Here is a 72,089-nt window from a genome sequence, read left to right as displayed (position 1 = left end):
CCTCCGTGGCATAGGGCTGCGATTGAGGCAGAGTTGTCCGGGGTGAGCCAGGTTTCAGTTAGGGCGAGCAGGTGAAGGGAATGGGAGATGAAGAGATCGTGGGTGAAGGGAAGTTTGTTGCAGATTGAGTGGGCGTTCCATAGGGCACACGAGAAAGGGAGGGAGGAGGGGGGGAGGAGGGGAATAGGGATGAGATTGGAGATATCGCGGGATCGTTTGCATAAATGAGATGAGGATGAGGATGAGGACAGGTGTGGGGGACCTGGGTTGGGATTGATGTCACCCGCAGATAGCAGGAGAAGGAGCAAGAGAGTGCGGAGAAGGGTGGGTGATGAAGGGTGACGAAGGCGGCGAAGACGGGATGCACTTAGGAGGAAAGGGGAAGGGTTCATGGCAGGAAGGTGTTGAAGGTTGAGAGCTAGGAAGGAGGAGGAAGACAGTAGGGATGGTGAGGTGGTGGGGGACAGGTAGGTGGGCTGGGAAACAGGCAGGTGAGGCAGGTGAGGGTAAGCAGTCGGGCAGGAGAGTGATGAGCTGGTAGGAAGATGGGCTGGGAGGCAGGGGGGTGGTAGACAGTCAGGTGATTGGTGGAAAGTCAATGATTGGCTAGTAGTCAGGCTGGAGTGGTTTGGAGCAGGATCTGGCGGACTAGGACAAGCTGATGCAGACAGACTGGAGTAGGCTGGGACAGGCTGAAGCAGACGGACTGGAACAGGCTGTATAAGGCAGACTGGAGTAAGCTGGCTGGAGCAGAGGGCCTGGATTAGGCGGGCTGGAACAGCAGGAGCAGAAGGCTGGAGAGCTGAGAAAATCTACATCATATTTATATTTACATTATTATTACATGTTTCCACACCAGCAACAATTAAACAGATAAATAATTGCACAAAAAAAGGATGAAGAACAATGTATCCCTAACAAATCCATAACTGAGGGAGAAGAATAACTAAACAGGAATGAACAAACATATATTCAGAGAAAAGCAGGAGAACCTCTCCCCTTACATATTGTGCTGAGTTAAGTTCTAATTACCTCATTAGTTCATATCTATCATATAATGGCTAAATAAAGTGGCACAGAAAAGAATTAAATACAACTTTTCTTTAAAATGTGAAGGCTCACTAAACATATACTCTCTCTCTCTCTCTTAATATTAAACAAAACCCTTCATAGGATATTTCAGAAAGAAATACAACGCCAAGGCAACTGCTTGGGAACGCAGAACAAAGAATTTCCTTTGAGCCACCTGAGTAACAGGAGAGACATCAGGAAATACATTTTAAAACCATCTATCAGAAATCAATAGAAAGAAAGCCACTAAGTTGGCCCAATCAGTGGATTCTCGTATGGAGGATATCTGTCACGTTCAGCCTCTCATTAAGGCAGAGTCTGGTGAAAGATGTAAGTAGGAGTTGCTATTCCCCACCCCTTTCTCCCTTAGTTTTCCCTGTGGTATATTAGCTAAAATTCCTGGGTGTAGGTAGCAGCCTGTCTCCCCAAGGGGAGGGGTGTGCCAAAATAACAGCTGACCCCCCCCCCCCCCGTAGAATATGCATGCTAGAAGGAATATGGTATGTGACACATTTAAAGAGAGGGTGTTGCAGTGATGTAACAAAGAGGCATATAACCCCTAATAAGGAGGGATTCAAGTGTCTCCTCGTTTCTTTCCATCCTATTGAGAGGCAGACAAAAGCCATGGAGGAGTACCTGGACCCTGTAATGAGGGGTAACTGGGTTTGTGTGTGCTTTGAACAGGAGAAGGAAATCCTGAGTCCTCACCCTGCTGGTGGGCAGGGCCAAAGGAGAGTGCTTGAAACTAATGGTGTGGGGTTGCTGGGCTGGAAGTTGTTTGAGATACAGGAAAACGAGTATTATGGAGGGTCTGTGTCCTGCAGCTACAAGGAATAAAAGTGGAAAAAAATCTGTATAAGAAGAGGAAGACCACATTCCACAGACGTATAACCTTGAGAGTTAGCTTTCCCCCTCTTGAACATATGCCCTAGGGTCAGGAGCATGGAGTTTTGCCCTTACTCTAGACTGTACACCTAGGGGGGAATTCTGTACAAGTCATCTAAAGTTAGGCACCTAAACTTTGTGCACTGTGTGAATTATATAATGGTAATTACAGGGCTTTTTTGAGGGGGTACCGAGTACCGGCATCTTTTCCGTTGTCTGCTAAAATTGACCCCTGGGCTCCAAGTTTTAATGAAAGAGCTCAGGCCCTATACACCAATTCCACCTTGTCATAGAGGTGAGTCCCTCAAAAATCACCCCACCCCTGAAGGATGGCCAGGCATTTGAGTATGTCACCTTTTTTGCTAGAAAAAACGCACTGGGTAATTATACACATAGATGCTGTTATAAAATACTAGTGTAAGTCTGCATTTACACACTTAACTTTAAGCATGACCACTTACGCCATGTCAAAGACCTAAATACTGCAATTACATGTGCAACTGACAGCACTCTCTAACCTTAGCATGCAAGTATTGGGTACACCCCTGACCCACCCATGCCCCTCCCTTTCAGTTGCACACTATAGAGTTTGCGTGTTAAGATTAGGGAACATTGACTAAGAGCAGTTAAGTATGCAACTGCAAATTAGTGCCAATTAGTACTGATTATTGGTTAATGCCAATTAGCAATTAATTTAATTAGCTTATGCATGTAACTGTAGGTATTCGATAATCTGTGCATGCAATTCTGCATGCTAAGCATAAAATTGTGCATGCAAGTTTATAGAATGAGGGGGCTAGTATGAAGTCATCGAGGCTGCAACATGTAAAATGTCAGTTAAACAAGATTTAAGCATTTCATGAACAGAAATGAAAATTAAGAAATCACAGTTATAACAAATAACATTTTCCATCCTCTCTGCCTAACACATCAAACTTCAGATTCTGATCCTGGAGGTCAATGTGACTTTTCTCTAATGTCTCTTCCAAGGATGAAAATTTAGATACTGTTTCTCCAGAAAATCTGCCTAACTGCGATAGACAAGTGGAGAGAGTAGTCTTCGTCCTAATAATCAACCTCTGGAAAGACTCGAATAGAGAGCCCCGTCTCCACAAGGTCTGCCATGAAACAACGCTGTCTCGATTGAACTCATCTGGTGAGGCCAAAAACATCCTCCTGATGATAAGAAATGATCTCTTACTAATAAGATCTACATGCCTCCCTTTAATTCCACCAATATTGACTCCCCTTCAAGGTTGAAGTATGTTTATCTTACACTCTTTATTAATACTATCCAATCTCTGGAACTGACCCCCATTCCCTTCATCTACCCCATTATTCAAATGAGCAAACTGGGTAGGGATAGTTGAGGTGTTAAGAGCGCAGGAAAGTATCAGAAACAAGAATGCTTCCCAACCCTCTGACATAGAGGTGTCCAAAGCCATTTATTGTCTGACTCCTGATATTGCATAGGTATCTATGAGGCTCTGGATATACCACATCTTAACCTCAGGGAGATATCTATATTTCCCTTTCCTTTTACCTATCCTAAGGGGGTAAAAATACCTATCCAGACCCATGTCCCATCTCTCTTATAGTTCCTCAGTGACTTGGTGGCTCTGAATGGGATCCAAAATGGGTGCTCGCTTTTGGCCATGTCCCTTTAGATTAGCTTGTATGTTCCACAGAGTAGGGATTGTCTCATATGGACTTACACAGCACAACAGACAGCAAGCATCTTGTTTACTAATAGTTGTAGCAGTTACTAGCAATGTTTCTCTACCTTCTTTTGGAGGCATACCTAGCCAATTGAGCTTTCAGGATTACCCTAATGAATAAGTACAAGATAAATTTGCATGTAGTGGATCGCCAATATATGCAAACTTATTTCTTCTATATACATCATGGTAATCCTGAAAACACAGCTGACTTAGGGGTCCTTTTATCAACCTGTGTTAAAAAGTGTCCGGTGCTGGTGTCAGCGTATGGGTTTTCCATGTGCTGTGGCCACTTTTAGTGCAGCAGTAAAATGGCCACCTTGCCATATGTTTTCGTAATGGCCACACATTAATTTCCCCATTCATGCGTGGCCATTAATGCGGGAGCCCTTACTGCCACCTATTTAGGAGGCGGTGAGGGCTCCTACACTACTCCCATGATAATCAGGTAGTACGCAGTAATGTTCCCATTCAGCGCAGGCACGCCTCCCAAGGTAGTGCCCTTTTAGCACACGGTAGGCCCGTGCTGGGCCTACCGCACCTTAGAAAAAGGGGCCCTACGTGTGCCTCCAGGAGAGGGTTGAGAAGCAGTGTACTATATGCTCAGCTGTCCTGATCTGAGCTTTGTTAAGCCATAACGCATCATTTATAGTGAAATCTGCCTCATAGGCACCTTATTAAGTTAAACCACAGAACAGTTGTTGTGTATTGTTTCCTCAAATTAGATGAATCACACTGTATTTAAAAGCAAATTCACTTACACTGAATGAGGCAAGTTAAAGGCATCCTTTAAATCTCTACATAAACAACTGAATTTTCTTCTTTCACATTGCCCCATTCTTAATCTTTCAAAGTGACTTGTGAATTGTTTTTATTTCTCTCTAAATAAATATTTAGCTCACACACATTCTTATTTTGAAAATATTACAATTGCAGCTCTAAATCCAAATCTCTCTTAGGGAAATGAAAACCCAAGGCAAAAAAAAAAAAAAAAAAAAAACAACACAACTGCCATGTCATTATCCACACTCTAGTTACAAATAGCATGACCATTTATCTTTGCAGATGGATATTCTAGGACAGCAAAGAAGCCAAACAATTTTATTTTAAATATAATGGTCTGATTTATCAAGATTGTTCCCTGTGGATGCAAAATGGATGAAAGCATGATACATCAAAGGAGAACTAACATTTTCTTCCTTATTTTGCATTTCCACCAGCAAATCTGTTTACATTTAGTCAGCAGGGCCTTATTAGCATCAGTGGCATATTCAAGGGTCAAGTATCACTCAGGATTGATAAAGGATGGTAGCTAAACCTTCCACATCTACTATAATAAAACTCACCCTCAACGTTCTGAAGTCACTCAGTCACTCACTGAAGGATTCATGGTGGTGAAGCCAGAACACTGACCATGTCTCTCTGCCCCGCCCTCGCATGACGGACCAATCAGAAAAAACACACTCAACATTCTGAAACACAAAGGACCATCACAACACCGTTCCCAGGCAACACTAGGCAACGTAAGACAGACCAATCAGAGGAAACTACGTGACAATAAGGGAGGAGCATTCCCCAGCAGAATGGCTCATTATCTGTGCAGCACGGAGAGCACAGAACCACCGCTGGAACGAGAGAAGAATATTCCTGCTGTGGGTATGTGCAAAAATAGACCGGGGGGGGGGGGGGGGGGGGGAGAAATTTTTAAATGCCTAATGCCAGTACTGAAGAGTGCCAGAGGGCCTATAGCACAGACTATATTTGGGATCGGGAAAAGAACGTGCCCGTCACCATCTGGGACGTGGGCAAACAGGACAAGCTGCGGCCAAGCTGGAAGGATTACCCGCGACCCAGCCAGCCAGCCAGCAGCAAACAGCGTGTTTCCCTACTCCTTCCCTGCCCAGGAATTGCTGGAGACTGGCTGCCGAAACAACCGCACACCGACGCACCACCTCCATCATTCGAAAGGCATCCACTCTTTCTTCAACAGAAATGCAAACTAATAATACAAAACAAAGAATACATGGTTTCTCAGGCGGCTGCAGGTAACTCCCCACCCCCTTCCTCTTCCCCTTTTGCCGAAGCGGCCAAGGACGTGCCCAACCATCCCCAGCCTCAGGCAAGCTGTCTCCCACCTCGGGGATTCCCCGAGCACCCGGAAAAAGACGGCGCTGATTCCTGCAGCGCATAAATGTTCCAGCATTCCCCTGCAGCCGGCCTGAAATGGACCAAACATACCGGATCACCCCCCGACAGCCCGAGACCGTGCTCTTCTCCCTTCCGCCAACTTAAAACAACCATCCCCGTCCTCAGGCAAGCCGTCACCCATCTCCAGGATGCCCAGAAACCCAGCCCAATGGAAAAAGATGGCGCTGCTTCCAACAGCACATTTCTCTTCCAGCATTCCCCTACAGCAGCCCTGAAACGGCCAAAAAATACCGACAAAGAACGTGCTCCTCTACCTTCCGCCCATCTAAAACAACACTGCTGCCTAAGCACAACACAAAAAAAAAACATGGAAAAAAAAAACAACACTCAACAAAGGCTGACTCCCCTACAACCACATTTACATTTCACCAACAGAAAGACCCTCTCCACAAACCTCCTTGACAGACAAAACCACACACACACAATACAACAGAAACACACCCTCAAAGCCACACACCAATCCAACCCACTTTGCCAGCACAGCACATCCCCCAACCCCCAAGCAAAAAACAAAACAAAAAAAGACACACATCAACAACCTGCACACACACCGCACCCTCACACACACACACACAAAATAACTCTGTGACCATACACACACACACACACACAAAAAAACCACATGCTAGCGCCCGTTTCATTGGTTTCGGAAACGGGCCTTTTTTTACTAGTAACCTATAAATCAGAGTTTGTGACTAAATTGACAATCTGGATGACAGAGCTAAGAAAAGTGTGACAGTGACTATTTCCTCTTCTCAGGTCTCAGTGAGACAGAACTTGCATCCTGTCAAGCAGAGGTAAGAATCCCATGAAGCTCTTTCAAAGGTGGGGGGGGGGGGGGGGGGGGGGGGGGAGAAGGCTGTAAATATGTGACTCTTTTATATGGCTTTTAACTACAAGAAAACTAGCTAGTGCTTGAACATGGACACAAAGGTCACCCAGCTCCTCGTTTAGCTTAAATGTGACCTCTGCTCCAAGATGGGTTGTAAAGCTCAACTATTCCCACAGCTCTGTATTTTCTCTGGTATAAATATAAAGATTTTAACTAACTTTACTCATTGTAGTGTTCTGGATAATTATTGTAAACTATGATGAAGACAAAAAGAAAAGGAGGACTAGTCCCTGCAGATGGATAACACACACAAAGGAGAAATGATGACTGAGGTGAGGAATAAAACACACAGGAGTCCAATGTAGTCACAATAATTTAATGTCTTTATTTATTTAACACATTTATACCCCACATTTTCCCACTTAGTTGCAGGCTCAATGTGGCTTACACAATACCGTAGAGGCAGGCCCCGGTTCAGTAAAATACAAATTGTTCCATGAACAATTGTTCCTTCCAACTAGGGCTGCACTTCAATTAATATTTTTAATCACGATTAATCACATGATTAAAGACGGGGGCATAGCCAGCAGTCAAATGGGAGGGGGCACAGGGGGGGGCCACATATTTCCTCTCCCCTCCCCCACACTAGGTAACCTACCTTTGCTAGTAGGGATGCCCAAACCCCGCCAGTTGAAGAAATCCACTACCAAAACCACCCCTTTCCTCATCGTATTGCTTCAGGAGCAGCAGAGTCAGTGGTGTGCAGTGGCGTAGGAAGGGGGGGGGGGGGGGGGGGCGTTGGCTCCACTGGTTCACTGCTTTCTCTGCCCCAGAACAGGTTACTTCCTGTTCCGGGCACAGAGAGCAGGGAACCAGCGGAGCTGACGCAGCTCCTAGCGACGTGCACTCAAAGAGGAGCAGCCCTCCGGCCCGCCTTCTTTGGTAAGAATGCGCTCCGGGGGGGGGGGGGGGGGGGGTGCAGTGGCGAACCGCCCCAGGTGTCAGCCGCCCTCGCTACGGCACTGGTGGTGTGCCTCCTTTCACTGATGCCAGCACTCCCCAAGTTTGCTCAATTCATGCACAAACTGAGCATGCTTGGGGAGTACAGGAGTTGGTGGCTGGAAACACGCCACTGACTTCCTTGCTCCTGAGGCAGAATGAGAATGAAAGGGGCGACTCAGGCAGCGAATTTCTTTGGCTGGTGGGGCTTTGGCTACCACACCAGCCATTGAATAGGTACTGCAGCTTTGGAGGGGGCCTGAGCCCAAAGTGTAGGGGGGGGGGGGCAGGTCTCCAAGCCCCTCCTCCACCATGGCTATGCCATTGATTAAATACTCAATGTCTTCCTTTCTCCTGCCCCCAGGTCCAACTCTCTCTCTCCCCGACCAGACTCATTATCCCTCTCTCTTCCCTCTAACCCCCCCTCCCCCCGTCCAACACCTCTCTCTTTTTCTTCCTTCCCTCAACCCTCTCCAGATTTATTATCGCTCTCTCTATTTCTTTCTTCCCTTCCTCCCTCTGAGTCCAACATCTCTCCTCTTCTCCCTTCACTTACCTCCATTCATCTTTCTCTCCCTCAGTTCAGCATCTCTCCCTCCCCTCCCGATCCTGCCAGCAGTTCTCTCTCAATTTCCTCCCTCCCTTCCTCTCATGATTTGACATTTCTCCCTTCCGTCCCAGACCTGCCTGTGGCTCTCTGTTAAGTCTCCCCTGCCTAGTGTACGTTTTGAACAGCAAGCAAGTTTTCAGCCCTGCCGCGCCAGTGGCAGCTCTATTCAAAGGCTGCCTGCGGCCTTCACCGGGCCTTTCCCTCTGATCCACCCAGCCATTTCTGACTCAACTTCCTGTTTTTGGAAGGGCAGAATGAGTCAGAGGGAAAGGCCCAGTGCAGGCTGTAGGAAGCCTTTGGGTAAGGCTGCTGCTGGCGCTGCAGAGCTGAAAATTTGCTTGTTTTTCAAAAGGTACACCGGGCAGGGGGAATTGAAAGAGAGCTGTGGACAGGTCCGGGAAGGGAGGGAGAGATGCCAGACCATGCACAGAGAGGCGAGAGGGAGGGAGATGACGGGCATCATGTGATTGTTAATGGTATGCAAATCTCTCATGAATATTCATTGTGGATATCATGAAACCCTTACTAGCTGGGGTCCCTCCAGGACCAGGTTTGGGAACCACTGTCCTATGACTTAAGCAACAAGCATAAAGTAAAGCAGACACCAACTCACAGGACCTTTTCTGGGTGCTAGAAAGAGACCGGCTGATATTCAGCTGGTGGTGGTCAGCATTGTTTGGCTGCACCAACTTTATTCCCAGATATTCAATGCTAGGCCTTGTCCAGGCACCTACATTGAATATCCAAGCAAATTTAGTCAGCTAACACTTATGTGGTTAAGTCCAATATTCAGAACCATAAAGGTGAACCACATAAAAATAGGTGAACAGAAAAACACCTCTATGGGAATCCAAAGGAAACAGGAGTACCTAAACATTAAATCGTGACAATATTTAGATGAGACTATATAATGTCAGAATCGTAAAAAGTCCACATCATTTTTAAGATTCTGACGTTATATAGTCTCATCTAAATATTGTCACAATTTCATGCTTAGGTACTCTTAGTTCTATTAATCATTGTTTTCATTTTTTGCATTGGTTTCATCCTTTTTATTGTTTTTTTGAATAGCAGTTTGGTTAACTTTTAATATTTTATTTTACAGTATTGCTCTTCCTTTTTAGTTTTTGATACAGAGTTTAATAAATATTTGTATATGTTTTTATACAGTGTTACCTTTGACACCTGAGGCAGGTGGTTTGTTCCACCAAAACATGGCCCCTTGTCCGGTTCTGTTTGGTGCAAATAAAGATGCTTTTTTGAAGAACTTTTTTCAACACTTCCTACACTGTAGCTTGTGTTGCATTTTCTACTCTTCTGTTTCTGCATAAAAATAGGTCAGCTTTTTGTGCAGCCCAGTTTATGCGGTTGAGTGCTGAGTATCGGCATTTAAATGCATAAGTGCCAACTCCACCGCCAGACTGCCCACCAATTAGCCAGTTTCGGCTTAGGCACTAAGGGGTCTTTTACTAAGGTGCACTGAAAAATGGCCTGCAGTAGTGTAGACGCGTGTTTTGGGCACGTACAGAATTATTTTTCAGTGCACCTACAAAAAATGTATTTTTTGACGAAAACGGACTTGCGGCAAAATGAAAATTGCCACGCGTCCATTTTGAGGCTGAGGGCCAGATGCACTAAACTTAACGAGCCATTAACGAGCAAGTAGTAAACCCTGGCATGCACTAAAGGCCATTTTCCTATCACGGTAGTATCTGACGAAAACGGAATGGAAATGATCCAAAAGAGCTGCACTACAGTTGCAAGGCTATTATGAGATGCACTAACGTTTACCGATTCCCCTTACTGTCGAAAACCTAACGTGAAGTCTGCACCTCTCTCTCGTTAGGCTGGGGCTGCTGTGAACGGACCCATGGAGACCAGTGGGAAAGAGCCCAACACCCATCTGAAAAAAAAAAAAAAAAGCTGCATGTCCCAAGTGCTCGTCAGGGACGTCCTTCTAAAGTGCCTAACATGGGCGTCCTTCAAGGACATCCCTGACGTGCACTTGGCTTTTTTCCTCCCCCTTCCTGTTTACCGATGGAATAGACGAGCTGCCTTACCCCAGGTCGCCACCGCCGCTCCCCCCTGCATTGAAATGACAGCTTCCCGCAGTCCCTGCCTCCCCGCCATCCTCCGCACCCCCGTTGCCCCATCCCACCGCCCCCGAGGTCCTCGCCGCCGCTCCCCCCGGCCGGGCCCTCACAGCGCCTCTCACCTCCGTGTGAAGGCGCTGCAGCAAGTAACAGCTGATCACTTCCCTTCGAACTTCCCTCTTATCCTCTCTGGCCCGCCCTAGTCTGACGTAAGTTACTTAATCACAAATTTAGACATTTTTCTGGTTTGATTATGGCTGTGAGCTATACTGTTTGAGACGTTTTGTCAAAACATCTCAATTTGGATTTAGATGTCATATCGAAAATGCCCCTCCACATGTTCTATATACTACACCTAGCATTACACAATAACTTGACATATTTCCTACTATTTCAGCACTGAAAGAGTAGCCAAAAACCATTTTAGGAGTAAGTTTATATTTAAAGATATGTAAAACAAAACCTTTGGCATGAATGCAACTAAAAATTTTATATAAATAAACTATTTCTTTACAGCAACATTAAGACACACGTAGAAACATGCTTTAGAAAGTGTGGCAAGGTTAAAGTGTGTTTTCAGGCATCAGTAGCTAGTCATGCTTCCAGAACAATGGACACTGATCACTCTCAGTATCTATTAATAGAACTATAGGGAAGGTGGAAATCCCAAGACATTCCACAGGAATAGATATTTAGGGCCTCTTTTACAAAGCAGCAGTAAACCCAACACGGGCTTACCACTTGCTAATAAGGAACTACCGCCAGGCTACTGCAGCTGCCCGGCGGTAGTTCCCACCACAAGCACGCCATCTTTTCCGGCGCTACAAAAATATACTCATTTTTGTACTGCCGATGTGTACCTGGCGGTATTCGGGCAGTGCTGTGGGCTGCCTGGTTACCGCAAGAGCCCTTACCGCCACCTCAAAGGGTGGTTGTGGTAAGGGCTCTCCCCCCCCCACCTCCCCAAAGTGGCTGCACAGCAAGTGTTTCACACATCAAACACACATGCTGACGCCAGTGCAGGCCCCCTTTTGCTACAGCTTGGTAAAAGGGGCCCTTAAAAAGTACCTTATGCTTCCCAACACTGCTTTCTGAAAATTCTTAAGGTAGAAACTATTCAGGTCTCTGTTTACCTTTTTGTAGACCTCAAAAAAGGTAACACTGTTCTAGTTCAGAAAACAAATTAAAAAAAAAACCCTAACTTTCCTTTTTGTTCCAGGACACATTTACTGCTTATACAAACAAACATTCTTGTTCTAGCTTATAGCTAATGTCAGTGTAACATGCATTTGTAGTTACGGAACTTAAAAGGTAAATCTTTTATTATGTAGTTATGCCAATACATCTTTGCAATATAACTCTAGCAAAATACATTTTGAACCCCCTTGTTTAATATAGCCATGATTACTGCTGACAAAAGTTGCAAGAATTTAAAGGTTTATTTCTCAGGTGGTAAAAAGTAAACCATCTCTTTATATTGAAATTGATTAATTATACCATCAGAGCCTGCTCTTGCTAAAGAGGTGCTTGTACTTCAGACTGACAGATGCAACTGACAAGTCAAAGTGTTTCCACAGGCCAGTGAGAGGTTGTGTTCTGCTATTTCCTCCTAACGCCGCCACTACCTGACAGCATGATAGCCACCCGCATAAAAATGTTCAGTGTATCTGTGTAGATTCCCAAACATCTGAAAGAGAAGGAAAAATAAACATAAAACAGCAATAAAATGGTTAACAATTCTAAATTCAATAGCAAAAAGTATACACAGTTTAAAAATAAAATAACTATATGTTTAGATGCAAGATGTGTGTCCTTTTTCATACCCATCTATGGGTAAACACACTTCAAAGGGTGAAAGCTACAAGCCTATCGTCAATAAATTTAGTAGCACTTTCAGCCTTCTGTATCTGCCTTTGTCCACAAGGAGAAATTCGTAATTTGTTCATGCTTGACCAGCTGTCTCCTTCAACCTTACCCTAGAACTCTGCTTTGCTCTTCTGTGTTATATTAAAAAAAAACAAAAAAAAATACAAAGTCTCTAAGGGGCCCTTTTACTAAGCCGCGTAAGCGTCTATGCGTGCCCAACGCGTGCCAAAATGAAGTTACCACCAGATTACTCCTGTGATACGCATGTCTAAAAATATTTTTTATTTTCGGGCGCGTGTAAAGGACACACACCAAGTGGAATTTGGCATGCCTAGGTCAGTACTGCCCGGTTACCGCTCGAGTCTTTACCGCCAAGTCAATGGCTGGCGGTAAGGTCTCAAACCCAAAATGGAGGCACGGCAATTTTCATTTTGCCGCACGTCCATTTTCCGAAAAAAAGCCTTTTTACAGGCGTGATAAAAAGGGATTGGCATGCGCCCAAAACCCGCAAGTCATTTTTCAGCGCACCTTAGTAAAATAACCCTTTAATGTTTATGACTAGTAGAAAAAAAAATTCAGATAATGATTAAAAGAGCAGCTAGCCTGGTTTTAACAAAGGAAGTCATGTTTGTTTAAACTATCTATTAAGCAGTTCTTCAGGGGAGTACTTGGTGTGGATGGGCAGACTGGATAGGTTGTAGGAACTATCACTGCTTTTATGAATTTCTATGACTAATTAGACACAAGGGATATCATTGAATGTGCAGAGAAAGAATAGCTGAAAGTGTGTATATATGGAAGTTCCTCCACTGGCATCTCAGTCGGTTTGTAGCTTGAAGCCAACTCTTAGTGATGTTGGGATAGTAAATTACATACAAAGCCCCAATCTATGAAGAACCTCTGCCACAGGTAAGCAACTTAATTTTCTCTGTTGATCAGCAAGTTGAATACACACACAAGCGGGAACTTTAAGGACCACATTCTGTCCTTCCGGAGTGCACAACAGAACACCCCATTTTAGGCACCCTAATGCAGCACAGGGAGCACCTATTCAATAACAGCACCTGGATGCACCAATCGTTATAGAATACTAGTTTAAACATGCAATGGTATGCGCTAAATGCACCATGCAACACAGTGTTCTATAAAAGTTTTACGCTTAATTCAGAAACACCTTCTTGCTCCTCCCATGCTCCACCCAGATATGTCCCCTTCAGTTCCTTGCTATAGCATTTACACTGCTTTTACATGCACAGGGTGCACATAACTGCAGGTGCCCACTTACAGAATTATCCTTTATATGTTTAAGTATGAATGTGATTCCAAATAAAGCTGCCTTTTGCAACTGACAGGGTGCTAGCCCCTCAATGCAATTGGTATGGTTTCTAAGGCCCCTATTATAACTGGTACTACTACTGATTTTTAGTTCCATAGTCTTTAATTTATAGATTTCTTGTATTCTGTGACTTCAAGTTTTCTCTTGCACATTATTGGCTTCTGGTGCAGACAACTCCTATGAACCATACAAAACTTGTCTATTATATCTGCTAAATTACATTCCAAATTATGGGGCCCTTTTACTAAGCTTAGGATGAGTAAATGCTAAAAAGCCCATTTTATATCTATGGGCTTCTTAGCCAGTTAATTCTGTAAGCATACGCTAAGCTTTGGTAAAAGGGCCCCCATGTTTGCTTGAATTTTAAAGTCCCACAAAATGTGTATTTTCTATATATCAGTTCTTGTCTCTAATAGTTACTGGTTAAGACAAAACAAATTCAAATACACAAAACCTACATTGACTGTTTATCCCTTTCACAAATCCCTAATCCCTAAGATAACTGGTCAAAGGAAACTAAACTCTCAGCATAATAAATTGATTAGCATAAAGAGATATTTATTTGGTCCTTTTATCATATATTCCTATACCATGCAATTATCAATTGTAGATCAGTAATTATTCCATTATTCAAGAATTTCTGGAAGATTATGTTCATAACCAAAACATGGCCATAAGATAGTGAAGGTTCTAGACTAAGAAGTTTGCCCAGTTGGGTACAAATGTCTACATTTACCTAGATTATTATAGAGGGGCAGTGTTAATATTGTTTAGGGATTTCATCAGATTAAGGCCATTAGACTCTCATAGAAGTCCTTCTCTTAAAATATTAACCGGTGAGATTAAAAGGATAATTTTTTTCCCAGGTTCATTTTGCTGTATTTTTATTCTATTGCCCGCCAGGCAAATGAAAAGAGGCAAAGCTCTCTTATGATTTTGTAGCTAATGTATTATATTTCAACCATATATTAGTTCTGGGAGAAAAAGGGCACCAATTAAATACAATTAGCATCTGAGCAAATTATCGTTCAATTTACCTTGGTCTGACCATCTTATGTTGGATTTTAAAATTCAATGGCAGGATAATAATTTTAGTAGAAAAAGCTCTGAACAGGTATTTTATACTAGAGGTAAAACTGATCCCAAGCAGTTTTAGAATAAAGTAAATGAGTTAACAGGAGACTTCACAACCCAGGGACATCATCCTATTTACTACCCCTTTAACCAAGAGAACTAAAATTGAGAGATTCTATCAAGTGATTTAACTCTGATTTGTTTCAACAATAATGGACTTGCAGAACGTTAGAGAGATTATGGAAACAGAAAACCCAAACAGGATTGGAGATGTCCACAGCAGGAAAAAAACACCCTGCTTCACTGATTGGCACTACCTCTTGATAGTAAAAAAATTCTTTGGTAAACTAGCTAACCAATGTTGATGATTTAAGTTCTGGAGAATGAACTAACCTCCCCTGATGTTGAAGAATTAGCTTATTTTACTACTACTACTTATCACAGAACCAAAATTGAGACTAAAAAGTGAAGTTATCAATTCTTCAACTCCCTTTTCTACATTCAATGATTTGAATCTATACCTGTAGACAAAATACTAAGGAGGTATGCCAATTCAGTGTTTTTTGGATAGTTACATAAGTACATAAGTAGTGCCATACTGGGAAAGACCAAAGGTCCATCTAGCCCAGCATCCTGTCACCGACAGTGGCCAATCCAGGTCAAGGGCACCTGGCACACTCCCCAAACGTAAAAACATTCCAGACAAGTTATACCTAAAAATGCGGAATTTTTCCAAGTCCATTTAATAGCGGTCTATGGACTTGTCCTTTAGGAATCTATCTAACCCCTTTTTAAACTCCGTCAAGCTAACCGCCCGTACCACGTTCTCCGGCAACGAATTCCAGAGTCTAATTACACGTTGGGTGAAGAAAAATTTTCTCCGATTCGTTTTAAATTTACCACACTGTAGCTTCAACTCATGCCCTCTAGTCCTAGTATTTTTGGATAGCGTGAACAGTCGCTTCACATCCACCCGATCCATTCCACTCATTATTTTATACACTTCTATCATATCTCCCCTCAGCCGTCTCTTCTCCAAGCTGAAAAGCCCTAGCCTTCTCAGCCTCTCTTCGTAGGAAAGTCGTCCCATCCCCACTATCATTTTCGTCGCCCAGATAGTTGCCCAGTTTACCTACTGAAAAGATCTCCAACTTTTTTGGAAGAAATACTAACTAGTTGGTTTATTTCTATCTTACAAGTCAGGTAATTTTTCATTGTCAGGAGGTGATATTGTATTAACACCCATAAAAAGAAAAGAAAAAGAATCAGCCTTCAAGATGCAACTAATTATCGTCCAGTAGCCTCCACCCTTTGTTGATAAACAGAAATAAAGGCTGGGTGACATCACTGGAAAAATTTGATATTTTACATTCCATGCAGTCCGAGTTCAGAAAAAAGTATAGTACTGAAAACAGTATGCTCTTTGGTTGCAACTGCAAAACTGATGGTTAGGGCCAACGAGCTGTGCTTATCTAATTTGATCTCTCTAGTGGAAGGCGGATACTGGAAGACAAACTTTCATAAAAGCCTTACTAGTGCAGGAAAAAGGGGTCACTGCAAGGAAGACTGAGAATCTGGAGAATTATACCAGAGCTTTCAATACCTCTGTTAAACTTTCCAGTACAGTGGTACACCAACAGTATGCAGTAGATGGGAGGCAAAGACCTCGGAACCGTGTACTATCTGTGTGCGAATAAGCGAAGCTGCCTCCGGAGCAGTCTTACAAAATTCGCCCGAAAAACCACACACACACACAGAGGTTTTTCGATGGCCTCTCGCCTGCCTCTGGAGTAGTCTGCATGCTTTTTTTTTTGTTTGTTTAAAACAGTGACCTCCTGCCTGCCTCCGGAGCAGTCTTACAAAAGTCAAAGGCATCCAGGACTACAGTACCCTGTTGTACCACATACAAATGAGTACCGCGCACAAACTCAGCATCTTCGGGGGGCAAGTTGCAATTGTGCATAATCTGGACCTGCACAACAGCAGTGTTTCACTGTATACATTTTTCATCTATTGCTATTCTCCAGATATACGAGCTATTTTTAAAATACCTGGGAATGATCGGTTTGGTAAGATTTATTTTAAACCATCAAGAAATCAGAACACAGGAGGAAGGTCTACGACAGATCAAACTGTGGATACTTTGGACTTTAAATGCATTTTATTCGTGACCTTTGTTTTTCCTCAAAATCACAATATCTTTCTTTAAGGACCGGAGGAAGGCATTTCTTTCTGTACATCCCAAGTAATATGCGCATTTTTGGTCACCTTACCTAAAAAGCAACAAACTAGAAATGGTACAGAGAAAGGGAAAGGATATAAGGAATAGGACAACTTTCTTAAGAAGATAATCTTAACACCTGTTCTGCATGGAATAGAGCTAGCTGAGGAATTAATGTTTTTTATAAGCCCCTTTCTTGAACACCAACTGTGACAGCTACACCTTTTAAATAGTACTAAGGTACATTTCATGAAGTTGCCAGAAAACTCCACACATTTAAAAGAAAGCTGTTTTTTTTTTTTTAATAGACAACACAAAATTAAGCTGTGGACCTTGTTGTTGGAGCATATGGTCAAAATAATATAGCCAAGTTTAAACAGAGATTTGGACAAGTTTCTAGAGTAATATATTAATTATTAACCTCTTAGACTTGATCCCACCCCTTATTTCCTGGGCTCAGCTACATAGAATGAGTTTCTCCATTAGGACCAAGTGATCTATGCTGCCCACTGCTGGGAGATATGGTACTAGGCTCATTGAAGCACTGGTCTGATTCAGCATGGCACTATGTTCTTAAGTGCATGTTTGGTGCAAATCTCATCTAATGGAGAGAGTGTTGCCAGTCTGTTGGAAGGAAAAACCAAATAAAATCATTCCATTTTTCTATTTATCTTTCAATAGCTGGCAATAAAACCAAAATGTACTGTGATTAAAGAACATAGTATGGCAGCTGGTGTGAGTAGAGAGAAGAGGGAAGAAACAGAATACTTACGCATTTATGGGGTCATATTTTGCCACTCCATACTTGGGATAGGTCTCTGCACGTTTGATGACTGCCTGAGTATCATATAGCAGAAGCATACCAAACAGTACCAAGCCACCATAGATTGCTACGGAATATAGGCCAGCACCAAATGCTGATGTAGGAGGCAGGAACATGCTTCCTAAAATTAAAATACATAAGAAACTAATTGGTATGAAGCTTGCTAATGTAAATTTGAAATTTCACATGCATCTTAAAATGCATATATGTTTGTTGCATCTGAATCAAAATATTAAAAACCTACAACTTTCCAACTACTGTATACATAAAAACCCACCAAGGATTTACCAAAAAAAAAGATTAATCTTCACCCAACCTATATAATGGATAGAATATCAAGCTGAGATCTAGGGAAGCCAGGGCTCAAATCCTGGCTACATTGTTTGTGACCTTAGGAAAACCATTACATCCTATGTTGCCTCAGGTACAAACTTAGATTGCAAGCTCTCCAGGGACAAAGAAATCTATTGTACCTGAATGCAGGGGTAGCCTGTGGAAAATGCAGAGTCACAAGCCAAGACCAAATGTTAGGCCTCATTATTCCTGCTGACATCAGCACTGTGTCTCCCCCTACACCTCTGGCGCCACTAAATTCCATGTTCTCACAGGAGGGATTGATTGAACAGTGCCCCTCACCTATTGTGCTCCATTTCTCTACAGGCTTTCTCCTTACATCAGAACTGCATGGGACATCTAGTCTCATGAGATCTTCTGGTCCTGCTCTGCTCCATTTGAGAAAGAAGCTAGAAGTGCCACTAGCAGCATGCAATGAGTGTTGTTCACCAGCTCCCCTTGCTAGAAAGGTACTGCAGAGGAAGGAGAGAACAAGCTTGTTCTCAGCCAACTGTGAACCACCTCCATTTCTTCTCTGCAGTCAGCTCTGAATGGGAATGGAAATCATCCTGGGCTTAGGACAGAAGGTTGCAGGGATTCTGTACCTAAGCTTCAGGGCAGGGCCCCATGTGCCATTAGCTCCCCAGTAGCAGCAGAGGAGGCGAAGCTGTGCACAACAAAAAAAAAATCCCTCCCTCCCTCCCTGAATCTCTCATCTTGAGCTACTAATGAACAAAAGTGTAAGCTAGATACAAAGAAATTTGGTTTTTAATGTTTAACACGCTAAACATACAATTGAGTCTCAAACGTTTATTAATGGCTATGTCACTTACCTCCCCCCCCCCCCCAAAGAAAAAGGTGCGTGTGTGTGTGGTGGGGGGGGGGGGGGGGGGGGGGAGAACAAACCAACACAATCAATAGGCTAACTCACGAAATAAAATAACCCAATGCTGGATACAAAATAGTGGAGAAAAAGATCTCAGTAACTGTTGGTTGAACAATCTTAACATCCCAATCACTTCTCAGGACCAACGTGTTCCAACCAATTTGGGCACTAAATCAATTATCGGTCTAAAAAACCTCCACTATAAACATATGAAAATTCAAACTTGAACAAAATAAATGACAAAATGATGCTTCAAAAACATAGTGAGCACTTATCTTTAAGTGCTCAGAATGTTTTGCTTGGATGTTCAAACTTGATATGTCTTTTCAAAGATCCTCACCATTCCAAATCTGATCCCAATCCATTAAACTTAACAAGTTATTTTGCTCCCCTCCAGACAGACATTCTCAACCTTCTTAGTATTTTCACATTTCCATTGGTTTTTGAAATAAAAATATCACAGTGATTCAGGAATTAGTTCACAGATTATATGGTCTTAAGACACTGTCTAATGGCTGTAACCTTCATGAGGTGCGGTTTCTCTGTTTCATTATGAACATAGTTCTATGAGACAAGAAATCATACCCCTTTTAGTCAATTTCAACATAACTAAAACATGCAGAAAAATGCGTGGTACAAATGTGACAAATAAATAAATATTAGGAACACATCTTTTAAAACCTTTAATCGCACGATTGAATAAAGCGTCCTCACACATTTCCTCATGTACAATGCAATATATTTATAGAAGATGTAAATTCTCAAAACTGACATATTTCAATTACTAAACTAAAATCATTTATCTTGCCCTTGTTGTCTAGTAATTTTATCTTTCCAAATCATCTCATTCCCCATCTCTGGTACTGCTTTCTCTGTGCTCTTCTTCCAGGGCCTTGTCTATTCACTATTTCTTTTTTCCTTACTCTCTCTTTTTGTCCTATATCCATCTTTCACATTCAACTTTCATTTTTTCCCCCCTCCTTTTCATATCTGTCTAGTTTCCATCTCTTCCCTTCCCCTTCATGGGTAACAACTCCTCCATTCTTTTTTTCTTCCCCTGGGCACCATCTCCTCCTGACTCTTCTCTCCCCTTCCCTTCATGGGTACTGTTTCCTGTCTCTTCTATCCCCTTCCCCTCCCCTCCATAATATCCCTTGTTTTCTTTCCCCTATTTCCAGCATCTGTCCCTCTCAAACAGATCTCTCGCCTGCTGCCCTCTGTCTCCCTCTTCCTGTGCTCTTGAACCCCTCTCCCGCTGCGGTCCCCATTCTCTTTCCTTTTCGATTGTAAGCTCTTTGAGCAGGGACTGTCTTTCTTCTATGTTTGTGCAGCGCTGCATACGCCTTGTAGCGCTATAGAAATGATAAATAGTAGTAGTAGTACTTCTCTCTTCCCCAAATCTTTCTGCACTCCTGACCTCTGCCTCCCCCACCCCAGGCCACGTTTTCTCTCTCCTTATACCTGCTCCTCTCAGCACTCTGAATTTACCTTTATTGCTGCAGTGCAAAAGGCATACTGCTCCTTTCAGCCACCCAAAGCCTCTATCTGAAGCATCCTGCCCAGAAAACGAAGTTCTGTCAGAGGAGGCAGGATGCTACAGAGGCTTCGTGCAGCTGAAAGAAGCAGCATGCCTTCAGCGTTGTAATACCGAAGGCAAAGTTGGAGGGCCAAGAGGAGTAGGTATGAGGGAGGGAGAGAGAGAAAGAGAAAAAAAAAACAGTGCTGCTGCCTACAGTCTCTCCAGCCTTGCCCTGGACTCATACCTCTGTGCTTACTTCCCATGTCACGGGTGCGTGGCTCCACCTTCCTTGGCAGCCTCAGGAGCACAGCAGCAGGGCTGACCTGGACTGGGACCCAGCAGCCGGTCTTTGCAGCCCAGGTAAGCCCACAAAGGGAGCAATGAGGGAGCAAGACACAATATGCGTTAACATTAATGAACATTAAACATTTAATGCATTACTCAGTCTCCACCTGCTGGTAGGCGGGCACAACCCAACAGTCCAATCCTGGTCCGGTCTGGAGGGACGCTAAGGAATGAACATTAAACATTTAATGCGTTAATCACGTTAACTATATATATGCGTGTGTGTGTAATTATATATATATATATATATATATATTTTTTTTTTTTTTCTTTTAAAGACAACACTTACCAACAGAAGAGGCCAAAACAAGACCCAATCCTACTCCCAGAGGCGCTCCCATATTGAGAAATTTTTCACTTGGTGCACACATGGCCACGGTGGAGAGGCCACCTACAATTCCAGTTGTATACCATGCAGCTCGAACAAGCAATGGGCCACCCAACAAAGTCAATGGAGCAACAACTGCACCCAGGACACCTGGAGAAAAAAATAGAGATCTGTATATTTTATGAATGCCTTGTTTAAACTTTTGCGATCCCCATAAGACCTAAACGGTAGTCTGTGGAATATATGTATATGTTGAAAGAAAAGGCAGGTGAGAGGGGATATGATAGAGACATTTAAATACGTCTGTGGCATTAGTGTACAGGAGGTGAGCCTCTTTCAAATGAAGGAAAACTGGAATGAGAGGGCATAGGATAAAGAGCTTATAGGTTCAAGAGTAATTTAAGGAAACACTTTTTCAAAGGGTGGTGAACACGTGGAATCACCTCCTGGTGGAGGTGATGAGGACTGTCTGAATTTATGAAAGTGTGGGACAGGCACGTGGTATCTCTTAGGGAAAGGAGGAGATAGTGGTTGCTGTGGAAGGGCCATTTGGCTCTTATTTGCCATCATGTTTCTATATTTCTATTTGCACTGTATATATAAAGAGCATGGGGTTAGAATATAATGCACCTTAAAAATCAGCTAAAAAAAAAAAAAAAGTTATGTCTAAGCATGTTCAATAAAACTACACTAAAATTTAGGAACGGTTTATAGAGTACGACTAGCGCCTGTCCGAGTGACTAAATTTAGTTGCCTGTTAGTTGCCTGCATTTACGCCAAGTAGAACCTGGTGTAAATGTCTACACTTAAGGTAGGTGCAGAGCGGGTAAATTCTGTAACCATGCATATAATTTTCAGAAACACCCAGAACCCGCTCATTCCACAACCATAACCACGCCCTTTTCAAATCTGCATCTTTGACTTTATGTGTGCATCACTTTACAGAATATGCTTAGAAAGGTATTTGCGTAAATTTTAATTAATGCCAATAACTACTTGTCAAGTGGCAATTATTGGCACTGATTGGCCTAAGATAAGTTGCACACACTAATCTGAATATGACCTAATTTGAATGCGAAACTCAAGTCGCACTATATAGAATCTGGGGGAATGTCTACCTTATTAGCCAGTGATTAACCTAAGTTTGATAGCCAGAAGGATTTATCAAGGCACAAGCATGTGAATGAAGGACAACCAGGGCTTCAACAGCTTAGAACTAAGTTGGAAGTTCTCCATAGGCTCTTAGTTAGAAAATTGCAACTTTTGGGGAGGTCACAGTGACTGTGTGCCTATCAGTCCTGCTGTCTATAGCAACAACTGAAGAACAATGATTCAATCCTGCTTTTCGATGAAGAAAGAAAGTGCATGAGTGGGCAACTCCCAAGTTCAAGGTTGTTCAATATTATAGGTAAATTTGACCATTATAGATAAGAATGAGAGTTCCTTGAAGTGAGAGGTTGGATAGGACAGCATGATCAAATGCACTGCCCCTTATTCCAAACTGCCCAAACACCACAGCTCAGATTTTCTGTAAAGTTTCGCATTTTGCGAGGGCATCTCCGCTGTTTCTAGGCTGCGCTGACTACCAATAACAGCAAGGGTCACATTTAACATATGTGCACTGACCTACCAAATTCTGTATGGTATGGCCCCTGGCTATATGTTATCTGTTGTTGATCTTCCACCATGTAATGCTATTCTTGGGTCTAGAGATTATCTAGTGCTTCATTACTAAAAGCTGTAAGAAAACGGTTTACAAATACAGTTCTTGCAGCACGATTTGCTTATCAGGGCTTGACATGTTGGAATTCCATGCTGAAGGAAATTAGGGGTCAATGTAATTACATATTCTGTAAAATGTAAAAAAAAAAACTTTCCTCTTTGGAAAATATTTAGGTGTGGATACTGATCTCCCTGCCTGGTCAATGTTTGGCTACTGAATCTTGTTTTCATTGTTCTGTATTGGTTTTTTTTTTTTTTTTACTCTCTCTTTCTATTGCAATATACTACGTATTATAGTCTAGTAGTATGTTCACTTTGGGGCCCTTTCACTAAGGCGCATAAGTGTCTACGCACGCCAAAATGGAGTTACCGCCCGGCTAACACGTGGCTCTTGCGGTAATTTCATTTTTGGTGAGCATCCGATACGCATGTCCGAAAAATAATTTTTATTTTTGGACGCAAGCAAAGTGGCATTTGACACGCATAGTCATTACCGCCTGCTTACTGCGCGAGACTTTACCGCTAGGTCAATAGCTAGCGGTAAGGTTTCAGACCCAAAATGAACGTGAGCCAATTTTATGTCCATTTTAGGCAAAAAGTTTTTTGACAAGGCATTTTTGTGCAGGTGCACTGAAAAATGGATCTGCGTGTGCCCAAAACACACACCTACACTACTGCAGGCCATTTTTTCAGCGCACCTTAGTAAAAGGACCCTTTTGTGTTCTGTATGATGTGATTTCACTGTATTGTACTGTTAGCCACATTGAACTGAGGTTGCTGGGATATAAATGTCATGAATAAATAAATATTTAAACATATCCTTGACTTACCTGCGTGTAATATCCAAGCAAGGTGTTTAGGAACAGGACTGTGATCATATGATATTGACCTAACCAACATTCCAGCTCCAATCATTGCTGCAAAAGTCGCACCTATGGCCTACAAGACAAAACACAAGATGATACAGGAATCAAAGAAATTGAATGATAGGAAAGTAATGTAGCACAAGCTACAGTGGTTACAGGTCTACACCTTCTTCCAAAAAGTTAATCTTTTTTTTGCTTTATAACAGTGAAGTAGGATACATTACAACAATTTGTAACTTCTATCCACACATCCCACCTCACAACAGCCAAGTGAAAAATATTCCATACAATTTCTTGGAAAATTAAGCAGACCCCCCCCCCCCCTACTTAATTCACTTGATAAGTACTACTCCCCTTGTACTTCTATAGTACTATTAAATACCTTAAGCTCTGTTGTGTGCTTTTGAAGAATAGTTACATTAAGTAATTAATACAACCTGTGTCAAAACTGTATTGATTCACATGACAGGGCACATTCATCCAGCCCTATTGGCTTCATAGTGCTGGGTAGGGTGTTTCAAATCAAAAGACCCAACCATGAGTATAAAGAAGATGGCAAACTGCAGGATATTGGGAAAAGCCACATATCAGGTGATGGGCAGCCAGACCCCAAGTTCTGGATGGGCCTATCACCAAAATCGATGGACACAACTTCCTCACTGCAGCCCACCCTCCACCCTGCCTACTCTGTTCCCCCACTCTGACTTAGCAGGGCCCCCCCAAGTCCTGCCAACTGAAGATGTCTGAAGGTACCCTGAACTCCCTCCAGTGCACCTCAGTCAATGGCAGTTTTAGTGAACCACTCTGATGTCAGCATCTGCTGTACACTCAAGTTTCACAGCAGTAAACGGCAGTAAAGATGCATTCACAAAGTGTTGACTTGTGATGCGGGGTGAAGAGGAGGAGGAGAATGTGTGGGAGAATAAGGCTATGGAAGACACCTTATCTAAACAGTTACACTTCAGTTTTCTATTTGAGGGAGATTGCTTTGTCCCCAGAAAGGTGTGGGTAAGTGTAAGAAAAACATTTAAAATGTGTGCAAGTTAAATATATCAACTTGATAAAATGTGCAAAAAATTTCAAAGGGGTGTAGACTTTCTATAAGCACTATGGGGTTAGCTCAAGTTATATAAAATGGGCCCTGCTGCAGATACCTCAAGCTAATCTTTAGTAAAAGACCCCTATATCTACAACTAAAGTTCAATATTTTAATATGGACAATTACTGGCTTTCAATTAAAAAAAAAAAAGTTAAGACCTCTTTAAGTACAAGGACTCCCTATGTATTTGAAGAGTAAGGCAAAGCATAAACCAGAGTACCTATCTACAATCCTTCACCTTTTATAGTCTTTTGTTTAAACTGTTGCATGATGGATACACACTACAGAATTACGGGATGCCAATACTATAGGAAAAATGCCATCAATACTAAGACACAGGAAGCACACAAATTCTTTAACTACAAATCTGTACAAATATTATACATATGTAATACAGTAGGAAATTGGACATGAAGATTTGACAGGCTCATCCAGTTTACTCACTTCTTCCATCCCACACCAAGGATCTGTTTCCAGCTACAAAGGTTATAAATATGAAACATTGACCACTTGTAGGGCTGAGCCGTTTATTAAAAGGTAGCAATAAAGGTGAATCGAGAAGTATGTTAAACAGCATATCTAAACATCAGTTCGGCTTTTGACACTGGACTAAATTTACTATGAAGTGCTACTGTGTTACCGTATGCATTAATGTACATTATTTACTGCAGGTTCCATTTAATGCAAGGGAACCTATTTACTAACACAGTGGTTCCAAAACCTGGTCCTGAAGGCACCCCAGCCAGTCAGGTTTTCAGGATATCCACAATGAATATTCATGAGACAGACTTGCATGCGATCTCTTTCGTGAATATACATTGTGGATATCCTGAAAATCTGATTAGCTGGGGTGCCTCCAGGACCAGGTTTGGGCACCAATGACTAGAAAGCGAATGCTACATACCTGTAGAAGGTATTCTCCGAGGACAGCAGGCTGATTGTTCTCACTGATGGGTGACGTCCACGGCAGCCCCTCCAATCGGAAACTTCACTAGCAAAGTCCTTTGCTAGTCCTCGCGCGCCCATGCACACCGCGCATGCGCGGCCGTCTTCCCGCCCGAACCGGCTAGTGTTCGTCAGTCCCGTATGTAGCAAGACAAAACAAGGGAAGACACAACTCCAAAAGGGGAGGCGGGCGGGTTTGTGAGAACAATCAGCCTGCTGTCCTCGGAGAATACCTTCTACAGGTATGTAGCATTCGCTTTCTCCGAGGACAAGCAGGCGGCTTGTTCTCACCGATGGGGTATCCCTAGCCCCCAGGCTCACTCAAAACAACAAACATGGTCAATTGGGCCTCGCAACGGCGAGGACATAACTGAGATTGACCTAACAATTTTTCCAACTAACTGAGAGTGTAGCCTGGAACACAATAAAACATGGGCCTAGGGGGGTGGAGTTGGATCCTAAACCCCAAACAGATTCTGAAGCACTGACTGCCCGAACCGACTGTCGCGTCGGGTATCCTGCTGCAGGCAGTAATGAGATGTGAATGTGTGGACAGATGACCACGTCGCAGCTTTGCAAATCTCTTCAATAGTGGCATGACCCTCAAGAGCCAGCCCAGCCTGGGCGTAAGTGAAGGAAATGCAATCTGCTAGCCAATTGGATATGGTGCGTTTCCCCACAGCCACTCCCCTCCTGTTGGGATCAAAAGAAACAAACAATTGGGCGGACTGTCTGTTGGGCTGTGTCCGCTCCAGATAGAAGGCCAATGCTCTCTTGCAGTCCAATGTGTGCAGCTGACGTTCAGCAGGGCAGGAATGAGGACGGGGAAAGAATGTTGGCAAGACAATTGACTGGTTCAGATGGAACTCCAACACAACCTTTGGCAAGAACTTAGGGTGAGTGCGGAGGACTACTCTGTTATGATGAAATTTGGTGTAAGGGGCCTGGGCTACCAGGGCCTGAAGCTCACTGACTCTACGAGCTGAAGTAACTGCCACCAAGAAAATGACCTTCCAGGTCAAGTACTTCAGATGGCAGGAGTTCAGTGGCTCAAAAGAAGGTTTCATCAGCTGGGTGAGAACGACATTGAGATCCCATGACACTGTAGGAGGTTTGACAGGGGGCTTTGACAAAAGCAAACCTCTCATGAAGCGAACAACTAAAGGCTGTCCTGAGATCGGCTTACCTTCCACACGGTAATGGTATGCACTGATTGCACTAAGGTGAACCCTTACAGAGTTGGTCTTGAGACCAGACTCAGACAAGTGCAGAAGGTACTCAAGCAGGGTCTGTGTAGGACAAGAGCGAGGATCTAGGGCCTTGCTGTCACACCAGACGGCAAACCTCCTCCATAGAAAGAAGTAACTCCTCTTAGTGGAGTCTTTCCTGGAAGCAAGCAAGATGCGGGAGACACCCTCTGACAGACCCAAAGAGGCAAAGTCTACGCTCTCAACATCCAGGCCGTGAGAGCCAGAGACTGGAGGCTGGGATGCAGAAGCGCCCCTTCGTCCTGTGTGATGAGGGTCGGAAAACACTCCAATCTCCATGGTTCTTCGGAGGACAACTCCAGAAGAAGAGGGAACCAGATCTGACGCGGCCAAAAAGGAGCAATCAGAATCATGGTGCCTCGGTCTTGCTTGAGTTTCAACAAAGTCTTCCCCACCTAGCTGGGCAGCTAGGGTCCATTGAGCAGATCTCATGTGAAGGCGGGCCATGGGAGTCACATGAACTGTGGAGGCCATGTGGCCCAGCAATCTCAACATCTGCCGAGCTGTGATCTGCTGGGACGCTCGCACCCGCGAGACGAGGGACAACAAGTTGTTGGCTCTCGCCTCTGGGAGATAGACACGAGCCGTCCGAGAATCCAGCAGAGCTCCTATGAATTCGAGTCTCTGTACTGGGAGAAGATGGGACTTTGGATAATTTATCACAAACCCCAGTAGTTCCAGGAGGCGAATAGTCATCTGCATGGACTGTAGAGCTCCTGCCTCGGATGTGTTCTTCACCAGCCAATCGTCGAGATATGGGAACACGTGTACTCCCAGCCTGCGAAGTGCCACTGCTACTACAGCCAAGCACTTCGTGAACACTCTGGGCGCAGAGGCGAGCCCAAAGGGTAGCACACAGTACTGGAAGTGACGTGTGCCCAGCTGAAATCGCAGATACTGTCTGTGAGCTGGCAGTATTGGGATGTGTGTGTAGGCGTCCTTCAAGTCCACAGAGCATAGCCAATCGTTTTCCTGAATCATGGGGAGAAGGGTGCCTAGGGAAAGCATCCTGAACTTTTCCTTGACCAGATATTTGTTCAGGGCCCTTAGGTCTAGGATGGGATGCATCCCCCCTGTTTTCTTTTCCACAAGGAAGTACCTGAAATAGAATCCCAGCCCTTCTTGCCCGGATGCCACGGGCTCGACCGCATTGGCGCTGAGAAGGGCGGAGAGTTCCTCTGCAAGTACCTGCTTGTGCTGGAAGCTGTAAGACTGAGCTCCCGGTGGGCAATTTGGAGGTTTTGAGGCCAAATTGAGGGTGTATCCTTGCCGGACTATTTGAAGAACCCACTGATCGGAGGTTATGAGAGGCCACCTTTGGTGAAGAACTTTCAACCTCCCTCCGACCGGTAGATCGCCCGGCACTGACACTTGGATGGCGGCTATGCTCTGCTGGAGCCAGTCAAAAGCTCGTCCCTTGCTTTTGCTGGGGAGCCGAGGGGCCTTGCTGAGGCGCACGCTGCTGACGAGAGCGAGCGCGCGGGGGCTTAGCCTGGGCCGCAGGCTGTTGAGAAGGAGGATTGTATCTACGCTTGCCAGAAGAGTAGGGAACAGTCTTCCTTCCTCCATAAAAACATCTACCTGTGGAGGTAGAAGCTGAAGGCTGCCGGCAGGAGAACTTGTCGAAATCGGTATCCCGCTGGTGGAGCTGCTCTACCACCTGTTCGACCTTCTCTCCAAAAATATTATCCGCACGGCAAGGTGAGTCCGCAATCCGCTGCTGGATCCTATTCTCCAGATCGGAGGCACGCAGCCATGAGAGTCTGCGCATCACCACACCTTGAGCAGCAGCCCTGGACGCAACATCAAAGGTGTCATACACCCCTCTGGCCAGGAATTTTCTGCACGCCTTCAGCTGCCTGACCACCTCCTGAAATGGCTTGGCTTGCTCAGGAGGGAGCTTGTCCACCAAGCCCGCCAACTGCCGCACATTGTTCCGCATGTGTATGCTCGTGTAGAGCTGGTAAGACTGAATTTTGGTCACGAGCATAGAGGAATGGTAGGCCTTCCTCCCAAAGGAGTCTAAGGTTCTAGAGTCTTTGCCCGGGGGCGCCGAAGCATGCTCCCTAGAACTCTTAGCCTTCTTTAGGGCCAAATCCACAACTCCAGAGTCGTGAGGCAACTGAGTGCGCATCAGCTCTGGGTCCCCATGGATCCGGTACTGGGACTCGATCTTCTTGGGAATGTGGGGATTAGTTAAAGGCTTGGTCCAGTTCGCCAGCAATGTCTTTTTTAGGACATGATGCATGGGTACTGTGGACGCTTCCTTAGGTGGAGAAGGATAGTCCAGGAGTTCAAACATTTCAGCCCTGGGCTCGTCCTCCACAACCACCGGGAAGGGGATGGCCGTAGACATCTCCCGGACAAAGGCCGCAAAAGGCAGACTCTCGGGAGGAGAAAGCTGACTTTCAGGGGAGGGAGTGGGATCCAAAGGAAGGCCATCAGACTCCTCGTCAGAGAAATATCTGATGTCCTCCTCCTCCTCCTCCCACGAGGCCTCACCATCGGTATCAGACACACGTTCACGAACCTGTGTCTGAAGCCGTGCCCGACTCGACTCCGTGGAACCAAGGCCACGGTGGGAGCGTCGAGAGGTAGACTCCCTCGCCCGCACCGGCGAAGCTCCCTCCGCCGAGGAGGGGAAGGGCGCAACAGCTCTCCCAGGATCTCTGGGAGAACGGCCCGGAGACTCTCGTGCAGGGCTGCTGTGGAGAAAGACATGGAAGCCGATGCAGGAGTCGATGTCAGAGTCTGTTCTGGGCGTGGAGGATGTTCCGGGCTGTCCAAGGTGGAGCGCATCGACACCTCCTGAACAGAGGGTGAGCGGTCCTCCCGGTGCCGACTCCCTCGGCGACCCAGAGCTCTCGGTACCGATGCGGGAAGGAGACCGGTGTCGATGTTTCTTTGACTTTTTCAAACGAAGCATGTCACCGGAGCTTCCCGGTACCGACGAGGAGGACGTAGAATCCAACCGTCGCTTCCTCTGGGCCGAGGCCGAAGAAGGTCGGTCTCGGGGGGGCTGTACCGCAGGAGCCCTCAGGGTAGGGGGAGACCCACCTGAAGGCTCACCGCCACCAGCAGGGGAATGGACAGCCCTCACACCTGCACTCCAGACGAAGCACCACCGTCCGACGACATCAGCAGAAGCGGAGGTCCCGGTACCACCGACGCAGCCTTCCGATGCCTCGGCCCCGACGATGCAGAGGTTCGATGCCTCGATGCAATCGATACCGTCGCGGCCGAGGGCGGAGGTGTTGACGCTGTTGACGTCGACGCACTCGATACTCCCGGTGCCGACGAAGAGCCCGAGAACAAAACGTTCCACTGGGCCAATCTCGCTACCTGAGTCCTTTTCTGTAAAAGGGCGCAAAGACTGCAGGCCTGTGGGCGGTGCCCAGCCCCCAGACACGACGCATGCCTATCAGTGAGCGAGATTACCCGGGCGCACTGGGTGCACTTCTTGAAGCCGCTGGGAGACTTCGATGACATGGGCGGAAAAATCACGCCGGCGAAATCAAAACTCGTAATTGCGGTAAGGCACCAAAAAGATGGGGAGAAAAAAAACTCGACCCGAGGCCTCAAAGGGGCCTACCCCGAAAACGAAAGAAAACTTAACGGGGCCAAAAAACTAGAAGTAAGGGAAAAGGAAAAAGACCAAAAGGCTCTTCTCCGGAATCCCTTTTTTTTTTTTCTTAGCGAAAAGTCAAAAAGACGCGCGAGGGTCAACTTAAGGGGCGGACAAAAGAAGACTGACGAACACGAGCCGGTTCGGGCGGGAAGACGGCCGCGCATGCGTGCGCGAAGACTAGCAAAGGACTTTGCTAGTGAAGTTTCCGATTGGAGGGGCTGCCGTGGACGTCACCCATCAGTGAGAACAAGCAGCCTGCTTGTCCTCGGAGAATGTTAGTGTCATTAGCAATACTTTTAACATGCACTAATGCAGTAAAACATCTCAGTAAATCTAGCCCTCTGCCATACAGAAACAGGTAAGCATGGACAAGGAAACCCAGGCAATTATGTTTGGGCATAAGCCTCCCCAAGTTTTCTAATCAATACTGATCTGGTTAATTTTTACGTTATCAATAGAAATCAAACAAAATAAAACATGGAAAAGAAAATAAGATGATACCTTTTTTATTGGACATAACTTAATACATTTCTTGATTAGCTTTCGAAGGTTGCCCTTCGTCAGATCGGAAATAAGCAAATGTGCTAGCTGACAGTGTATATAAGTGCAAAACATTCAAGCATTTCTATGACAGTCCAATAAAAAAGGTATCATCTTATTTTCTTTTCCATGTTTTATTTTGTTTGATTTCTATTGATAATCTTAAGAGTGGACTAACACGGCTACCACACTCCTCTAGTTAATTTTTAGGCATTTATAACCAGTGTCCCAGATTTCTACAATTCTGTGGCTACAGCAGAAACCACATAGCCAGACTGTTGCTGCCTATTTTGCACTCAATATGCAGTTCACTAACTACCTTAAAAACAAATCTCCCTTCGGGATACACATTTAGTTTGTGGTTTTGGTTTGGAAAATCTGATGTACATAAAGCCTCTAAATTAATGCATGTAAAGTTGATTTAATCACATTCTACATACATTTCTAAATGAACTGGAAAAGCACCCAAAATGTGTTAAAGTGATTCAAACACAATTTTCTCCATGTATATGCCTACTGTCCAGACCCATTACTGATGCTGCTGCCAAACAGAGATAAAATAGAATTGTCTACTCCTACCACTACCTTTGCTCTTCTCATGATTCTTTTTAATATGCAAATATAATATGGAATATCTGATTAATAAGCATTTTAGGAAAACAAATGAAAAAAATTAAGGGCATGTTTACGAAGGCATGCTGAAGGCGTGCATTTTTAGCGTGTGCTATAAATTAGCATGCGCTAACCTGTAGATTCCCATAATATTCCTATGGGCGTCTACACAGCGTGTACTAATTTTCAGCACGCGCTAAAAATGCTAGCGTGCCTTTGTAAACAGGGCCATAGAACATATAAATGTAATATACATTTTACTTTTATCATAAAAAGTATACAGAAAATTTAAAAACCAACCCAACATAGCTATACATACATTCTCCAACACGAGCACAAGATGTATAAGTATATTTACTATAGAATGAGTTATGGTCTTTTGAAAGTTAGTTTCATTTATGCAGCCATGTCTTTTGATCATATTATAGTAAAGGCTGATAAAGTTTTAGGATTCAAGGTGGTCTATTTGTAGAAGATTTATAACAGTGAGTAATTGAATGCTTTACACCATGAAATATAGTCAATTGTTGATATGATGTAAATTTTAATTGAGCTGACTGGTGAGATGTAGAGTTTGTGATACATGGGCTGATCAAGATAGAATTAATGTATATCTTTTTAATTTTGTTTTAGGCTTTTTTTGAAGGGGTATGTTGATCACCCCTGATTTTTAGGTATGTATTGATACATTATTGGATTTGATTAAATCCATCCAACGTTTTATATACTTTTATATGTTTGGAAAGTGGCTTGTCTTATCTCCTCCTCCATTTTACTTTTGAATGTGTAATGCATTTATTGTATTTTATCATTTCCTGTTATGACATATATATACATATACATAACTTGAGATGATGTTATCACTATTTTTATGTTTTTATTTGTAGTTTTACCCCTGACACAGCCTGAGGGCGAAACATGCCCACGTTGGGTACTGCTTTTATCTTGGTTTGAATAAATTATTTCTTTGTTTTTATATATGTGTATCGGTCTACTTTTTATAACAGACTTTTATGTAGCAAGTAGACGGTTGCCTTTTTTGTTTTTCTTTTCAGCTACGTAGTTATGTTATACTCACAGTGAAACAAGCACCAAAGGGGAAAAGGATAGTGATAGGAGTGTACTACTGTCCGCCTGGCCAGGATGAACAGAGGGATGCAGAAATGTTAAAGGAAATTAAGGACGCAAACAAACTAGGCAACACAATAATAATGGGCGATTTCAATTACCCCGATATTGACTGGGTAAATGTAACATCGGGGCACGCTAGGGAGGTAAAATTCCTTTATGAAATCAAGGACAGCTTTATGGAGCAGCTGGTACAGGAGCCGAAGAGAGAAGGAAACATTCTAGACCTAGTCCTTAAATGGAGCGCATGATCTGGTGCAGGAGGTAATGGTGCTGTGGCCGCTTGATAACAGTGATCATAATATGATCGGATTTGATGTAAGCTTTGAAGTATACATAGGAAATCAAATACTTTAACGTTTAACTTTAAAAAAAGGAGACTATAATAAAATAAGAAGAACGGTGGGGGGGGGGGGGGGGGGGGGACTGCGAGGGTCAAAAATTTACATCAGGCGTGGATGCTGTTCAAAAACACCATCCTGGAAGCCCAGCCCAAATATATTCCGCATATTAAAAAAGGAGGACGGAAGACCAAACAACAGCCGGCGTGGTTAAAAAGTGAGGTAAAGGAAGCTATTAGAGCTAAAAGAAAATCCTTCAGAAAATGGAAGAAGGAACAGACTGAAAATAAGAAACAGCATAAGGAATGTCAAGTCAAATGCAAAGCACTGATAAGGAAGGCTAAAGATTGCGTTGGAGGCAAAAACATATAGTAAAAATTTGAATTCTCTGTAAACCTGGAGGATGTATTGTGGCAGTTCTACAAACTGAAGAGTAGCAAATCTCCTGGACCGGATGGTATTCATCCCAGAGTACTGATAGAACTGAAAAATGAGCTTGCGTTGCTATTGCTAGTAATATGTAATTTATCCTTAAAATCGAGCGTGGTACCGGAAGATTGGAGGGTGGCCAATGTCGCCGATTTTTAAAAAAGGTTCCAGAGGAGATCCGGGAAATTATAGACCGGTGAGTGACGTCTGTGCCAGGCAAAATGGTAGAGACTATTATTAAGAACAAAATTACAGAGCATATTCAAAAGCATGGATTAATGAGACAAAGTCAACATGGATTTAGTGAAGGGAAATCTTGCCTCACCAATCTACTACATTTCTTTGAAGGGGTGAACAAACATGTGGATAAAGGTGAGCCGGTTGATATTGTGTATCTGGATTTTCAGAAGGCATTTGATAAAGTACCTCATGAAAGACTCCAGAGGAAATTGGAGTGTCATGGGATAGGAGAAAGTGTTCTATTGTGACTTAAAAAACTGGTTAAAAAACCCTCTTTGGAGGTGAGAAAGTTTGGATTTATCCTGATGTAACGAAGCAGACCCAACAAAACAGAAAAGCATTTCTTGCTATGAGGAAGAGAACTGTGGAGGTGGGGGGTTCTTTTCTCTTAGCTTATCCGTGTAAATGTGTAATAAGATTGGGTGAAACGAAATATATATTTTATTCACCAGAACAGCTAAATGTTTTCCTGGACTCGAAGCAACTACGAGTTAACAACAATAGAAATATTTGAGGAAACGCCGTATTTGTATAGTAATGCTGTTCTTGTAATAATCTTCTCAATTTAGAACGCCCCCCCCCTCCAATATTTGGGGTCTAAGGAAGCTATAAATTTATATTTTGAAGATTTATTTTTCGGGACACTTAACAGAAATGTTTTTTGTTTAGTATATTTTTCTTTCCTTATGATTGATGAAAAATAAGTATTTCTTATGTTAAAAATTTTATTGCTGTATTACTAAGACAAGGAATTCTTGTTATATATGTTTAAATACTAATAAATATAATAATAAAAAAAAAAAAACTGGTTAAAAGATAGAAAACAGAGAGTAGGGTTAAATGGTCAGTATTCTCAATGGAGAAGGGTAGTTAGTGGGGTTCCCTAGGGGAAAGAAGAACCCAAATTATAGCTACGTCATGCAAGGTTCCATGTTAGGAGTCACAGACCAAGAAAGGGATCTAGGTGTCGTCGTTGATGATACATTGAAACCCTCTGCTCAGTGTGCTGCTGCAGCTAAGAAAGCAAATAGAATGTTAGGTATTAGGAATGGAATGGAAAACAAAAATGAGGCTGTTATAACACCTTTGTATCGCTCCATGGTGTGACCACACCTCAAATATTGTGCTCAATTCTGGTCGCCGTATCTCAAAAAAGATATAGTGGAATTAGAAAAGGTGCAAAGAAGGGAGACGAAAACGATAAAGGGGATGGGACGACTTCCCTATGAGGAAAGGCTAAAGCGGCTAGGGCTCTTCAGCTTGGAGAAAAGGCGGCTGAGGGGAGATATGATAGAGGTCTATAAAATAATCAGTGGAGTTGAACGGGTAGATGTGAAGCATCTGTTTACGCTTTCCAAAAATACTAGGACTAGAGTGCAAGAAATGAAGCTACAATGTAGTAAATTTGAAACGAATCGGAGAAAATGTTTCTTCACTCAACGTGTAAACTCTGGAATTTGTTGCCAGAGAATGTGGTAAAGGCGGTTAGCTTAGCGGAGATTTAAAAAGGTTTGTACGGCTTCCTAAAGGAAAGTCCATAGACCATTATTAAATGAACTTTGGGAAAAGCCACTATTTCTGGGATAAGCAGTATAGAATGTTTTGTACTTTTTTGGGATCTTACCAGGTATGTGTGACCTGGATTGGCCACTGTTGGAAACATGATGCTGGGCTTGATGGACCTTTGGTCTTTCCCAGTATGGCAATACTTATGTACTTATGCTGAAGTGAACTTACCAACCAAGAGCCCCTCGTCATAAGATTCATGATTACAGGAGACCTGCTGACTGCCAGAGCAGATGCTGCTGTAAGACCAATGCTGCCTGCAAAGTACATATAAGTTGAATGGATTCGATCTTTCACGTATTGAGGCCAAATGCTGTAATGACAATGAAATACAAACATAATATTTATATAATCTTTCAGAAAAGTAACTTAAAAAGTTACATTTGAGTTTTTGGTACTATTTACAATGCTCCTTATCACTTGAAAAGATGATTTATAAAAAGGTTTCAAAAAGAAAACTTAACCAAAAGCATCTCTACAGAAAAAAAAGACAAAATTAGAACATTTGTTGCCAGATGCATGGTACATAACCAAGAAATGCACTGATTCAAAGAATCTAAAATTTTAGATAAGCCACACATTTTAAATACATAATGGACTCAATTCTATAAATAGAACAAAATTATTTCATGCTAAGCGCTATACCAGCAGTTTCCAATCTGTGCGCTGTGGCACCACAAGGGTACTGCATCATTTTCCCCACCTCCCTCTTACTGCCACTCAAACCGCAGCTGCTTCTCTAAATAAGCAGCAGCAGTGGTGGCTGCCAAACTACAGCCACCATGGGGCCAGACTGTCCATATGTTTGGCTGACAGTCCTGTCCCCCTTGGACATCACTTCCTGTTCCAGGGCACAGCCAGCAGTCATATGAAAGTCCTGCCTTGCGTTGGCTGTTGCTTATTTTGCTGCCACTTCTGGTCTAGATCAGCAGGGGTTGGGGTAGAAATAGACAGCAGACACCGAATGGAAGTGTAGGGGTGGGGGAGGGCAGTGGGAAAATTGGAAGGGAGGAGAAAAAAAAGGAGCAGACACTGGATGGAAGGTGGGAGAAGGGCAGTCTGGATGGGGAGGGGGGGGGGGAGAACAGAAGGAGAGCATGTATGGGGAGTACTGATGTCGGTGTCTGAAAAATGCTACCAATTTGCTCGCTGCACAGGCAGTGTGGAGCTCATCCCTCGGATCTCTTCAGTGGGTGGGTTGGGCATTCCCTGCTAGTGAAGGTAGGATAATGCCTTCGGGAGGTGAGAGGGAGAACCTAAGAGGGAATGTATAGCCTAGCGGTGCCATGAACCAAGACATTTTGGGAACCACTGTGCTTTTCTATAAATGGGGCTTGGCACTGGGATCAGTACCCACTTTTATGCATAAGGACTTACACTAAATAAAACCCAGTGCAAAATTCTCACACCTAAATTATGCACAAATCTCCCTTTTATAAAATCACATGAAAATTCCAGAAACACCCCTAACCTGCTCATGCTCCTCCCATGGCCACATGCGGATCTTGGTGCCTAAAAATGCACATACGTTTTAACTGATACCAATTAGCACCAGTAATTGGTTAGTGCCCAATTATCAGCACTAACTGGCTCACTATTGAATTAATTTTTAGCGCCATATATAGAATTAGGCGAAATATGACCAACCTTTTGGTTCCACCTGCTGAAGTAGTTTTGCTGTTATTTGCTAGGCTAGAATGTCCAAATGACAGAATTCAAGAGTTCAAAAATTACATATGCAGTCCATTTTCTCAATATTAATGAGATGTACTCCAGGAGTAACAATTTTCAAACACATTTTTACACTGTGCACTTCTCCAAATCTCCAGTGCACTCTCTCCCATCTTCCTCACTCAATTCATCCTTTTCTCACTTCTTCCTACCTTGGATTATTCCTTTGTGCCATTTGCCCCTGATTCTCAATCTCCACACTGCTGGAGGAATTTTGCAGAACCATGCAGTGCAGAATTTGTATGCAATTCTCCTCCTGTGCAGAATGCTATAGAGGCAAAACCAGAATGGCTCAGCCCTTCCTCCTCCTTTCCCCACAAGCAAAGGTACACAATACTAGTTTGCACTGATCACCCATCAAGAAACAGGAGTGTAGATGCATGTCCTCTACTGCTGCTCTGGGCTTGACTGCTGAAGTGAACCACGCAGGACACTGTACATGCGCACAGTTCGAGTTAACGGTATGACTCCAGGCATGAGAAGAGGATGTGACCCGACATGCAGATCCTTTCCTCCTCCTCATGACTAGTAATTGAGATGGCAAAATACCAGTTTATACTTTTTTTTCCTTGGGGGGGGGGGGGGGGGGGGGGGGAGGGGGGCAGAAGAATGAACTAGGGGGATAGAGAAAAAGTTAGATGACGACATCAACCCTAGGGATGGGGCAGAGAAAGTTTGGAACTAAACCCATGAGAGGAGGGTAGAACTAGGCAGACTAGGCATAGCAGCATGTTCTCTCCCTCCTTTTACCCCCCTCCTGCTGCCACCACCCTCTCCTTTTTTCTGGGGCCAAAGAGAAAAATAGATTCAGTGCCAATGTGGAATTTTAACCATATAACTACTAAAGTGCTACCATATCCTGCTCTTCCAACACAGGATGTCCTCTTGGAGGAAGGGAGGGCAGGACAGGATGTAGCAGTGCTGAGCCTGTTGTTAAAGACCCCACAAAAGTGCTGAACGCATTAGTGCCTTCAGCACCAGAAGAGGGAGGGTTGAGGGGGCAGAAGCATAGATTCAGGGTATGGAAAGAAATGCAAGAGACACTATTTGGGGAAAAGTGAAAGTCAAAGGGAGATGCTAACTTGGGGAGAATATCAAATTGTAATTTAAATACCCACCGCTACAAAATCTTCTTAGATAACTGAATCATTGCAGTAGTCATCATGTAGACCTATTCAAATTCACATTTGTATGTACTTAGGATCTCAGTAATAGCGATTCTTTTAAAAGAAGCCAACTTACTTCTCCCTTCTCCACTACTGCCAACTCCAGATTTCGCGCCTTCTGTCTCGCTGCACCCTACGCCTGGAATAAACTTCCTGAGCCCCTACGTCTTGCCCCATCCTTGAAAGCCCACCTCTTTAACATTGCTTTTGACTCGTAACCATTCGCCTCCACCTACCCTCCTCTCTTCCTTCCCGTTCACATTAATTGATTTGATTTGCTTACTTTATTTATTTTTTGTCTATTAGATTGTAAGCTCTTTGAGCAGGGACTGTCTTTCTTCTATGTTTGTGCAGCGCTGCGTATGCCTTGTAGTGCTATAGAAATGCTAAATAGTAGTAGTAGTAGTACTTACTCTCAATTCGTTGACTCATACTAAATTAAGGGCCATGTTTACAAAGGCATACTAAAGGCGTGCATTTTTAGCGTGTGCTATAAATTAGCATGCACTAACCTGTAGATTCCCATAATATTCCTATGGGCGTTTACACAGTTAGCGTATGCTAATTTTTAGCATGTGCTAAAAACGCTAGCACGCCTCTGTAAACAGGGCCCTAGAACATATAAAATGTAATATACATTTTACTTTTATCACAAAAAGTATACAGAAAATTTAAAAACCAACCCAACATAGCCATACATAAAAGAAATATCACATTCAATTCTTCACTGGTCCAACAATTCTTTAATCAAAAGTTCTAAGGTTTTTTTTTTTTTTGCTTTTTCATAAAACAGTAATATGATGCCTCAAGGAAACAGATATCTAATGAGGCGTACTTAGCTTGAGTATGATAGCTTATAAAGCCATTCACTGTACCTTATAGGACCGTTCGCAGACATGCGGCATGTTTTGCATAACGCTGCGTCAGGGTTCGGTACACCAACCACGTCTCAGTCAACTTAAATTTAAACACAGCTTTATGCAAAACATGCCAAATGTCGGTGAACAGTGCTATACGCTTCGGCGAACAGTCCTATAAACTACGGCAAATCATATTCAAGCTAAGTATACCTCATTAGATGTTTTCTTAAGGCATCATATAAAGTGAAAAAACAAACAAAAAAAAGTTTAAATAGAACTTTTGATTAAAGAATTGTTGGACCAATGAAGAATTGAGTGAATTGAAATTAAGTTGGCTCTTCTTATTGCTGAGATCCTAAATACATACAAGTGTGAATCTGAATATGTTTACATGATGACTACTGCTATATGACTGAATTGGCATTTGGGGAGAGGGCAGGGAGAAAAGGAAAGAACATAGAAATGCTGGACTAAGGGGGGGGGGGGGGGGTGGAGAATAAGCAAATAAGCCCTTGAGTTGCCCCTGGGGTGGGGCAGATTTGTGGGGTGCACAGCTGAGAGTTTGCCTACAATATCAGATACCTTCAAGCTGGTTCTGGGGAAGAGGTGTCATTCTTACGGTGGGAATGAGTCAGGCATTATATTTTAGCATACGATTCCACTTTTTCCAAATAAATGCAGAACTTAGACCTTTAAAAACTGGTATGCAGAATTGTCAAAAGGAATTTGCACAGAGCACCCTCCCACCCCTAACCCCGGAGTAACTGATGTGTGCACAAAGTTCCTTTCTGCTGCTTGAAGAAAACCCACACGGCTGATGGTTCACAGTATGGTTTGCCTGCATAACAGACTATGAATTCAGGTTCTAGTTAAGAGAGGAAGCTAAACAGCCAGTAACTAACTTTTATTATTAGTTTTTTTTTTCTTTAGGTAGGATTAAAAAGCTGCAAATATTTACTAAAAACAGACTTAAAGCATCAGTGATCCTAAGTTATCTTAAAACAAGGAGGCCAGCAGCTTGGAAAATGAGAAATTACCAAACTGTAAGATGTTAGTATGGTTCCAATTCACACAGGGAACACGAAAGTTAAGAGGAGTAAAGTTTCATCACTTATATTCAGAAAGACTACAAAGACTTGAGATGTTCCTTAAAAGGGGGGGGGGGGGGGGGTGGGGGGGAGAGGGTTGACATTTTACAGAAGTTTTCAGGAATAGACTTGTGACATAACAGATGGAACAACTGCCATGAAAGCAGCTGTCTTTGTTCAGCTTAACTTTAAAAATGCTTTGTAATCACATCAACGAAAGTGTCTATAAAATGCACCAAATTAATCATTGTGTTATCAAGTCACTTACACAGCTTTTTCAATGGCACCAATCTCATTGGACATTCCCAATCCATAATACCCAAGTGCTCCAAGGCCAACTACAGCTCCTCCAGCGAGAAACCATTTTCCTATTGCATCAACTGTAACATGTAAAGAAAAAAAAGTTACCATTTGTTTTTTTTTGTTTTTACCATTAGACATAAAATAACTCATCCTTACTATATGCAGAGCTAGTTATGGCAAAAACCAGAACTACCTGTGCCAAATGTAGTTGCAAGAACGATGGTAGTCATCCACCCAAACTTACCTAAGACAGTATTCTTAGTTAAAAGTGCAGCCAATACAGGACAAAGTTTCTCTCTAGGACTAATTGAGAAGTCAGTGCAGAAATAAAGCTGCCTGTAATACAGACTTTGTTAAATCAGTAACCAAAAGAGAGGTGGTGATGTGGTAGAGTAAGGCCAGCCAAGTATATACTTGATCCTTGTACAGCTCATTAGATTAAAATAGGTTAACTGAATTTGTAGGGAGTTCTGTAAATTGATCAGCCAGCCACTGGAGCAGGGCTTTGCATCTGCTTGCTGAAGTGCTTGGTGGGTCTTCCTCTGTTAAAGCAGATGCTTATGGATGCAAGTCAGCCAACCTGATAATGTACAATCTCTAATTTCTCATTTGTGAGTAAAACTCTGGAGGAGTTTAGAACCTTAAATTAAGTTCTAGGAAAGGTTATACTATTCAGCAAAGGAAACCAATGTCGTCTCCATAAATTGCTCCAAGGGAGCTGGATAAAAGGAAGATTGAGGTTTGTTTCACTGGATGCCCTTTAACATCTGCTACACTGCTTCGGCTGTAGAGAATTGTGCTATATTGGCTTACCTCATTTTTTACATGACTACTGGCAACAAGATGGGGTTATCAGATCTCTGTTTTGCTGACTGTTATATCATGCCCCAGGGTATCACCCTCTCACCAGTATTTATTTATAAGCAACCACTAAGGGCCTTGCTTTTGCAGAAGAGCAGTTTTGATAGAATGTATGTTGAAGTCTTCAGGAGACTGCATCCTCCCTTAATTGCATAGAAACAGTAGGTGTCTGCTTGAAAGAACATCATCATTAAACCTTGCAAAGACAGAGTTCTGGAAGTTTATAAAAAAGAGAAAACATACAAAGATCTGTTGATTCCTAATATCTTAAAAACACACACAAAAAATGGAGAAAACGGACCTCAGTCAATTTACAATAGTGTTTTTAGAGTCACCACTCATATGCTCCAAATACATACATCATAGGTCACAGAAAACTCCATCTTACTGCAAAAAGAAACACAAGTACGGAAACTCATAACCATGATTTTAAGATCAGGAGCACCACTGAAAACAGAAGTCTGAAGGACCATCAATTCAACAGTTCTTTTATCTGAAGTGTGATAGAAGTCCAAGTTCTGCAATATCCTCTTCAGAATCAAATGTCAAAATATTAAAGAAACTAATTCCAATAAGATCTACATCCTTACACATATACCAAATCCTGTCAAGGGCTGAAGCAGCAAATCATGAAACAGGTGCTATCAGGAAGCCTACCTCACATTATGGTTTACTTTATTTATTGGGATTTAACTGCCTTTATGAAGAGATTCACCCAATGTGGTGTACAGCAGGTTTTTGCCATATGAGGATCTATACACAGTGGTTCAGTCACTGGTACCCTCAGATCTAAACTACTGCAATGCAGTTTACCTATGTTTGCCATTAACAACCATACAAGTATCGCAACTACATCAAAATCAGGTGGCACATTTGAAGCATTACCTACTCAAAACGTAACAGCAACCCATAACCATCTTAAGACTAACTTTCTGTGGGCAATTAAGTTTATGGTGTTGGTATTACTATTTTGGATTTTGCTTTGTGATACTCCTTCATATGTGAAAAAATGTAAGTGTGTTGTACATTCCTAGGTAGTATTCTGCAGATCTACTAATTATTCTTTCAGTAAAAAGTTAAACTGGTGTTTTCCTGGGCCACAGTCTTTGATAGCAAGCCCAGTGTGGTAGAAAGCCCTGCCTCAAGTCCTAGGATAAAAATTCTGCCTTGAACTTCTGTACAAAAGGCTATTATTTACCAATTTATACAGGCCTGATGGATTATGATCTACTAAGTAGAAGGGGCATGTTACTCTACTTGATTTGAATTTTAAAGTTTGCCTATTTTGTTTTTATATTTATTTGTTAGTACATTGGTGTGAAAAAGTCCTGAATCACCAGTGCGAAACTTTCGTCTCTGACCAGCTTTCTGCCCAAATGTAAGGTAGAAAATATCACATATTATATGCCATTTTATTCAGAATTCAAGTTTGCATCAGTTGTATGTGTTTTTCTGATATTTTTCGGCGCCTGTAATGGTTTTTTATCCTGTCCATTGGTGTTCCATTAGAAGCTTCTAAATTTGTTGTATTTTTGGATCGAAATGAACCAATGGCACAGAGTTTTCTGACCAATGAATACGCCAATCATTGAGGAGATTAAAACAGTTATAAAGGCACGTAAAATTGTGATTTTAAACACATGCTTGTTGGTTAGCCTTGAAGTAACGTCACGGTGAAGGAACAATTCAAGTTTCTGTCTCAAGAAGATCGAATTCAGGTGGCAGTGTTGCATGAGGAAGGCTATTCCAGTCGTCAAATTGCAAAAAAGTTGGCTGTTACCAGAGTATAGTCAGTAGAATCCTGCTAAAACTGAAAGAGACTGGCAGCACACAAAGGACAGACCCAGATGTGGTCATCCCAGAAAGACAAAGAGAAGATCGTGTGCTGATACGGACATCTCTTGGAAACTGCAAGCTAACATCATCACAGCTATTACGTGACTGGAAAGAAAAATATCCAGTTGATGTACGCACTTCAACTGTGAGAAGGCGGTGTCTAGGAGTTGGCTTAAAAGAATGCAAAGAAAAGAAAAAGCTGACCACTGACCAGAGACGGAAATGTATGGACTGGGCTAAGAAATGTAACTGGAGCAAAGAGGACTGGGACAAGGCACTCTTCAATGATGAAAGCACTTTGTGTGGTAGGAGACCATGGAAAGACTTATGTAAGGACATATCCACGAGAAGAATTTAAGTCAGTGTCTCAATCTTTCATGGGTTCGATGATCAGAAGCAAACGCAGGCACTAGAGACTGTTAACACCAAACTAGTGCCTGCGTTTGCTATTCGCCCAATGATCAGAGCCCCCAGAGCGCATGAAATATGCTTGCGGGCTCTAACCACAACTAGCTAAAACAGGGCTAAATGTATCCCTCCCAATGATCAGCTTACAGCATGCCATACTTTGCCACCAAACGCTACACCAGCTCCGAGCTGGCGTTAGGATCTTCAGACCATTGGGGAGGAATGGTGAGCCCTGTCCAGCATGCATTTGCATGCTAGCAGGCCCCCCCCCCCCCACTCACCCCAATGCAACAGCTTCCGCGCAGGAACCCCGACCTGACCACCCCCCCCCCCCCCCAGCAACAGAGGGGGTGGAGGTCCGGTGGACCTCGGGTCCCCAAGACCCAAGTTCTTGGGGGGGGGGGGGGATGGACAATGGAGATCCAGTGGGTCTCCAGCCCCCCCCCCCCACCCCCAGCATCTTCAAATGTCCCTGGTGGCCCAGTGGGCCGCAAGTCAATCCTCATATTTTTAGGTCCAAGTCACAAAAAAAGTGCCCCAATTGACCAGATGACCACCGGAGGGAATCAGGGATCATCTCCACTTACTCCCCCAGTGGTCACCAACCCCCTCCCGCCCAAATAAAAAACAAAACAGCCAGCCTGAAATGTCATACCCAGATCCCTGACAGAAGTATGAAGGTCCCTGGAGCAGTATTTAGTGGGTGCAGTACACTTCAGGCAGGTGGACCCAGGCCCACCGCCACCGCCTACCTGTTACACTTGTGGTGGTATATGTTGAGCCCTCCAAAACTCCCCAAAACCCACTGTACCCACATGTAGGTGCCCCCCTTCACCCCTTAGGGCTATGGTAATGGTGTAGAGTTGTGGGGAGTGGGTTTGGGGGTGGGATTTGGGGGGCTCAGCACCCACGGTAAGGGAGTTATGCACCTAGGAGCTTTTTTTTTTTTTTTTTTAATTTTTAGAAGTGCCCCCTAGGGTGCCCGGTTGGTGTCCTGGCATGTGAGGGGGGCCAGTGCACTACAAATGCTGGCTACTTCCACGACCAAATGCCTTGCATTTCGCCGGGTTTGAGATGGCCGGGCCCGGTTTCCATTATGGCTGAAAAACGAAGTCGGCCATCTCCTCTAAACCCGGTGATCGATTTAGCCGGCCCCAACTGTATTTCGAAAATACAGTTGGCTCCTCCCCTTAGTGGCGCCGTCTTCGGTGATGGCCAGCGCCGTTCGATTATGTCCCTCTGTGTGTTTTTCCCTCCAACGTAATCTTTTTTGCTAAGTCCCTCTTTGCCTTCCTTATCAGCACTTTGCATTTAACTTGAGATTCCTTATGCTGTTTCTTATTATTTTCAGTCGGTTCCTTCTTCCATTTTCTGAAGGATTTTCTTTTAGCTCTACCTAATAGCTTCCTTCACCTCACTTTTTAACCATGCTGGTTGTCGTTTGGTCTTACTTCCTCCTTTTTTAATAAGCAGAATATAGTTGGTTTGGGCTTCCAGGATAGTATTTTTGAACAGCATCCAAGCCCGATGTAAATTTTTGACACTTGCAGCCGCTCCTCTAGTTTTTTTTTCACCATTCTCCTCATTTTATCATAGTCTCCTTTTTTAAAGTTAAACACTAACTTTTTTTTTTAATCTTTTATTTATGAATTTTTGCATCAATTACAAGCATTTCAACTTGTTCAAGAAAAACAGAAGACAATTAAATACAAATTTGGAAATTGAAAATTCCATTTCAATAAAGAAAAATATCATTCTTTCTTAGACCACAAATAATTTGAGAGGGGGTGGGGAAGAAAAACATAGGAGAGAATCATCTAAGTAACTTAAATATAAGAATATGGCCTAGATTACATCACATATATATTACTGTGAATTACATGATCTATATTTCACACTGAATCTATTTGTGCAATTTTTTTTAAATCTATAAAAGATTTCAAATGTTCAGGTTCAAGAAAAATATACTTATCAAGATATCTTATTTGGCATTTACAAGGGTATGCCAATAGAAAAGTACCACCTAAACCCTTTAACTTCATCTCTAAGTTCCAAGAAACCACGTCGTCTTTCCTGAGTGACCTTCACAACGCCTGGGAATATCCAGAGTTTCTCACCATAGAATGGTTTAGCAAGATTTTTAAAGAACAATTTCTTTATCATATTTAGGTCCTGTTCAAAAACCAGTGAAACAAGAAGAGTTCGCCTTTCAAAAATCCCATCGTTAGAATGCTCCAAAAATGCTGTTAAATCCCCATCTTCTCTCCTTTTAGGCATTGGCAAATAAAATATTTTGTTTATTGGAGGAATTAAATTTGATGAGATAGATAGGTTATCAATCAAATATTTTTTGAACATTTCTGTAGCATTTATCTCAGATGATCGGGGAAAATTAAGTATTCGCAGGTTCAAACGCCTATTGTAGTTCTCAAAGTTCTCGATTTTTCAATGGATTATTGTTTTATCTTTAATTAGTGAGTCTGTTTTAGCAGTCAATATCAAAATATCTTACTGAAACTGTCTCTTATTTTGTACAAATTCCTGTTTCAGTGTTTCGAACAAAGAAGTTAATACATCCAGTTTACTCACGATTAACGATCTCTCTTGTGCAGCCTGAGTGACTATAGAAGTAAGAATCACAGCCCAAATAGATTCCAGAGTGGGCACCATGGGAATTTTGGTTTTTCCTTTGTTGTTAACTCTCGCAGTCGTGGGGGTGTCGCCGCCGAAAAGAGTTGGGAGCTTCGCATTCCGATAGCTCTCTAACCTTCGAACACTCCCAAACAACAACGGGGCATGGCGGTGGATTCACTTCCGGTGAGGACAAAGTTGTTTCAGTTTCCTGTGGGTTTGATGCTCCTCCATCTTCCCCCACTACGGGTAAACTCGAACTGGATAAATGCGGTGTACTTGTGGCATACCAATCAAGCATTGTCTGCAATTGCGTTGTTCCCAAAGCTTTCGGCAGTGAGCTTTTAACAACGCCCTTCCTTTTAGTATGTGGCATAGCTAAATAAATTCATAAAAACTCAAGGAATAAGCGAAAGATTTCAGACACGCTCCGGCAACCATCAAGCTTAATCCGCCATCTTGGACACGCCCCCTCGGCTTGTATTCCTCACCTCACTTTTTAACCATGCTGGTTGTCGTTTGGTCTTACTTCCTCCTTTTTTAATACGAAGAATATATTTGGCCTGGGCTTCCAGGATAGTATTTTTGAACAGCATCCAAGCCTGATGTAAATTTTTGACCCTTGCAGCCGCTCCTCTAAGTTTTTTTTTCTCCATTCTTCTCATTTTATCATAGTCTCCTTTTTTAAAGTTAAACACTAACGTATTGGATTTCTTGCAAATACTCACTCCAAAGCTAATATCAAATCTGATCATATTATGATCTCTGTTATCAAGCGGCCCCAGCATCATTTCCTCCCGCTCCAGATCATAAGCTCCACTAAGGACTGGGTCTAGAATTTTTCCTGCTCTTGTCGGATCCTGTACCAGCTGCTCCATAAAGCAGTCCTTGTTATTGTCAAGGAATGTTACCGCCCTGATGCTACATTAACCCAGTCAATATTGGGGTAATTGAAATCACCCATTATTATCTTATTGCACAGTTTGTTAGCCTCCCTAATTTCCTTTAACATTTCTACATCCGTCTGTTTATCCTGGACAGGCGGACGTAGTACACTCCTATCACTATCCCTCCCCTTTACACACGGAATTTCAATCCATAGGGATTCCAAGATGTGTTTTGTTTCCTGCAGAATTTCCAGTCTATTACTCAAGGCCTCCTTAACATACAATGCTACTCCTCCTCCAATTCGATCCACCCTATCACTACGATATAATTTGTACCCTGTTATTAGTGTGTCCCACTGGTTATCCCCCTTCCACCAGGGCTCAGAGATGCCCATTATATCTAATTCTAACTCTCCCATCTTATTTCTTATGCTTCTGGTATTTGTATATAGACATTTCAAACTGTTTGTTGTTCCTATTTACATCATCCTGCTCAGTACTTGACAATATTGATTTTCAATCTTTTTCCTGATTTTTATTTTTTAAGGACACCTGATCTACTATGGTCTCTTTTGCAATCTCACTATCAGGATACCCTATCTTCCCTGTTTTGGCGATATCTTTGAAAGATACCTTATTCTGAACCATGCGCTTTTGAGTGACCCTATCTTCCCCCAGTTATAGTTTAAAAGCTGCTCTATCACCTTTTTAAATGTCGATGCCAGCAGCCTGGTCCCACCCTGGCTAACGTGGAGCCCAACCTTTTGGAATAGGCTCCCCCTTCCCCAGAATGTTGCCTAGTTCATAACAAATCTAAAACCCTCCTCCCTGCACCATCGTCTCATCCACGCATTGACACTCCGGAGCTCTGCCTGTCTCTTGGGCCCTGCGCATGGAACGGGTAGCACTTCAGAAAACACTACCCTAGAGGTTCTGAATTTGAGCTTTCTACCTAAGAGCCTAAATTTGGCTTCCAGAACCTCTCTCCCACATTTTACTATGTCATTGGCACCCACGTGTACCAAGACAGCTGGCTCCTCCCCAGCACTATCCAAAAATCCTATCTAGGTGATGCGTGAAGTCCGCTACCTTCGCACCAGGCAGGCAAGTCACCAGGCGATCCTCATGTCCATCAGCCACCTATATGCCTATTGATCGAAACACCCACTACAACAGCTGTCCTAACCCTTCCCTCCTGGGCAGAACTTGGAGACATATCTTTGGTGCGAGAGGATATTACACCCCCTGGTGGGCAAGTCCTGGCTACAGGAGTACTTGCTACTTCACCAGGGTGATGCTCTGCTTCTAGGAGACCTCCTTCCTCAAGGTAGAACAAGGGCTACCTGACTGGAGGAGGGACTTCTCTACAACATCCCTGTAGGTCTCCTCTATGTACCCCTCTGCCTCCCTCAGCTCCACCAAGTCTGCTACGGACCCGTTCTCTGAGAGCTAGGAGCTCTTTGCATTGGGCACACACATAACCGCTCACCAACCCAGAGATAACCATACATGTGACACACAATGCACAATCTTCATTCTGTGTAAATCTATTTCAAGCATATCCATTGTGGATATCCTGAAAACCTGACTGGTTAGTTGGGAACCTCAATGTAAGGGCAATTGTATGGTGGTGTAAAAAAAAAAAAAGGGTTCTGTAAGCCCTTGATGCTAGTGTTCTTAGCGTGCGCTAGAAATAAGTGTGCGCTAAATGCTACAGATGCCCAACGCGGCACTACCCAATTACCGCTGAGTAAACACCGGTGCTACAAAAATAAAAATATTTTTTGTAGCACTGGAACTGGCAACTACCATCAGGCTGCTGTGGTAGCCCGGTGGTAGTTCTGGATTAGCGAGCGATAAGCCTGTGTTGGCTTACCGCCGCTTCATAAGACGCCCATAATATCTACATGGGTAAAATATATATCATTCAAACTTCAGTATCTGAGCAGAATATGTGAATGTGCGCATGAACTCAACCTTCATTAAATCTTACACAAGAAAACTAGAGAGTTTGGGTGCGAGTATTAACACCTCAGTGGAATCAAGTCTTCCCCATAACTTACCTCGAGCTGCTTTTTCCATAGCTGGTTGAAATGCTTCTTTGATGCCTTCTCGAACAGTTTTTGCACGTCGCACACCAAATCTACTTTTAGTGGCATATCCCTGTTATAACAAAAAAGGAGAGCTATTAATAAGGCTCCTTCATATTTACAATGAACATTAGTATTGCCTGTGTACTGTTCAGTTTCAGACCTATAAGCATGGACTTCACTGCTCAAGGAATACAACTCTTGGGAAGCTGGGAGGAATTGTCTTTTTACCTGTATAGAAGGTGCTCTCCAGCAGAATACAAATCCTCAAAGCATAGGGCTGATTTTTAGCTGACTCCCCATGCAGGCAAGTCATTTCCTACCTGCGTCACATAGGACCTCTTCAGTCCACTAATACAGTGGCGTTCCTGGGGGGGGGGTGGGTGGGTGGGTGCGGTCCGCCCCGGGTGCCACACGCTTGTCGGTGCCGCTCGTTCCGTGCTCCCTCTGCCCCGGAACAGGTTACTTCCTGTTCCGGGGCAGAGGGCGCATGGAACGAGCGACGCTGACAGGCGCGTAGCACCCCCCCACCAGGTAAAAATGCACCCCGGGGAGGGGGGGGGGAAGCGCATCGGCGATCCGCCCCGGGTGTCAGCCGCCCTAGGAACACCACTGCACACCCCCATTCTTTTTAATGTTTTGATGAACACTCTTGGGAAAACAACTTATCTGCATATATAAAAAGGTCTTGATCTAGCAAGAAACATTACAATAATATTGGCTCTTCCACTTAGAAAGTGAAGACTAACATTAACAGCAATTGTTTAGCAAGAATAGAACAGGCTGGATCTTATACATTAAAAGTAAATAAGAACAAAAAAAAAAAAAGTCTTTCGTTAGAGCATAGTCATTCTATGATTAATAAATTTAACCTTTCCATTAGAATCATCCTTAAAAATTCTGGGAGTCCAACTGGATTCTTGTTTAACAATGGGAAATCACATTAATACACCAAAAAAGAAAAGTTAAATTTCAATTTTTCCGTTGAGTTTGAAAATAGTCAAAAAACTACACTATCGCTTTAAACTGATAATATCCTATATGTTGGATGTTACACGAGATTAAGAAACAGTTGCAAATTTTACAAGACACCTCAGCACTGCTCTGCAAAGCAAATAAATTTAAACAAGTGGCTCCTATCTTGTTCAGGTTGCACTGGCTCCCAATGGAGTCTAGTGCTTTGTTTCAAATTGTGTTCCATTTGGTTTTAGAATTATTTATGGGCTAGTTCCAGGTTACATGGAAAACTTGATTCTTTCTTCCATGAAAGAATCTTTTACGAAACCAAGGTACTCTAGTTCTTCATCTACGTCAGGAGTTGACTCTAAAAAATTACTTTCAGCAACTGTTCTACATTAAGCTGCTCTTACTTGAACTCTTCCACTAGATATCAGGTTAGAAACCAAATATGAGATTTCAGAAGGAACTGAAAAACAAAAAAAAACTTTCATTATCAGATACCTTATCCTGTTAAGTGAATGAATTTTAGACTACTACTATTTCTAAACTTAGAAAACCAATGTGCTGAATGGAGTTTCTAATAAATTCCTAGAGTTGTTCTAGTCTCTTTGCCTTGTTACCTGCATTGAACTAAAATTAGAGTGGGAATCACGGAATATAAGAAATTATGTTATGACACTGCCTGAAGGCTGGGCTAAAATGACTGGGGTACCTCCCTGTCCTATTATTCCACAAATAAAAGGTAGGTAGTTTGATTTTTTTTTTTATTATTTTGACAGGATTTTTGTTACAACGCTCTTTTTGTTTTGTGAAATGCTGTGCAATTAAGCATTTGTGGTTTTATTAATTGTTCTTAATCTGCTAATAAAATACCTCTACAAAACAGAGAAAGAAGAGGTGCATCTCTGCAATTCCCCACTTGTGGGCTTTAACACTCAGAACCATCCGTTTGGCTAACAAATATATTAGTTCATTCAGGGCCTCTTATCAAGCTGCACTAGCGGTTCCCACGCAGCAATGCTGACAAAGCCCATTCAAAGTGCATAGGCTTTTCAGCATTACCGCACCCATGGCCACCAAGAGACTGAGCTGGGCCCAGGCTGCCCCTGCCCCCCCCCCCCCCCCCAGGATCGTCGTCACTGGGCCCGAGAGAGAGGCCCAGGCTTGGGGAATTTGGCCCCCCTCTTTGCGGCCCTGACCGGAATAGTGCAGCTTGATAAAAGAGGTCCTCAGTTTGCACAAGCTTTGTGACTGAATAATCAATGACAAGCCAATCTGACTCTTCCTGCTACGAGTATGGATATCATTTTCAAAAGCATATATGCCTTTGAGAGACAGCAATATTTTTCCTTTCATGTACTTAAATGGATAACCTCAGATGTATACTTAATTGCTTGGTAAAACATTTTAATTTGCAGTGGGGTAACCAGGACAAGGCTACAATTTACTGAATGAGCAGCAATATTCTGCCACTCACTGGATAATTTATCTCTCCGGGTCGGACAGTACAAACGGCAGCTATAACTTTAAATGGATAAGTTATCAGTGAAAGATTGCATTAAAAAAAAATAAGAAATGGGAAAAAATATGGTCCATATTTCTACAGATTTACCCCTGAAATGCTGTTATTGAGACTTTTTGCAAAGTTTAAAGAGATTATACTTTGGTTTCTTCTTTTGGTGCAATGCTATACAATGCTTACATTCCGCTTAGATTCTAACTGGATTACAAGTAAGTCCTTCTGGAGAATTTACAATTAGCATATCTAATACATTGAAACAAAAAAACGCAACCACATCTTTCTCATCAAATACATATCTAAAACATTAAGGGGGTCTTTTACTAAAGTTTAGCTCGAGTTATTCGTAGCAGGGCCCATAGGAATAACATGGGCCCTGTTGCAGATAACACGAGCTAAGCTTTAGTAAAAGGCAGAGAAGAGCGAAAAAATGATAAAGGGGATGGGACGACTTCCCTATGAGGAAAGGCTAAAGCGGCCAGGGCTCTTCAGCTTGGAGAAAAGACAAGGGCTGAGGGGAGATATGATAGAGGTCTATAAAATAACGAAAAGAGTTGAACGGGTAGATGTGAAGCATCTGTTTACGCTTTCCAAAAATACTTGGACTAGAGGGCACGCGATAAAGCTACAATGTAGTAAATTTAAAACGAATCGGTGAAAATGTTTCTTCACTCAACGTGTAATTAAACTCTGGAATTCGTTGCCAGAGAATGTGGTAATGGCGGTTAGCTTAACGGAGTTTTAAAAAAAGGTTTGGACAGCTTCCTAAAGGAAAAGTCCATAGACCATCATTAAATGGACTTGGGCAAAACCCACTATTTCTGGGATAAGCAGTATGGGAAAATTAGGTTCTTACCTTGGTAATTTTCTTTCCTTTAGTCATAGCAGATGAAGCCATTACGTATGGGTTGTGTCCATCAACCAGCAGGGGGAGAGATAGAGAGCACTCAACTTTTCACAGTGCCTCATGGCCAACCAGCTCCACTGCCTCTTCAGTATTTGAAGCTTCCAAAGCAGTATGGCAAACCGCAATGGGAATAACATGAAATTTCCTCACAGCGAACGATGGCCCCTTAACAAGGGCATGAACACAAAAGGAGGGAATGAACACATCCTCCTGGAGGGAATAAACTCGTCCTTATTGTATAACTGGAGGGGATACACGCAACCTCCTGGAAGGAATAAACTCATCCTCCAAAACATAAACTGGAGGGAACGGACTCATCCTCCTATAAGTGAACATGAATCCTGAAGACTGTTTTCCAACTTTCTCCCAAGGAAGGAACTTCAGGAAACAAGAACAGAACCTGAAACAGATTCACAGCATACAGACAATCATACAGGGAGGGCTCATGGCTTCATCTGCTATGACTAAAGGAAAAAAAATTACCAAGGTAAGAACCTAATTTTCCCTTTCTTGTCATCAAGCAGATGAAGCCATTACGTATGGGATGTAACAAAGCAATCCCTATATAGGGTGGGAAAAGGTCACACCACGCGCTAGCACTTGTGCTCCAAAACGAGCATCCCTCCTAGCAGCCACATCCAGCCTGTAATGTCAGGCAAAAGAGAGCTTAGAAGCCCATGCTGCTGCAGTGCATATCTCTTGATGAGAGAGTACTCCAGTTTCAGACCAAGAGGAAGAAATCGCTCTGGTAGAATGCGCCTTAAAGACTACAGGCGGAGACTGGCCGGCAAGCAAACAAGCTGAAAAGATAGTTTCTTTGAGCCAGCGGGCAATAGTGGCTTTAGACGCTGGAGACCCTCTGCGAGGACCTGATAGCAAAACAAACAGATGATCATAGATCCTGAAAGAGATAGTAACTCGTAGATACTGCAGCAGAGTCCTGTGCACACCCAACAGGTGCAACTGCCCAAAAGATTCTGGAAACTCCTCCTTATCAAAGGAGGGCAAGAAAATAGGCTGGAACGCTGAAACCACCTTAGGCATGAAAGAAGGTCCAAACCGTGACCCCGGACTCCCTAGAATTGCAGAAATGGGTCTGTACAGGACAGCGCCTGGAGCTCTGACACCCGTCTCGCCGAAGTAATGGCCACAAGAAAAACGGCCTTTAGTGTCAAATCTTTCTCCGATGCTCGCCGAAGCGGCTCAAAAGGAGAAGCCTGCAGGGCCTTCAAAACTAGCCCCAGGTTCCAAGCTGGACAGGGTGCTCGCACGGAAGGCCGGAGCCGAAGCACCCCACTAAGAAACCGTGCCACATCTGGATGAGCAGCTAAAGACACGCCTTCAACCTTACCACGAAGGGAGGCCAACGCTGCCACTTGCACCCGCAGGGAATTATAGGCCAAGCCTATTTGTACACCATCCTGCAAAAAGCCCAGAATCGGCGAGATAGGAGCCCGCATGGGTTTGATCGCTTTTGAAGCACACCAAGACTCAAACTGGCGCCAAATCCTGGCATAAGCCACGGAAGTGGAACGCTTGCGGGCCTGCAGGAGAGTGGAAATGACTGTGTTTGAATAGCCTTTGTCCCTCAATTGCGCCCTCTCAATCGCCATGCCAGAAGACCAAAGCGGCAGGCGTCCTCCATGCCTACCGGGCCCTGTGACAACAGGTTTGGTACCAGAGGTAAAGGAAGGGGAGCCTCCACTAGCATCTGTCGGAGGTCCGCATACCAAGGCCTCCTGGACCAATCCGGGGCAATGAGGACCACTTCTCCTGGGTGCAGCCGAATCCGCAGGAGCACGCGCCCTATCAAGGGCCACAGAGGGAACACATAGTAGGCCCTGGAGGCCAGGGCTGAGTCAAGGCATCCAACCCTGCCAAGCGAGGATCTCTCCGTCTGCTGAAGAAGCACGGGACTTTGGCATTTGAACTTGTCGCCATAAGATCCATCACGGGCTTGCCCCATTTGGCACATATCTGCAGGAATACTTCGTCTGCTAGTTCCCATTCTGCTGGATCGATCTGATGCCTGCTTAGATAATTGGCTTGCACGTTGCTCTGACCTGCAATGTGAGCTGCCGACAGAAACTGAAGATGCAGCTCGGCCCAGTGGCAAATCTGTTCAGCCTGCGCGGCCAGTGCTCTGAACTGAGTGCCGCCTTGTCGATTTATGTAGGCCACTGCTGTCGTGTTGTCCGACATCACTTTGACAGCCAATCCTTCCAGGGTCACTTGAAAGGCCAGAAGCGCCTGAAACACCGCTTTCAACTCCAGGCGGTTGATGGACCACTCCGACTCCTCGGGTGTCCATAGACCCTGGGCATGCTTCCCCTTGCAATGTGCGCCCCAGCCCTTCAGGCTGGCATCTGTCACTACTAGACACCAATCGGGGAGCCCCAGCTGCATTCCTCGCCGCAGCATGCTGTCTGAGAGCCACCACTCCATGCTGAGTCGGGCCGCAGGGAGCCAAGAAAATCTGCATTGATAATCCTGAGAAACTGGAGACCATCTTTGAGGTAGGGAATACTGTAGAGGTCTTAGGTGCGCTCTCGCCCAGGGCACCACTTCCAATGTGGCTGTCATTGATCCCAGCAGCTGGACAATGTCCCAAGCTCGCGGGCGGGGCATCCTCAGGAGCAGACGGACCCGATTCTGAAGCTTGCACCGCCTTAGCTCGGGTAGGTATACATAGCCCGAGTCTGTGTCGAACCTGGCCCCCAAATAGTCTAGAGATTGCAAGGGGGTCGTGACTTTTGGCCATATTGATGACCCAGCCTAGAGATTGAAGTACTGAGACCACTCTGGCTGTAGCTTGATAGCTCTCTGTTACAGAGTCTGCTCTGATGAGCCAGTCGTCTAGGTACGGGTGAACCCTGATACCTTCTCGCCTGAGCAAAGCAGCTACTACCACCATTACCTTCGAAAAGGTTCGGGGAGCTGTGGCGAGGCCAAAAGGCAAGGCCCGGAACTGGAAATGTTTTCCCAACACCGCAAACCTCAGAAACTTCTGGTGCGTGGCCCAAATTGGTATGTGCAAGTAAGCTTCTTTCAGGTCTAGAGATGTGAGAAACTCTCCTGGCTGTACCGCAGCAATGACGGAGCGCAGGGTTTCCATGTGGAAATGCCGCACTCTCAGGGACTTGTTTAATTCTTTTAAGTCCAGAATAGGGCGAAAAGACCCACCTTTTCGCGGCACCACAAAGTAGATGGAGTATCGGCCTTAGCCGTGTTCGGCGGGAGGTACCGGGGACACGGCCCCTAACTGAATCAGACCTTGCAAAGAGGCATATTTTCAAAGCACTTAGCCTAGAAACCTATGGAACTTTGGAAGGCTAAGTGCTTTGAAAATATGCCTCAAAGTCTCCTCTACCGCTGCCCTTTTGGCGGCAGAACCGCATCGGGACTCCACAAACACGTCTCTTACTGGGGTGTTGAATTCTATTCTGTAGCCATCTCTGATCAGGTCCAGAACCCACTGATCTGAGGAAATATTGGCCCACTCCTCGGCAAAGACGTCCTCCGATGACAGGAAGCGAGGAGGGGGCGGGCGCACCATCATTGAGAGAGTTGCCCCTGAAGTCCAAGCCTAGAGCCGGTGGCTGCGGAACGCTTGTCCGAGCAAAAGGAGTTCCTCTGCTGAAAAATGGGCACGAGAAGTGAACCCAGCAGAACGCCCCGGGCGGTACCTTCTAGCTTCACGGAAGTGAGGTCTATAAGAGGAGTGGACCGTCTGGCCCTTGGAGGAAGGCCTCGGCCTATCTTCGGGCAAGCGCTGGGGTTTAGGATCTCCCAGGCCTTTAACAATTTTTTTTTCCAACTCCTCACCAAATAGGAGAAGGCCTTGAAGGAGAAACTTCACCAACCTTTGCTTAGAGGCCATGTCCGCTGCCCAATGTCGTAGCCAAATAAGACGGCGAGCCGCCACTGCTACTGCCAATTTGTTTAGCCGAAGCTCTGACAATATCATAAAGGGCAACAGCCAAAAAGGACAAGGCCGACTCCAGCCGCGGAGCCACATCCGAGAAGGGCTCCGCTCCATCTCTGGGCTGTTCCACTGCCTGTTGCAACCACGCCAGGCAGGCTCTAGCAGCATAACAACTGCATGCAGGTGCACCACAATCTGAAGGGGAATTAGCCCTTCTACGCTTTTCTTTATGCCAATTATCAAGGAAAATAGCCTCAGCGGGCAGTCCCAGGCCAGAATCCACCGGGGGGGACAATAGAAGTGGCCTCAGACGACCCTTGAGGGAGAGCTCTTTTCAGCATGTATGCTTTATGCAATAACAACACAAAATCAGGGGAGAAAAACTCGCCCTGGGCACCCAGATCCCGTCCGGGGCTAGCCGCTCCCTGAATAGCCTCAATTCGAGGTTCCCCCCCCCCCACCCCGGGCTCAGGGCTCTCCGTCTCTACGGAGGCTGCGCCATGCGGAGAATTCAAAATGGCGTCCACTGCCAGCTCTGAGCGGGAAGAATCATCGCTCGCCATGCTCGGGCCGGCTCTTACACATGTACAGCATGATTTACAGAGCCCCACTGCTGATTTGCGCTTGCCACACCAGGAACAGCGCTTTACATTCTCTGCAGCCATCACCGAAAACGGCGGGAAAATTCAAAATGGTGGTTTCGCGCCAAAAACGCCCCGATCGCGGGCCCACCCCGGAGCAGTTAGAAAACACTCTTACCTCACCGGACAGAGTATCACAGCTCCGGTCCCGTAGAAGAATCAAAGGAAAACCTCTGTTCCATTTTTTTTTTTTTTTAAACGCTGTGAGGAAAGCAGAGGTAATAAGAACTCCGGAGGCTGCGCCATGCGGAGAATTCAAAATGGCGTCCACTGCCAGCTCTGAGCGGGAAGAATCATCGCTCGCCATGCTCGGGCCGGCTCTTACACATGTACAGCATGATTTACAGAGCCCCACTGCTGATTTGCGCTTGCCACACCGGGAATAGCGCTTTACATTCTCTGCAGCCATCACCGAAAACAGCGGGAAAATTCAAAATGGCGGTTTCGCGCCAAAAACGCCCCATCGCGGGCCCACCCCGGAGCAGTTAGAAAACACTCTTACCTCATCGGACAGAGTATCACAGCTCCGGTCCCGTAGAAGAATCAAAGGAAAACCTCTGTTCCATTTTTTTAAAACGCTGTGAGGAAAGCAGAGGTAATAAGAACTCTGGAGGCTCAGATGAGTGGGAACGGCAGGGAAAGGCGAACCAATGTGCCTGCATCCACTGAGTGGGAAAGGACAGGGAAAAGCAAGCTAATATGTCCACATCCACAGGGGCATGGGTAAGGCAGGGAAAGGGCTAACCTATGTGCCTTCAAAGTGAAGCTGCTATAGCCTCTAACACCCCGGCTAACAACTGGCAAGCCAGGAGCCACCCCCAGGCAGATTTCTGATGCAGCTCGAAGAAGCTGCAGCCACCCTGCTTGGGGAGATAGAGAATACTAAAGAGGCAGTGGAGCTGGTTGGCCATGAGGCACTGTGAAAAGTTCAGTGCTCTCTATCTCCCCCTGGTGGTTGATGGACACAACCCATACGTAATGGCTTCATCTGCTTGATGACAAGGAAAGAATATTTTGTACTTTTTTGGGATCTTGCCAGGTATTTGGGACCTGGACTGGCCACTACTGGAAAGAGGGTGCTGGGCTTGATGGACCTTTGGTGTTTCTCAGTATGGTAATGCTTATGTATCCTCTTAAAAATAAAAAAAAAAATAAAAAAACCACACCTCTCTCAATGAAATGCACATCTAAAACAGAACTAAAAACAACAACAAAAAACCCTTTCATGAAATGCATATCTAAAGCATTAATTACAGTTGCATATCTAGTACATTGAAATTAAAAAGGATATCTCTCATCTAATACATTGAAACTAAAAAAAAAAACCCATCTCTTTCTCAAACAAAAAAGACTAACTGTTTCCTGAAGGAATAATAATGTGTTATTTTCTGAATTTCTAAAGACAGTCTGTTCCAGAGCTTAGCTTCCCTAATGGGCTCCCTGGTGGGCTAAATGAAGGTCTTATGGGGGTGGGGGAGGTGGGAATTTAGGTTTTAATAAGGGGAAAATTTTATTAATAAATAAAAACTTAAATACTGGAGGTTCTAGTAGGAGACTGCTTGTGAATATGTATGCTTCTTTATAAACGGATCAAACTAATTGCCATGGAAATATTTGTGATCATTTCTTTTTTTTCCTTGCTGAAATGTGTAGATAGCTTTTGTATTGTACTGTGGCATTTTTGTGATTTCCTCAATAAAGACCTCTTCAGAAAAAACAGATAAGTTATGTTTAGTTTTATGCATATTTTCAGCAATTATTGCACCACTGAACACTTCAATTTCTGACATAAGATACTTTCTTGCAGTTCCTTAATTCCAAGGGCATAATTTAAACTGTTTTGGCTTAAATTGTCAGTTTATTAAAATTTCCACATTGTACAGTTACCTTGATTATTGCAATAGAATTTTACAAAGCAAAAATTAACACATTACAAGTTATATGAGATTACTAGAACTGCTGCTAGTAAGGCTAACCCACCTGGTTTGGTTGTAAAATCCCATATTTGGTCTTCACAGATGAATTTTTTAAAGCTGGAGGAGCTTGTGAGAAGGATGGGCGAAGGCCCCGTGAAGGCAAATTCCGCAAACATATTAATCTTGCCACCAACATGATGCAACAGTAGATTCAGTGACTGAAATGACATAAGAAATTTGATTTTATTAAGTGCTTTTTTGTGCAGCTCTATCTATACTTTGTCTCCTTCAGAAAATTTTTTATGCATATTTCTTTTTTGCCACAATGGTTATACTTTTATTTCTAGGAACAGTTAAGTTTTTTGTTGTTTTTTTTTTTTTTAAATCCTCTTTATTAGGTGCAACCACCATACAGAAAAGGAAAAGAACACATAAGAAACACAGAAATACTGGACAAAACACATGCAGTTGATTCTGATTTACATGACCCTCCATAACGTCACAACACAACATCTTAACACTCATTTCAAAAATAACTTGTGGACACCCTGTACAATTTTCATCCCTGTTCCTCAACCTCTCACCAGAAAAACACACATAGCTAAAGGAACAAAAAGAGAGCTAATACACCAGAACTAGTGCAAGAAATCTCTACATCCAACAGCTATGTTATGTTACTACTATAGTAGGAATTATATAACAAACAAGATGAGTATAATCAAGAATAAATAGGAAGAGTAAACCTGAAGAGAGGACAGTGTTATTTATCAAGCGACTACAAGCTCTATGGGGAAGAAGAGTCCAATAAGGTTCCCAGAAGTTCTACAAAATGATCCAATTAGCTGCATTCCCATCACCCACAGTCCACCATTCAAAAAGAGCAAGTTCAAACAAGTAATGTCTTCACAGAGAAATATGCGGAGACTGCTGCAATCACCATTGAGTTAAAACCGCTTTCTTAGCCAAAAGCAAGGCCTTGGCTAGAAAAAGGCACTGCGCTTCTGTGTCCGGCAGCAGATAAGTAGTATTTTGGAATAAGAAACTTGTGGGCCCTCCTCCCCAAACATCTGGAAAGCCAACACCACACCTGGTGCCAAAAGACACAACACCAAAACATATGGCCAGAGTATCCGTATCCTGACCACTGCAAAGACAAGCTCCTGTCTCTAATATGGGCTTTAAAAGCCCTCCATGGAGAGACATAAGCTTGAAGCAAAAGTTTATACTCTTGTTCCCTAGTAACATGTATGCAGAGGTTTCTGTAATATTATGAAAAAAAAACCTAAGTCAATCAAGAGAAATGACAGTCCAAGTCTACAGCCCACACCCTCGCAAGATGGTTCAACAGATCTGCCAACAAATTAGTAAGAAAATGTACACAGTGACATAGCTGGGAAATACTTTCTCCCCCCCCCCCCCCCCCCCCCAATTGTAAGCATGAGGTTAATTGCTGGGCAAAGGAAGCATTAAGATGGTCAAGGGGCGGTATAGCTACATAATGCCTCAATTTCATAAAAACAAAATAATCTAAAACAGAAAGCTCTTACTTAAGCTTGCAAGTCAGAAAACAATTTACCCTCAAAAGCAAGAAAATCACCAATCCAACGCAAACCCCTCTGACCCCATGCCTTAAAAACAACTCCCCCCATGCCAGAAGGAAAATCAGGATTCCCCACCACAGCAAAGAAAAAGTGTGAGAAAAACCTATTACCCCTCAGGGACATACAGATGACCTTCCAAATAGTTCTCGTAAGTCCAAACAACATGATCCCTAAAGTCAGGAGTGGAGGAGTGGCCTAGTGGTTAGAGTGGTGGACTTTGGTCCTGGGGAACTGAGTTCGATTCCCGGCACAGGCAGCTCCTTGTAACTCTGGGCAAGTCACTTAACCCTCCATTGCCTGCCGCATTGAGCCTGCCATGAGTGGGAAAGCGCGGGGTACAAATGTAACTAAAATAAAATAAATAAAAATCTAGAACCAGAGAGCAAACAAAAGTGCTACTTCTGCCTCTACAGGGGTGAATCCAGCACCAAGCAACCAATCTCTTAGAAGTCGCTACCCACACCCCACATTGTATTGGAACAAATCTAGAAGCCCCAAATACTATCTTAGACGTGGGAAGCATAAGCGAGGTAAGAAGGATACGAACCCGCTATCCCTTCCAGAAAAAACAAATAAAAGTGCCCCACACAATCTCCTCAGATCATGTTCCAAGAGCCACACAGGCAGAGTCTGCAACAAACAGAGCCACTGAGGCACAATAAGCATATTACAGAGGAACACACTTCCTGTAAGGGCCAAGGGAAGATCCGCCCATAATTTAAAACAATCTAAAGACTTATGGAGCAAAGGCACCACACTCAACTCATAAGTTCTGTAAATTTGCAGGTATATAGGTTCCCAAGTATTTTTACTGAGCCGCTGGCCTCCTTTAACAGAAAATTAGCCCAGAACTACTCAATAGTCAAATGAGTGGGCAAAGCTTCAGACTTTTGAGTTTAAGGCCTGACAAGGTAGCAAAAGCCAGGTCCACAGACCATTATTAAAACAGAAGTCTTGGGGGAAAATCCACTGCTTATTTTTAGGATAAGCAGCATAAAATGTATTGTACTTTTTTGGGATCTTGCCAGGTACTTGTGACCTGGATTGGCCACTGTTGTAAAGTATTCTCCAAGGCCAATATTAGTTTTCAAACATTAACAGCATGCTTACCTTTCAGAAATACAACCTGGACTCCCACCCCCAACCCAGGGACATATGTAGCCAATCTACTCACCAAGATTTTAGCAAACTATTTAAGATCAACATTTATGAGAGAAATGGGCCTATAAGACTCAGGTAAGAGAGGGTCCAGGCTTAGGCAAAACTATAATCAGAGCCTGATTAGACCAAGGAAGAAAAACCCCACGCTGCACTGTGGAATCAAAATATGCCCCCTAAAGACCTGCTAGTTTAAAATTCAACATTTTTAAAAACTCTCTGCTAAACCCATCGGGGCCCAGTGATTTGTGAAACTTTAGTTTTTATAGCCTTCTGTCCAGAAATAGGTTCATTTAAATGAGCACTCTCTGCCTCCGATAGAGTTGGCACTCCACAGTCTCGCAAAAAAGACTGTATTTGCTCAGGAGTCCCCACAGCTTCAGCCCGGTAGAGGAAGCTGTAAAATTGCACAAACATTCCAGATGCATTTGCTCAATCACAAACTGACCCTGAACATCACACAACGAGGAAACCACCATAGGCCCAGACCAGTTTTTGGTAAGAACTTCCAATAACGTACCAGGTTTACTACCAAACCCATTTATAGTTATAAAAAAATAAATTTTTCTGGGCTCGCTTTTGAAGAGCATTCATTGCTACTTTTGGCTGGCCAAAAGAGTGCTTATTGTGAACAGTGGGGCGGTCCTGCACTAACCTTAACATCGTCACATGCCTCTCCAATTCTAACAGACGAGCTGCTAGCTGTTTTATTACACCTAGAGACACAAGCAATGATCACCTCCCTGATCACAGCCTTACCCTTGTCCCACACCAAAAGAGGAAGAGGATCAAAGGCATGAACCTCAATATTATGGACAAATTCATCCCATTTTTCCATAAGATACAGCCTAAAAGCATGGTCATAAAGATAAGCTGGAAAACACCATCTGGCCACCCCCCTTCCTTCTAAGGCTCCCCCCTAAGTTAGTAGTTATCCATTGGTAATGTGATCAGAGATCACCAGAGGCCCTATATCTACTGATAAGATTGTATGAAAAAAAAAAAAACCATTGGACACAAAAATATAATCAATTCGAGACATAGTATTATGTGCTTTAGAAATGCGAGTAAAATCTTTCTCCTACAGATATAAGGTCCCCCATGGGAACTACCAAATCCAAGCTAGTGAGAAAAACACAAAACCCATCATCTGAGTGTGGCCAACCTCTTTGCAAGCCAGCAGTAGTGTCTAAGCAAGGATCTAAAGCAGCATTGAAGTCTCCTATCAGAATTTTATAGGAACCTGCTACAGTGGTTAACTGTGCTAAAAACCTCCTGAAAAAAGTCTTCTTAGACTCACTGGGTGCATAAATAGAAGCAAGCTAACTGCTACCCAATGCAAAATACCATCTACAATAATATAACCCCCTCTGGATCTTTTATAACCTTTTGGGGCCCAAAAGGAATAGGCGTGTGAATTAACAAGGCCACCCCCACCTTGCTTGTAGGTGACGATGCATAAAAGTATTGTGCCACCCAAGAGCATTGTAATTTTTGATGTTGAGTCATTTGTTTCTTACAAACCTACTATCCCAGCCCCATGTCTAATCTCTACAAAATCTGGGACCTCTTTAACATAATTGATTCCAGGCACATTCCATTATAGAGAGAGAAAAAAAAAGTGAAAACCTAACAGACCATTGCCAGGAAGCCCAGCCTCCTTCCCAACAAATCCAGGAACCAGACAAAAGATACATATGCCCTGCCAAAAATATTCTTGTGTATGCTCCCATGATGAACAATCCCTACCAATCTCCCGCCTTCCCAACCCGCCCACATCACCCCATCCCAAAAGCTACACACCATCGATTAATGAACTTATCCCCCTCCCCCCCAGGCATATCACACAATCACCACACTCATCCCCCAACCACTTCCCATCACCTTAAAAAATAAAAGTCAAACAGACAATACCAATCACCTGACCAGAAGGAATCAAAAATAGGTGTAAAATTCAACAACACAAAACTCAGGACCACTAGATTAACAGTCTTTGTGGTGTGCTCCCAATCCAAGGACGCAACTGTTCACAGGAAAATCAGCAGACATGACATTAAAGAGATGTGTTAAAAAAAAAAAAAAAAAAGTTTACCCATCCAGTCTAATATTAAATTCGGAAATTACTGTTGAACTTGGAGCTTAGCTGCTTCACTGGTCTCAAGAACATGCACCTTGCCATTCCGCACTACATGCAACTTGGTTGGAAATTATAAGATGAAGTGCAGCTGTTTCTCCACTTACCCTCTGTGTAGTTGTGCAACTGAAGCAGAATAATCTTGGAAAAGCAGCACTCAGGGCCGGTCTTAGCAAGTGCGGGGCCCTGTGCAGACCAATTTGGTGGGGCCCCATCCTAGCCCCGCCCCCACCCCAATACTAAGATTACTCAATTTTTAGAAAAATTTTTATTTATGAAATTTCAAATAAAGACAAATGATGATAAACTTGTACAGAAAAGCTGATTGAAATAATAAGCACAATGCTATCATGAAACTCCCCTCCCCAGAAATTATTCAGTTCAAGTCCACTACAATTAGTAGTTCCAATTCTCATAACCCCGGGGGGGTCAGAGGTGCGGACACACAATCTTTCCACTGCAAAACACTATACACAAACTTGTGCAAACACACACTCATAACCTTACCAAACCATAACAGAACTAATTCCAAGGACAGGACGAGCTACAACCTTATGCGTGGAAAAGCAGCACTGTAATTACACCGGGCTCTAAAACACCAATACACTACTTCGTGAAAAAAAAAAAAAAAAGGGCTGCAAATACTACACGCTAGCAGGATACTGCACCTTGATCACACATGAAAAACACATGACAACAGATATGAAGGCAAAATACTGAACTGTTAAGTTACCTCAACAAGTCAGACTCAGCATGCAGCAATACTAGAAAAAATGAAACTTGCATGCAAAATATCACAGATGCACATTTCCAAAAGCTGACATATTCCAATTAATACATTCTGAATAAAATACTTTTTTCTACCTTTCTTGTCTGATCATTTAGTTTTTCTATTCGCTTTGGTCCCAGTGTCTTCTGTTTCATGCAGTGTCTTCTTTCCATTTGATACTTTTTCTCTCACCATGTCCACCATCCTCCTGTATCCTTATGTGTCCTGTCTACCATCTGTAGCCCTGTCCCTATCCTTTCTCCAGTTTCAGCATCTGCCTTCAAATTCAGCCCTTAAATTCAGCAATTTTCCCTCCATCCATATCCAGCATTTCTCCTCACTACCCTCCATCCATGTGCATCTACTTTCCTTCCCTCCATCCATGTCCAGCATTTCTCTTCTCTCCCTTCCCCGCCATCCATGTGCATCTCCTTTCTTTGTCTTTCCTTCCCTCCATTCCTGCCCAACATTTCTCCTCTTTCCCCTGCCCTCCATGTCCAGCAATTTCTCCTCACTCCCTGGGCCTTGCCCTCCCATGTTTGTCCATCGATGCTCCTCTCTCCTTCCCTTCTCCATCCAAATCAAGCAATTCTCCTCTCCCCCTCCCCCTCCATGTCCAGTAATTTCTCCTCTCTCCCTGGGCCCTGACCTCCCATCCTTGTCCATTGATGCTACTCTCTCCCCTTCCCTCCTCCATCCATCCATATCCAGCAATTCTCCTCCCTCCCCTCCATGTCCAGCAGTTTCTCCTCTCTCCCTGGGCCCTGCCCTCCCATCCTTGTCCATCTATCAATGCTCCTCTTTCCCTATCCCTCCCGCTCCCATGTCCACCTATTTAAATTTACCTCCGTTTCAGCAGCTGCGCATCAGTGAAAGCGCTGACGTCTCTCCACCAGCCTTCCCTTCGCTCGTTTGTTCGTTTCCTCAGTGCTCCGCCTTCTTCTGAAGTCATTTCCTTGAGGGCGGGACACAGAGGGAACGAGCGAAGGGAACGTTAGAAACGTCGGACAGCGCTTTCACTGACGCTGCGCAGCTGCTGTGACGTAAATTTAAATTCCGGAGCACCGGGATGGAGCGGAGGAGGCTGAGGCGCGCTGCGCGAGGCCCTATCCGGCCGCCTCGGTCTAAGACCGGCCCTGGCAGCACTCTCACGTTTTGAAATTTTACCTCCTGCATCGCTCTATACCTTTGCAAAACCTGTTCCAGGCCCATCATAATTCTAGGCCTGGCCGCATCCTCGATAAAATCTGCCCACATGGTGGGCACCCTCAATACGCACAGGCCTCCCGGGACAAATCTTACACAATCTCTGTAGTAAACCAGTTTTCCAACAGTCCCAATACAGCTTTGTCTTTCAGTGACTCCGGAATTCCCACCAGTCATATGTTTGTTTGGTTTTTTGGGGGGGTTTTGCCGGGTTCTTGAAGCCTGGGTTGGCCGCTGTCGAAGACAGGATGCTGGGCTTGATGGACCCTTGGTCTTTTCCCAGTATGGCGGTGCTTATGTACCTACCTTTGGAAAGGGAGAGAAAAGATTGCGAAGTACTGAAAATGTCAATACCTGGCTCAAAGCCTGGTGTCAGCAAGAAGGATTTAGGTACATAGGAGGATGGGGCAATACATGGAAAAACAAAAGACTATATTGTAACGATGGGCTGCACCTCACTGTGGCAGGAAAAAAAAAATCCTTGGGGAAAAATTTAGACAATATATTTCTAGGTATTTAAACTAGAAGGCAGGGGTGGCATATGGAAGCAGGTCACTTCAAGTGGTCACCCCCAGCTAAAGCTAAAAGACAAGATGCGACAGTAGAAAAAGCAATGAAAACAATCTTAGCAAATCACTTCTTACCAACACAGCAGGAAGCAGACTAAACGAAAAACTAAACAGAAGACAAAAATGCCACTGAAATGTAGATGGAAAGTGATGACCACAAATGCTCGCAGCCTAAGCAATAAAGTTCATGACCCGCAAGCCCTGATGTTAAAGGCAGACGTAGACATTGTCGCAATCACAGAGACATGGCTCAATGATTCCCATGGATGGGATGCAAACGCACCAGGCTATAACCTATTTAGGAAGGATAAAGATGGTTGTAAAAGTGGAGGAGTAGAGCAACTGAAATAATAGAGGCCTGGGGAAAGGAAAAAGCGATATGGATCACCTTAAAAAGAGATGGCAGAACCTCTGTCCACATGGGTGTAGTCTACAGACCTCCAACACAATCAGAGGAACTAGATAAAGAGCTGATTACAGATATCCAAAATTTGGGAAAGAAAAGAGAGGTGCTATTGCTGGGAGTAGATTAGAAAGTTCCATCTGCGGAATCGGAAACAAGTAGAGAGATCGTGGATGTTTTTCAAAGTGCTCTGATCAGACAAATGGTGACAAAACCCACGAGGGAGGGAGCAACGCTGGATCTGGTGCTCACAAATGGGGATAGTGTGTCAAATGTCCGAGTGGGTGCTCACTTGGACAGCAGTGACCATCAAACAGTTTGGTTTGATATTAACAGCTGAACTGGAGGGCAGCCACAAAACTCAAAGTCCTGGAATTCGAGAATGCTGACTTTAGTAAAATGGCGGAATACCTGAGGAAAGAGCTGATGGACTGGGAGAACAAACGAGAAGTGGAAGGGCAGTGGTCCAAGCTGATGGAAGCTATAAATATGGCCACAAACTTCTATGTAAGGAGAGTAAATAAAAGCAAGAGAAAAAGGAAACCAATATGGTTCTCCAAGCAAGTGGCTGAGAAAATAAAGGCTAAAGAGTTGGCGTTCATGAAATACAGAAAAACTCAAGAAGAGGAACACTGAGAAGAATACCGGATGAAACTGAAAGAAGCCAAGAGAGAGATACGTCTCGCGAAAGCACAAGAACAAATGGCAAGAAATGTAAGGGGGGCAACAAAAATGTCTTCAGGTATATTAGTGAAAGGAGGAAGACAAAAAAGGAAATTGTGAGACTGAAAGATGCTATGAACCACTATGTGGATAATGATGAAGAAAAAGCAAAATTTGCTAAATACTTTTGTTCTGTTTTCACTGAAGAAAATCCTGGAGGAGGACCACGATTGACTGGCAAAAGTACATACGAGAATGGATTGGATATAGCATCGTTCACAGAAGCAAGTGTGTATGAACCTGAAAATCTAAAGGTGGACAAAGCCACGGGACCGGATGGGATCCACCCCAGGATATTGAGAGAGCTCAGAGAGGTTCTGGCGGGTCCTCTTAAAGATTTAATAAATCCTTGGAGACGGGAGAGGTTACGTGGGATTGGAAAACAGAGCGGATGTGGTCCCTCTTCACAGAAGTGGCGATAGGGAAGAAGCTGGAAACTACAGGCCAGTAAGCCTCACTTCAGTTATTGGAAAAGTAATGGAAGCGATGCTGAAAGAAAGAAAAGTGAATTTCCTGGAAGCCAATAAGTTGCAAGATCCGAGACAACATGGTTTTACCAAAGGTAAAATTGTTCCAAACGGATCTCACTGAATTCTTTGACTGGGTGACCACAGAACTGAATCAGGAATGTGCTATAGATGTAATCTACTTAGATTTCAGCAAAGCTTTTGACACAGTTCCCCACAAGAGGATCTTAAATACACTTGACAGGTTGGATAGGACCCAACGTGGTGAACTGGTTGACGGAGAGACACCAGAGGGTGGTGGTTAATGGAGTTCACTCGGATGAGGGAAAGGTGAGTAGCGGAGTGCCTCAGGGATCGGTGCTGGGGGCGATTCTGTTCAATATATTTCTGAGTGACATTGCCGAAGGGTTAGAAGGTAAAGTTTGCCTTTTTGCGGATGACACCAAGATTTGAAACAGAGTGGACACTCCAGAGGGCGTGGAAAACATGAAAAAGGATCTGCAGAAGCTAGAAGAATAGTATAAGGTTTGGCAATTTAAAATTCAATGCAAAGAAATGGAAAGTGATGCACTTAGCGCGTAGAAATCCACGGGAGATGTATGTGTTAGGTGGTGAGAGTCTGATATGTAAGACAGGGAGAGGGATTGTGTGGTAATAGTATCTGAGGATCTGAAGGCAATGAAATAGTGTGACAAGGCGGTGACTGTAGCCAGAAGGTTGCTAGGTTGTATAGAGAGAGGTGTGTTCAGCAGAAGAAAGGAGGTGTTGATGCCCCTGTACAAGTCATTGGTGAGGCCACACCTGGAGTATTGTGTTCAGTTTTGGAGGCCGTATCTTAGAACTGAAGCAGTGCAAAGAAAAGCTACAAAAATGGTAGGAGATTTGCGTTACAAGACGTAGGAGGAGAGACTTGCTGACCCGAACATGTATACCCTGGAGGAAAGGAGAAACAGGAGTGATATGATACAGACATTCAAGTATTTGAAAGGTATTAATCCACAAACAAACCTTTTCCAAAGTTGGGAAGGCAGTAGAACTAGAGGACATGAAATGAGGTTGAAGGGGGGCAGACTCAAGAAAAATGTCAGGAAGTATTTTTTCACGGAGTGGTGGATACTTGGAATGCCATCCCGTGAGAGGTGGTGGAGATGAAAACAGTAACAGAATTCAAAAATGCATGGGCTAAACATAAAGGAATCCTGTTCAGAAGAAATGGATCCTCAGAAGCTTAGCAGAGATTGGGTGGCAGCGCCAGTGGTTGGGAGGCGGGGCAGACTTCTACAGTCTGTGCCCTGAAAATGACAGATACAAATCAAGGTCAGGTATACATATAAAGTAGTACATATAAGTTTATCTTGTTAGGCAGACTGGATGGACCGTACAGGTCTTTCTCTGCCGTCATCTACTATGTTACTATGAGGCATATTTTCAAAGCACTTAGCCTTCCAAAGTTCCATAGAAACCTATGGAACTTTGGAAGGCTAAGTGCTTTGAAAATATGCCACTCAACTGTAAACATTTATTTCTATTAATAGCATTTGTACGTACTACACATATTACTAAAACATTGTTCAGTACATAGAGTATAGCTTTCATTTATGTTAACCGCATTTTAGTTAAATCATACTGCTGCTCTCACTTACCACCCTGTAAGTACCTGCAGCTCCTTGTGACGCTGGCCAAGTCACTTAATCCTCTACTGTCCCATGTACAACACAGAAAAAATAACTGCATTAGTATATGTAACCCACTTTGGTTGTACCAACAGAAAGGCAGTTACCTCCTCTTGCTAGAGAACTCAGTGAAACAAGAGTCTCCTCAAACTCAAAATGAAAATTCAGGGCTACTCTGACCAAATATTGTGTTTTAGGACTATTCCTTTAATAAAGGCTCGATAAAGATCCAAATTATTCTCAAATCATACATATTTGATATGTTATGCAAAATTAAAGCACATTTTTTTGATCTGAAAGATAATAGGCTGATTTGGTCTTTACCTTCAGACATGAATAATGCTTTTTTTAGCCTGGTAGTCTCTCCTTCCCTACTAGCCTAATTAGAATTGGTGCTGGGAGTCTAGTATTATGAACTTCCACTCACAACTAACCTGATTAATTTTGGCTAAAAACTGTTTTGGTACGAATGTTTACCTAATTTTAAGATGCGTATGCAACTAAGTTGAAGCATCAAGAACATGACATCTGAAAGAACATCTGCAGAAAATAGTCCTACCCATGCTTAAAGGCCATAAATAATTCTTAGAATAATCAAAATAGACAAATAAGTGGGCTAAACGTATTTTTTAAAAAAATTATGTCTTGATATAAAGCCAAAGTGTGGCATTTCTGTGATCAAATATCTGATAAACATTTATCCAATGGACAGTGAAGGGAAATACAAGCTTCACAGTGAATACAGGCGTAAAAGAATGCATGGTCATTGTTTGTACACTTGAGGACAGACCTACACTTGGTCCTTAGAACAAAACCTGTCCATAAAACCCCGTTTCTTCAGAGATTAAGTCACGCATTCGGCTGCCCTCACACTCTCACAGACCGAATACCCCTCCACACAGCATTCAGGACCACTCTCTCCTCCCTGTCCGCGATTCGACATCGTACCCACCCCTTAAACTGATACGTGAAGTCGTCTACAGCTTTCTTTCTCCGGCGCGCCGTGTTCCTTATGACTCGCACTGTCGCACAACTTCCTCTCTCTCCCTCGAAAGGCCTGCAGGAAGGAAACAGGAAGTTGCGTCAGAGGAGAACACGCGAGAGCATTGGCAAGGTCAAGGAACTTCAGCATAACACCGGAGAAAGCGAACGGGGTTTGCGGGAATGGAAGCAGGCAGGCACTACCTCCTTCTTTCTTCAGCAATAGCTCAATGGAGCTGCACTTACTCTCTGCCCGGTCTGAAGCTCACACCAAGTAGGTTTATTGAAGGCCGCAATAACACAAGAAGGTTTTATGACAGCATCAGAGGTCACCTCACCTGAAGTACTGGCGCATGCGTATGGCGATGCCCACATGCACCTGCTGTGAGTTACGGTGATCCTCGCAAGGAGGTTGAAGAAAACATGAGACGGGGTGTTCCTATCTAGTCCATTTTACGGGCTGAAGCCAGTAGGCGGAGCTTGCTGTTTTAGTTTGCCCAAAACAATAGTCGGTGGCGCTATTGAAAACTATAGCAATAGCAGGAGACAGACCTAATCCAGTTGGATAGGTAGTGCCTTAAAAGATGGCGGACAAAAGATTTTTTTCATTTTTTTTTTTTACTTATGTGACAGCTTTTTAATTTATTTTAAAGCTTCCCATATGTAGACGAAAAATATAGAGAAATAAAAATTGAATATCACCTAAAATAGCTTCATAAATTATTGTAACTGGTAGAAGCAGCAGTTATAATCTCTGCATTTTGTGTTCATTTTTCTACACTGTTTTATACAAATACAGATGGCCAAATTTCAGCGAGGATATCCTGTTTCCTGATTGGTTCATCTTAAAGGTTGTTGTAATCTGCTTTGGGAAGCCATGAGTTTTAAAGATGGAATAACAGACTGCAATTAAATGGAAGTAAAATTAAGCTCTCCTTTCATTGAGGCACATGGAATCACATCTTCACCTCATCTGTTATGTAGAAGTTTACATTTTAGATACACAAATGGATTATTCTGTTTTAGGCATGTTTCAGGGACAAATTGTTTTATAAGTCAAAATAAAAATAATTTGTTTAAACATAACTAAATGGGCTATAAACCCCCTAATGCAGTCCATTCTTTTTCTTATATTTTGTTCTTGT

At 43.5% G+C, this 72,089-nt stretch overlaps 1 protein-coding gene across 3 annotated transcripts; it reads right to left on the bottom strand.

Annotated features, from left to right (window-relative positions):
* Positions 1-11,720: 11,720 nt before the first annotated feature.
* GHITM (growth hormone inducible transmembrane protein) lies at positions 11,721-71,279 on the bottom strand. Of its 3 annotated transcripts, XM_030203283.1 has the most exons (10): positions 71,191-71,207; positions 70,916-71,020; positions 59,325-59,478; positions 49,366-49,465; positions 40,645-40,756; positions 35,703-35,844; positions 23,700-23,808; positions 21,109-21,297; positions 17,686-17,857; positions 11,721-12,103 (listed from the first exon to the last, which is right to left on the bottom strand). In XM_030203283.1, the coding sequence occupies exons 3-10, from the start codon at positions 59,454-59,456 to the stop codon at positions 12,016-12,018; spliced, it is 1,044 nt and encodes a 347-aa protein (XP_030059143.1). In that variant the 5' UTR covers positions 59,457-59,478; positions 70,916-71,020; positions 71,191-71,207; the 3' UTR covers positions 11,721-12,015. The 3 variants fall into 3 exon arrangements, with proteins under 3 accessions (XP_030059143.1, XP_030059144.1, XP_030059145.1); XM_030203284.1 differs by lacking the exon at positions 70,916-71,020 and having other exon boundaries at positions 71,191-71,279; XM_030203285.1 differs by lacking the exon at positions 71,191-71,207 and having other exon boundaries at positions 70,956-71,016.
* Between the last annotated feature and the right edge of the window lie 810 nt (positions 71,280-72,089).

This window comes from Microcaecilia unicolor, chromosome 5, assembly GCF_901765095.1.
Source record: "Microcaecilia unicolor chromosome 5, aMicUni1.1, whole genome shotgun sequence".
Taxonomy (NCBI): domain Eukaryota; kingdom Metazoa; phylum Chordata; class Amphibia; order Gymnophiona; family Siphonopidae; genus Microcaecilia; species Microcaecilia unicolor.
This window is presented reverse-complemented; position numbering and strand designations above follow the sequence as displayed.

Coding starts and splice junctions, on each gene's coding strand:
- GHITM (XM_030203284.1), bottom strand. CDS start 59,456: ATGTTGGTGGCAAGATTAATATGTTTGCGGAATTTGCCTTCACGGGGC. Junction 21,298..23,699: donor TGCTTGGATATTACACGCAG/GTAAGTCAAGGA, acceptor TTTTTTCTCCAG/GTGTCCTGGGTGCAGTTGTT. Junction 17,858..21,108: donor TGTTTTGGCCTCTTCTGTTG/GTAAGTGTTGTC, acceptor TTTTAATTTTAG/GAAGCATGTTCCTGCCTCCT.